Here is a 72,089-nt window from a genome sequence, read left to right on the forward strand (position 1 = left end):
TATAGAAAGGATTACAGTGAGTAATAGGTGATTTAGATTAACTTTTTTTACATTTGACAACCAAAAGGCTTTGGACAATCAGTTCAACTTTGGACAATAGCACCTCCAAAAAGTTTCTCTGTCTCTCTTGCTAGTTATTTCTCTTTACCCCCCAGTCAAGGAGGAATCAAATGCAGAAGCACATTGTACAGTAGGAGATGTAAGGTGCAACACACATTAAAAGCTCTTTTTGTGTGAACATTATAAAACAGATTAATACATATTAAGCAGTTTGAAACTTTACATTCAGACCTACATCAGTCAGAAAAAGCAGGCGATGACCAGCCCAACCAGCAGCTCCATCCCTGATTGTATAGAATCGCTTGTCAGGGTAACTTCTGAAGTCATGACTAAACTAATTTCCCTCTCTGCCTTCAGCTTCACCAGCTAGATTAAACTAATCATTGAGGAGGAAAAAACAGTCAAGCCTCACAGTGAAGCCATAAAACACACTTGGGTTAAATGTATTACACTTTTTTCCAATCATTTTGACTCGTGTCTCAATACCATGTCCACTTTTTCCAAACACTTAACACATGCACCGTAAAATTGGACTATGTGAGCTAAACTATGTATGCTTTTGCATTGCCTTGACAAAATATGCATTCAATCACCACTTCCCCCAAATTTTATGAATACTTCTCTCAGTCAGTGTTTGCCAGCAGCAAAACTTTGTACAACTACAGCCGATTTTTCAGATGTTTAGATAATCTGTTCAAAACAGTTAATTTTCAGTGAATTTAAATAAAATTTTATTGCACTGTAAATTGAAATATGCTCCATTTTGACAGACAAAGGACACTATGCACTTGCACTAACACAAATAATTATGCTTTTAGCAGAAATTTTATAATTTTGCTTTTGTTTGCTGCTTTGTTACCATTTATACAAATGAGGTCATAGAGTGTCTCTTTCCTTTTTGCATCGCAACACAATGTATTCTGTGCATAAATAGTGGCTATGGCAACACATATATTACAGTAAAACATTTACATTTATTCATTTAGCAGGTACTTTTTTCCAAAGCGAATTACAGTGAAGTACTGTATCTACAGGGACAGTCCTTCTGGAGCAAGTTGGGGTCAAGGGCCTTTGCTCAGGGGCACAATGGTGGCATCCCCTGGGAGTGAACTCACAAGCTTCCGGTGTTCCTAATGGGAGCCCGGCCAGATCCCTAACTACTAGACCACCACCATCCCCCTTGATCACCACCAAGCACTTTACAATGCTTGAAGCTGGAAAGCTGAATGAAAGCACATACCTGCCTGTAATTTCAGCTAAGCATCTATCTAGGAATTTGTGTGGTTAGTGCCAATTTACCATATGTACAAATCTTTGGATCCGCATTTTCCATTGCCATTTTTCTTTAGCCAGTTAACAATGGATGCAGCAAGAGGCAGAGAAAGAGCAAGAAGACATCAACGGAGAGGAAGAGGAAGAACCATGGCTACTGATGAAATCAGAGCCACAGTATTTGACCATGTTGGAAATCATGGTCTGTCCCTGAGGAAAGCGGGTCTAAGAGTTCAACCCCACCTGCCTAGATCCACAGAGGCATCAATTGTCAGGATTTTCAGACAAAGCAACAAATACTATACACTATTTAGAGCATTCTGACTGAAGGCATTTGATTGATGTGTATATTACTGTAGCGGTGTGATTTGAGAAAAGTCTCCAGGAAAAAACTGACGCATCGATGCACGTTTGTCTTTACTGTAACCCACTACTGTAGGATTTAGCATTTACCTCCCACAGGAGGGAGAGGAAGAATTTACCAGTATTTGTGATTGTGTGGGACAATGTGGCCTTTCATCACTCCCACCAAGTCACAGAGTGGTTTATAGCCCATCCCTGGATGATGTCATTATTCTTGCCACCATACTCTCCATTTCTCAACCCGACTGAAGGATTTTTTTCTGCATGGGGATGGAAGGTATATGAGCATCGGCCACATGATCAGATGTGGCTTTTAGATGCAATGGCTGCTGGGTGTGTGGACATCCATGTGGAGGACATCCAGAGCTGGATAAGGCACTCAAAGAGATTTTTTCCTTGGTGTATTGCAAGAGAAAATATTCAGTGTGATGTCGATGAAAATTTATGGCCAAATGCAAGTGACCGAATGGATTAGTCCAGGACAACAGTATACGCAACTGTATACAGTGAAACTTTGCTATTTGGCGATTTTTGTTTTGTTTTTTTTTCTTTTGTATTGAATGTAATGTACTTTCAGTAGGTGGTTGTAATGTATTTTTCTTTTCCAGTGTATTGCGCAGCTGAATTTATTTACTGTATTATTTGTTTGTATTATGATGTTTACTGTAAGATAACACTAGACATTTTGCAGCGCTTCAAGTTGTTTGTGTTTTTTCATGCATTGTACTTTGTGTGACAAAGTCGTCTTGTGAGAGAGTGCATGTGCTATAGGTTTGGCAGCATGTGTCACTTTTGGGTGAAGTGTGAAGTGTTCTGGTGGTTTTAGTGCATTTTGCACCGAAAGTTTACAGTGTGAAGTGTTTGGAAAAAGTCATGGTATTGAGACAAGTGTGAAAATGATTGGAAAAAACTGTAATATTGACTTATGTAGCTGAATTTTGTTTATCCACTAGAGGGCAGTCACACACAGGAGCTAAGATAAGATAAGATAAGATAAGATAAGATAAGATAAGATAAGATAAGATAAGATAAGATAAGATAAGATAAGATATCCTTTATTAGTCCCACAAGTGGGAAATTTGCATTGTCACGGGAGAAAGTGGACAGTTCAAGAATAAAGCAGCAAAAATGAAAGACAATAGGATAAAATCTATATATGTACAGAGTGGATATAAAAATATAAACATAAATATATGTACAACACTGTGGAATTGCACTCAAAGAAATATTGCACATAAGAAAACCCCATGGTGTATTGGATGTGTGTGTTTTGTTAGTCTATGTGTGTGTGTGTGTGTGGTCAGCTGCAAGGACTTTGTTATAGAGTTTGACAGCAGTTGGAAGGAAAGACCTTCTGAATCTCTCCTTCCCACATCGTGGATGCAGCAGCCGGCCACTAAAGGAGCTGCTCAGTGCTGTCAGAGTCTCCTGCATGGGGTGATAGATGTTATCCAACAGGGATGGCAGCTTAGCCACCATTCTCCTGTCACTCACACCCTCCACTGGGTCCAGAGGGCATCCTAGAACAGAGCTGGCCCTCCGGATCAGCCTGTTTAGTCTCTTCCTGTCCCCAGCAGAGATGCTGCTGCCCCAGCAGACCACACCGTCTAAACTAAACACATCGTCTAAACCAGGGGTGTCGGACTCCAGTCCTGGAGGTTGTATAGCTTAGTTCTTTTCCTGTTCCACCACAAATGATTCAGCTCAAGAGCTGTGTGGTAATTAGCACATGGAGTTGAATCAGGTGTGTTAAATGACGGGAAACCCAAAAATGTGCAGGGCTCTTGCTCTCCAGGACTGGAGTTTGACACCTGTGCTCTAAACCAACCATCTAAACCAAGGGATCTGATGCCTGATGTCAAGTCATTTATTTATAGAGCACATTTAAAAACAACAGGAGTTTATCCAAAGTGCTTCCCAGTCTAGAGAGAACTGATTAGCAAGTACTATATTGATGGTAAAATGTATAAATAAAATTACATGAAAGCATGCATACTTGCACACTGAAGGAGACTGAGGGGGGACATGATCCAGGTCTATAAGATTCTAACAGGTTTGGATGCTGTTCAACTGAATAGTTACTTCAGCATTAGTTCAAATACAAGAACTCGTGGCCATAGGTGGAAATTAGCGGGAGAACATTTCAAACTGGATTTAAGGAAGCACTTCTTTACACAGCGTGTAGTCAGAGTATGGAATAGTCTTCCTGATAACGTAGTGCAAGCTGAATCCTTGGGTTCCTTTAAATCAGAGCTAGATAAGATTTTAACAACTCTGAGCTATGAGCAGCTATGGTCTGCTAGCGCAGTGCTATGCTAACTGATGCGAACTGTAACAAGTATTATCTTCGGGGAAGCATGGCAAGACAGCATGAGACAAGGGGTTTTCTAGTTGCATTTTACAAATGCAATACTACTTAGATACTGTATATATATTGTATATAGCATATAGTACTGTATATAGTATTGTGCTGTACAATATAGATGTATTGAAATAGATTGACTGTACTCATATTTAAACCCTGCTGATCATACACACATATAATGCACACGATTATATTCCACTATTCAAATTGCTTTCTACTTGACTACTTTTGCAACATTTGCACAATTTCTGGATGTCTAAAATACCTATTGTATGCTTTCTGTGTTTAGAGTTGATATTTGTAATTCATTTCTAAAAATTCTTGTACTCAAACAACTGGAAACATGTGTTCTGTGTGGCTCAGTGGGCTAATCCTGTGTGCCAGTAATCATCAAGATCACCAGTTCAAACCCAGCCTCAGCATGTCTGTGGGTCCTTGAGCAAGGCCCCTAACCCCCAGCTTCCTGGGCACAGCCATGAGTGGCTGCCCTTCATGGGCAACTTACTTACAAAGAGTGAGTTGAGGGAGACATAAAAGGCAATTTCCCCATGGGGACTTGCAGTCAAGTATAAGAACATTGTTTAACAGTTTTAAGTTACATTTTCATGTTGAGTTAACTTAAATATATAAGTACACTTAAAAAAAGTGAACAAGTGAATGTTGGGAGATATTAAAAAAAATAAGTTAATTGATCTCAAAATGTATAAACAGGGTAGCTTGGGTATTTTAAGTAAGAACAAATTATTTTGTATGAGTACAACAAACTCAAAACTAGATTTTTTCTGCTTACTTAAAATTGGAAATTTCATAACTTAAAAAATTTGATGTAACTGATTACCTCAAATTTTTTGAGTTTTGCCAACTTATTCGGGATTACAGTGTATGCTTTTGCATTGCCTTGACACAATATGCATTCAATCACCACTTCCCCCAAATTTCATGAATACTTCTCTCAGTCAGTGTTTGCCACCAGCAAAACTTTGTACAACTACAGCCGATTTTTCAGATGTTTAGATAATCTGTTCAAAACAGTTAATTTTCAGTGAATTTAAATTAAATTTTATTGCACTGTAAATTGAAATATGCTCCATTTTGACAGACAAAGGACACTATGCACTTGCACTAACACAAATAATTATGCTTTTAGCAGAAATTTTATAATTTTGCTTTTGTTTGCTGCTTTGTTACCATTTATACAAATGAGGTCATAGAGTGTCTCTTTCCTTTTTGCATCGCAACACAATGTATTCTGTGCATAAATAGTGGGTATGGCAACACATATATTACAGTAAAACATTTACATTTATTCATTTAGCAGGTACTTTTTTCCAAAGCGACTTACAGTGAAGTACTGTATCTACAGGGACAGTCCTTCTGGAGCAAGTTGGGGTCAAGGGCCTTTGCTCAGGGGCACAATGGTGGCATCCCCTGGGAGTCAACTCACAAGCTTCCGGTGTTCCGAATGGGAGCCCAGCCAGATCCCTAACTACTAGACCACCACCATCCCCCTAGATCACCACCAAGCACTTGAAGCTGGAAAGCTAAATGAAAGCACATACCTGCCTGTAATTTCAGCTAAGCACCTATCTAGGAATTTGTGTGGTTAGTGCCAATTTGCCATATGTACAAATCTTTGGATCCGCATTTTCCATTGCCATTTTTCTTTAGCTAGTTAACAATGGATGCAGCAAGAGGCAGAGGAAGAGCAAGAAGACATCAACGGAGAGGAAGAGGAAGAACCATGGCTACTGATGAAATCAGAGCCATAGTATTTGACCATGTTGGAAATCATGGTCTGTCCCTGAGGAAAGCGGGTCTAAGAGTTCAACCCCACCTGCCTAGAGGCATCAATTGTCAGGATTTTCAGACAAAGCAACAAATACTATACACTATTTAGAGCAGGGGTGTCAAACTCATTTTAGTTCAGGGGCCGCATACAGCCTAATTTGATGCCAAGTGGGCCGGACCATCAAAATCATACCACAGCACATCATAGCTATAAATAACAATAAATTCATGTTTTCCCCTTAGTTTTAGTGGAAAGAAGTATAATTACATTCGGATATTTTTTAATTTAATGAACTATCCTTTTACAAAACATGTTATGAACAACTTCAGATTTCTCAAGAAAAACGTGCTATTTGCTTCAGTTTATCATTTACATGTGTGAATTACAATTGATCACAGTGTTTGTACAAAGGCACAAAACTTTAAGTCACATGTATTTAGAACTGAAAAATATGGTAGCCTAAATCAACTTATCAAGATATAGGAATTATTTTTACTCCAATTTCCACGTGTAATAATTCTCAAAACTTAAATTGAATCCCCACATCTTACAAGCCAAAGTGGTGGCCATTTTAAATGTATAACACAGAAAGTAATCACGTACTGGGCTATAAAATCAAGATTTATACATGAAACATACATAAAAAATGCATACATAAAATTTCTGACCAAACTCTTTTGTAGTGAAGCTGGTGACTAACAAATTGCACAATTTTTAGCTATTATTACAGCAAAGATTTATTTTCACAGAACTATATTTTTTGAGTGCAAAATGTTTCTGATGCAGCATTTTACAACAATTAGTCTAGTTTAGACTTCTTTGTTTTTGCTCCTGAAACTTGGCATCTTTTAGCCTGCACAAGTGCATCAGTGTCAGGCGTCAGGTCCTGAGTAGCAGCCAGTTTCAGAATGTCATTTAAGTGCTGGTGTGTGTTGCATACACACCAAGCATACAGGATTCCCATTCACCTCTGTGAATAAATAGGAAGCTGTCCATTTTTCTTGGAAAACTCTACACTCAGTATCCACTTTTCTCCTTTTTGACAAAGACATTTTGGCTAATGAGGGTGTAAAGGCGAGTACAAAAGTAAGTAGATGTATCGTAGTAATCACTGAACATTAGCTGTGTCTGTCTCAGCATTGTTTTGTCTTTTTCTTCTTCTTTCACCTGATCCATGTCTAAAACAGTGCGCCCCTAGCTGACAATTAAGGAATAGCAGTTTATTAAAAAAATTCTAGTTCAAGTCTCATTGAAATTTTTCACTTTCAGATTGATCCTGCGGGCCGGATTGAATCCCTTGGCGGGCTGGTTTAGGCCCGCGGGCCGTACGTTTGACACCCCTGATTTAGAGCATTCTGACTGAAGGCATTTGATTGATGTGTATATTACTGTAGCGGTGTGATTTGAGAAAAGTCTCCAGGAAAAAACTGACGCATCGATGCACGTTTGTCTTTACTGTAACCCACTACTGTAGGATTTAGCATTTACCTCCCACAGGAGGGAGAGGAAGAATTTACCAGTATTTGTGATTGTGTGGGACAATGTGGCCTTTCATCACTCCCACCAAGTCACAGAGTGGTTTATAGCCCATCCCTGGATGATGTCATTATTCTTGCCACCATACTCTCCATTTCTCAACCCGACTGAAGGATTTTTTTCTGCATGGGGATGGAAGGTATATGACCATCGGCCACATGATCAGATGTGGCTTTTAGATGCAATGGCTGCTGGGTGTGTGGACATCCATGTGGAGGACATCCAGAGCTGGATAAGGCACTGAAAGAGATTTTTTCCTTGGTGTATTGCAAGAGAAAATATTCAGTGTGATGTCGATGAAAATTTATGGCCAAATGCAAGTGACCGAATGGATTAGTCCAGGACAACTGTATACGCAACTGTATACAGTGAGACTTTGCTATTTGGCGATTTTTGTTTTGGTTTTTTTTCTTTTGTATTGAATGTAATGTACTTTCAGTAGGTAGTTGCAATGTATTTTTCTTTTCCAGTGTATTGCGCAGCTGAATTTATTTACTGTATTATTTGTTTGTATTATGATGTTTACTGTAAGAAATGTCACATTTTTCTTTTACTTTGCGATAAACGTGTGAAAATATAGGATACAACAACACATCATATATATGCATTTTGCAGCGCTTCAAGTTGTTTGTGTTTTTTCATGCATTGTACTTTGTGTGACAAAGTCGTCTTGTGAGAGAGTGCGTGTGCTATAGGTTTGGCAGCATGTGTCACTTTTGGGTGAAGTGTGAAGTGTTCTGGTGGTTTTAGTGCATTTTGCACCGAAAGTTAGCTGATATGCTCAGTGCATGTTTGTAAAGTTTACAGTGTGAAGCAGTGGCGGCCGGCCCATAGGGGGCGCTGGGGCACCGCCCTCCCTGATAAGAGGAGCTAAAAATGTAAAATATATTTTTACAAATGAAGGTTTTAAATTGGGTTTACCCACCAGTATGTGCCTACATGCAATATGAATAACATATACAACATTTCCCACCTAGTGACATTCATTCACCAATGAGTTTCTGTCATGGGGCGCTGAGAAAAAGCGCCCCTGAGTGCAGCCAAATAGCCCGTCATGTACTGTTGCTAGGGTAAATTAATAAATATGCGGCCAATCAGTCTCTCAGAATTTTATGGTCTTGGGGCGCTGAAAATTCTGCCCCAAGCAGCAGAAAATACCGCGAGATTTAAGTTTCTTTTTTCTTTTGAGGCGCGGTCAATCAGAGAGGCGCGGTCAATGAGAGTAATGATGGCGAACTTAACGAGCGAAGAGCAGTTTCCACCAAATTCAGTGAGGTCCTTATTAATATACCCGTTTACAAGAAGGCCGATGGAGGAGAAAATCCGGGTTAAGGAGTTGGGACCCGACAAGCCTGACCTTATCATTAACCAGCAGACCAAGGAGAAAAATAAGGTCTACAACCGGAGTTTTTGCAGGAGTTGGTTCGAGTTGGAAAATTGCATCAAGCTAGCTGTGCTAGGAAAAATTAGCATAGCAGCGCAGCTGGATGAAGGACACCGCGTCGCGGTAAGAAGGCACAATGAAGAGGTTGATAAGAATCGTCATATTTTATCTGAACTCATTGACTGTATTAAGTTTTGTGGTGCTTTTGAACTTGCATTGCGGGGACATGATGAAAGTACGGTGGCCGAGAAAGCTCAACACGCTGCAACTTCAAGAAAACATATGCAAACATAAAAAAAACACAACAAATTAAGAAAACGTCTCCATCAGTTTGACAACACAGGCGCTGCAAATACGGAAACGTGCTGCAAACACAAAAAACGCGGTGCAAACACAAAAAACGTGCTGCAAACACAAAAAACGCGGTGCAAACACTAAAAACGCGGTGCAAACACAAAAAACGTGCTGCAAGCACAAAAAAAGCGCTGCAAATAGCAGGCACCACAACGGAAATGTTTCAGGGGGACCTCAAAAAGTGACGAACCCATCTGGGAGCTGATTATTTGTTCATATTACCTCTGGGCACAGCCTGGCATGACACCTGGTCCTCACCTGCAGGTTTAGGGGCATTCTTCACGACAAAACTAACATTTCGCCTACATGAGCCACAAAATTTGTGCAAAGTTGGCCGCTGAAAGCCACAGAACGGACAATACATTTTGATCTGAAAAAACAAAAAATAACAATGTTACCGATTTTAGCATGCTTTATTTGTATTCCGTTGTTCATTATTATTAAGGGGTCTGAATAAATTGTAAAATATATTTTTTTCCATCAATCTATAATGAATTTTGACCTGATTTTAACCATTAATGAAGCACTGCAGAATTTTGTCATTTATTTGCATATATTTATTTAGATATTTATTGGCAATTAAATTAATAACGTTCCACAGTTAAGTGTGTGATTCGTCAGATTAGTCTAATAATATCCAAAAGACCAATGAATCGTATGATCAGGTTGTTAAAAAAAAAAACACCTTTTAGTTCACGCACAACACCTCTGCTCTGACCAAAAGCCACTGAACAAATAATCAGCTCCCAGATGGGTTCGTCACTTTTTGAGGTCCCCCTGAAACATTTCCGTTGTGGTGCCTGCTATTTGCAGCGCTTTTTTTGTGCTTGCAGCACGTTTTTTGTGTTTGCACCGCGTTTTTAGTGTTTGCAGCACGTTTTTTGTGTTTGCAGCACGTTTTTTGTGTTTGCACCGCGTTTTTTGTGCTTGCAGCACGTTTTTTGTGTTTGCACCGCGTTTTTTGTGCTTGCAGCACGTTTTTTGTGTTTGCACCGTGTTTTTAGTGTTTGCACCGCGTTTTTAGTGTTTGCAGCACGTTTTTTGTGTTTGCACCGCGTTTTTTGTGTTTGCAGCACGTTTTTTGTGTTTGCAGCACGTTTCCGTATTTGCAGCGCCTGTGTTGTCAAACTGATGGAGACGTTTTCTTAATTTGTTGTGTTTTTTTATGTTTGCATGTGTTTTCTTGAAGTTGCAGCGTGTTGAGCTCTCTCGGCCACCGTATGAAAGGGACACTTCTGAAAACCCCGGAATTTTCAGAGGTTTAGTCGACTTGATGGCATCCATTGACCGGGACTGGAACAATTACCTTGAAAATGCAACTGTTTTTAGAGGCACCTCAAAGACGGTACAAAATCAGTTACTGGACTGTATGCTGGCAGTTCTGAGAGAAAAAATCTTGGATGAAGTAAAAACAGCTGACTTTTTAGCCATCCAAGCTGATGAAACTACCGACATTTCCACACACTGTCAGTTAGTCCTGGTACTAAGATACATTGACAGCACCCATAATGTCCAGGAGCGTTTTTTTGAGTTTATTAAGCTCTCCGTTGCCAACGCGGATGCAATTGCTGGTGCCTTATTGGAAAGGCTGCGCACCATCCTTCCCGAGGGACAAGAAAAGAAGCTTATCGCTCAGGCCTATGATGGGGCATCAGTGATGAGGGGTGCCACTGGAGGAGTTCAATGTAAGGTCCAGGACACCTATGGAAATGCTTACTATGTTCACTGTTATGCCCACCAGTTAAACCTTGTAATGCAACAAGCAACATCCCACAGATCAGTTACTTTTTTTCTGATATTGGGGGATTTTCTTCGTTTTTTTCCAAGTCAAGCTAGAGAACGGCAGTGCTTGATGAGGTGGTGGCGCATCGACTTCCAAGTGCATCGGCAACGCGCTGGAACTTCAACATCCGCGCTGTTAACACAGTGTATGAACACAAGGTGCATCTGGTGAAGTGTTTTGAGATCATCCGGAACAGAGCTGAATTTGACGGCCCCACGAAGAGAGAGTCTGGCGGTTATGTGAGAATGCTGGAAGATAATGATTTCTGTTTTTTCCTGGCCCTCTTCCACAAAATAATGCCACATGTGGACATGCTGTATAACCAGCTGCAGAAAAGGAACATCGATTCTGTCTACATCTCAGGAATCATCCAGAGATTCATTGACAACATGCAGGCTATCAGGTAAGCTATGCATGTATGCACAGTGTTACCAAATGTTAATTCTCTTTGAATAGACTCGAAATAGAATGTTTAATCTCTCATCTTGTTAAAACAATGAATTTATCTGTAACATTATGATGAATTTGAAATGTGCAAATACAAGGACTTATGATTTAATACAGTCCTGGGATTATATATCTTAGACTTAACTTTATTGATCCCTTTGGGATGACTCCCTCAGGGAAATTAACATTTCCAGCAGCAAAAAAAAAAAATATATATATATATGGAATAAATTAAGGATGGAGTAAGATAAATAAATAAATAAATAAATAAATAGATATATACAGTACGTATCTATCTTATACAGTAACCAATTTTCAGAAATGACTTTTAGAACTTATAAATTGTTTCCGTATCATCAGGGAAGCTGTCCCTTCTCTAGTTGAGGGTCAGGAGTACCGGGGACCTGAACAGGAGCCACCCACAAAGAAACAGAGGACATTGGGAGAAGACAGGCAACACCATTTGGCATTGGAGGTAAATACTTGCACCTGCTGACAAATGGATAGAAGGCACAACAACTTATCACCACATTGGCCAAAATAGTGCTACTGACTGAAATATACATTGTCATGTTATTATATGAATATATAGTGTAAGCCATATTGGCTCATTACACAATTATAGGTATTCAGGAAAGGAAAGGAGAATTATAGCCTTTTGTTATAAATAAAATGTCAAAACCTACTTCTTACCTATTTTTTTATTTATATATCATGTCAGGTATGTGACACCATTATGTGCCATGCCAAGGAGCGGTTTTCCTTCACCAAACACCTGGTCAGTGCCACTCTGCTGCAAGGAGACTTGTTCCCACAACACCACAAGACGTTCCCAGATTCAGCGCTGGATACCACGGTGGAAGCCTATCCCTCACTGGACAAGGCCAGACTTAAAACAGAACTGTCCCTGATTTACAGCAACGAGGAGTTCCAGAGTTGCTGTGGTGCACTGGCTCTATTTCAACACCTCGAACGCACCCCGTGATTAGGTAACGTCGTATGGGTTTCTTTCTATGCCAAGTGATCTGTCTATGCGGCGTGCATCGTTTGCGACTTGTCTGTTTATAAACATAAAATCCATTGTTTGTAAACAGTCCGCATTTTACCCTCATCCATATCCACCCCCGATTTTTGTGCACTTCCGTCTTATTCTTCTTAAAAATGCTTGTAAGAGCACTGTGTGTAAGGAGGGTATTGGGGGCTAGAGGGACCAGTATGAGTATGGATGCCTTTCATTACATTGATTTTGAGAGGCTCTGCGCCGTCGAATAAAAAAAAAAAAATTGAGCATGCAAAACTTTGGAACGTATTTCTTCCGTGATAAAACTCATCATCACTCTCCACTGTAAAAGCAGCAAAGGGATAATATAAGCTCCCACAAAGGTTCCAGCAGTTTATTCTGCTTTCTTCTGTTCGTCGGCTCATAATCATATCTAACGTTTGCTATATTATAGGATTATGCTGTATTATAAGATCCCCTACACCACTGATCATCAACTGGCGGCCTGCGGGCCGAATCCGGCCCACTGAGCCGTTCAATCCGGCCCACGACTGGATTCCAAAATTGAATTGAGGCAAAATATCTATCACTCCTAGTGGTTGACTGTGGTATAGGTATGGGAGCCTGAATCAAATGCCTTCAGTTTTGTAATGAAATGGAAAAAGTATAAACATTAAACATAATGTTAAGCCAAAATTAGATTCTTATTTGATTTTCTTCTTGGGGGTCCGGCCCCCAAGGAGACTGTCTGGTAAAACTCTGGCCCTCTGACAAATATAGTTGATGACCCCTGCCCTACACGAATCACTGAGACAATATTTAAAAGTAAAATCAAGATTTGAGAAAAACTCAAATCAAGTCGCAATATATCAGAAACATCACAATTAAGCATTTTTCCCAAGTCCTTCAACCCTGCTGCCTAGAAATAAACAGACATACATATTTTCAAAAAACTTGGCTCAGTGTCCTATATGCTAATGGTCACAGCAGAGCTAAATTGTGGAAGTTACTCTATCATGAAATCCACCTTACAATAATCCACCCTACTGGTAATGAGAGCATGGATTATTTTAATTAATGCTCCTAATGTTTTGATGTGTTTCTCTAAAACAATTAAGGCTATAAACTGCTGTTTGTGCTCTTTGTGGACCACAAATCCTGTACTTTATTTCGTGTATAAATCACCTTTGTGGCCAGTTATAGAGGTCCACATTTTTCAGGCATGTGTGCAGACTGTCAGAGCCTTCCCAAGTCTATGTGCCTTCAGTACACATGCTGCTTTTCTCAGCTTGGGTAAGTCACCTGTGTATCAGACCTGCAATTTAAATATAATACTTATGTCTGGATTTTCTTTACTTTGGTCTTTAGTCAAATGAAATGTGTATGTGACCTGCAGGTCAGCCATAGGTCTGAAGTGCTTAGTCTCAGCCTCTTCACTGTAAATGCCTTATTGTACTTATTTTTTTTTCTTATGATCTGTATACTGTACAAACTTCTACAGGCCATTTATGTTGGTTTTATGTTTGAAATAGAATTGAAAAAGCATTCAATCAATTAATATGCTGCAAAAATTATTTGCAAGCCTCAATTTCTGTATTCTGTTTTCATAGATACTGAATGAATTTGTTTTAAAAACTGGGAAAAAGGAGTCAGAGAACATTTCTCTGGAAAAATTAATGTTGTACACATGCCTAACAGCTGTATGAAGACATACCTACATTCCTACAGTGATGGTCTTTCTAATCAAATGCAAATTTATCTGAGAGCTCCATCAGAACATGCATAATCACAGTCTGATTCACTGATGTATGAAACACTCTTTGAAATTAAAAGTATATATTTTAGAGTTTAATTTTAGAAAGTGAGATTGAGTTAAAAGGCTGTGTGTGGTTCAGTGGGCTAGGCCTGTATGCCTGTAATCACAAGGTCACAGGTTCAAACCCAGCCTCAGCACATCTGTGGCTCCTTGAGCAAAGCCCTTAACCCCCAGCTCCCTGGGTGCCCCAACAGGAGGCTGCCCTTCACAGACAACTTACTCTCCAAAGATAAATAAGCTATTTAAATTAAACATAAAAATACATTTTGCAGTATCAGGAACATATACTCAGACACTGTTTTAAAATGTAACATAATGAAAGTTAAATGTGAAGTATCACTCACACCCAAACACACACATTTCCCTTTTCTTTCCCGTTCATCTTCTGTTCGCCTTCTTACCCCCCTCTAACAGACCATTGTTCCCCAAAATCAATTCTGTAGCTGACTGGAAACTGACTGACCCTATTTGATGTACAGTCGAGTTGTAGCCCTAACCAGGATATATAAACAAGTGAGTACACACACACACACACACGCACGCGCGCACACACACACACACACATACACACACAAGTTGGTCTTCCTATCTAAATGGGCACTGTCCATTCATTTCTATGGGAAAAACCCTAATCACAATCACAACCCCCTTAACCTCTACCCATCCCTAACCTTAACCATAAGTAACCAACCCAAATACAACACTTTTGGCATTTTTGCTTTTTTGATTGCATTCACAGATTTTTATAAAACTGAGGTTATCCAAATGGGGACCTCAAAAGATGTCCCCAAAAGTAGGGAAACTTCAGGTTTTACTACACTTTGGGGACAGTTTGGTCCTCAAATGTGATCTATGCAAACCCACACATACACACACACACACACACACGCGCGCACACATACACACACACGCGCACACACACACACACGCACATACACACACACACATACACACACACACACACATACACACACACACACACACACGCGCACACACACACACGCACATACACATACACACACACACATACACATACACACACACACACACATACATACACATACAGTACATACACACACACACGCACATACACACACACACACACACACACATACACATACAGTACATACACACACACACACACACACACACATACACACACACGCACATACACACATACACACACACACATACATACACATACAGTACATACACGCACACACACACACACACATACATACACATACAGTACATACACACACACACACACACACACAGAAAGCAAGGGAGGCCAGCACTCCAACTTTTATTGCCCAAAGATTTAGGGACCTACAGACAGCAGAGTGGACCTCACGGACAGGGGTCCCTCGACTTGGCACACAACCCCCTCCCCAAACATCCTGCCTTACATATCACTCACCCAACAGACCAACACCCTAAACAAAGTTTCATATACAGTTTTTTACAGACAGTAGGACACAATTCTCAATACTTAGGTCACCTTTGCAAAACTCTTCACACAGTGAGCACAACAGAAGTCTATGTGGGCTAAACTGAGGATCAATTATCATTGTTTTGGCACAAAATGCATTCAATCACCACTTCCCCCAAATTTCATGAATACTTCTCTCAGTCAGTGTTCGCCACCAGCAAAACTTTGTACAACTACAGCCGATTTTTCAGACGTTTAGATAATCTGTTCAAAACAGTTAACTTTCAGGTCAAAACCTAATGAAATTTAGAGCACTGTCAATTGAAACATGCTGCATTTTGACAGACAAAGGACACTATCTATTTGCACTAACACAAATAATTATGCTTTTAACAGAAATTTCCTAATTTTGTTTTTGTTTGCTGCTTCGTTGCCATCTACACCATCTATACAAATGAGGCCATGGAGTGTCCCTTTCCTTTTTGCATCGCAACACAATGTATTCTGTGCAAAAATAGTGGGTATGGCAACAAATGTATTACAGTACAACATTTACATTTATTCATTTAGCAGGCATTTTTATCCAAAGCGACTTACAGTGAAATACTGTATCTACAGGGACAGTCCTTCTGGAGCAAGTTGGGGTCAAGGGCCTTGCTCAGGGGCACAATGGTGGCATCCCCTGGGAATGAACTCTCAATCTTCCAGTGTTCCTAATGGGAACCCAACCAGATCCCCAACTACTAGACCACCAACATCCCCCTAGATCAGGGGTATTCAACTAAAATTTAAAGAGGTCCAGTTAGAGAAAAAATCTTGAAGCAAAGGTCCAGATGATCATAAAGTCTAACTATTTAATAGTGTGATATATATTTAAGTAGCCTATTAGTTGCATCAACGTTGTATGTAATCAGCAGAGATGGGAAGTAACGAAGTATAAATACTTTGTTACTGTACTTAAGTAGAATTTTCGGGTATCTATACTTTACTTCAGTATTAATTTTTGTGTCAACTTTCGACTTTTACTTCGTACATTTTAGCACGAGTATCTGTACTTTCTACTCCCTAGATTTTTACTCTTGCATTTAAATGGTGTTTGTTCATAATCATAGACAGTAAATGGCATATTTATTATGCCATTTTGCAACGCATTTTACCTATTCCGTATCAATAATACGCGCCACGCAGACAACGTAACTGATTGGTTTATGCTTAGAAACGTATATAAACACATACAGAAAAGACAATCCTATTGGTGCATTTGCGCACAAGACGATGAACGTAAAGCGGGTAAGAGAAAAAAATTAAAACCAGGCGGCAACTCGGTGGGAAATCATATCATTCGCGACAGTGGCACCAAGAAGCGAAGTTCAGCGAAATGACTGATAAAACTGGCATTCAAGAATTCGCCTTCCAATTTGAAAAAACATGTGGAGGTAAGAAATGCTTCTTGTCATGGATAGTTAATTCTTTGTTTTTAGTAATAATGGCTCGGCTACGTTTGCAATGCTGTACTCGGCTAGCAGCGACACGGTGTGTCTTGGTTTACTCATTTAGGTTAGCTAGCTATCAGTTTGAAAATAAGCTCATAATCACTTCACTACCATAACCTAATATTATTTAGCATACTCTGTTGCGTGTATAGCCAGATATTATTCAAAGGAAATTGTTATTTCATGTAGTCCTAATGTGTGTGTGTGTGTGTGTGTGTGTGCCTGCTTTTGGCCTCCAGAGAAAACACAAAAATCAATTGGAGAGGTACACAAACCTCACTTCCAAAAGGCTCACAGCGCCAGATGAAGGCCCAGCCTCCAAACAACCAAAACTAAGTACTATGTATGTACTGTATGTATACAAAGTTATACATGAGGTTTTGGCAGTTGTGTAGTTACTTCTCTGTTTTTTGAAGGGACTCAGTATTTTGAATGATGACATGCACAAATTCAGAGTTAAGGATCACATCATTGGCTGTGTCTTTCTCTTCCCTCTCCCCCCAACACACACACACAGTGATGTGGGTAGTTCTCACATAGATGCACCTAAAGTCCTACACATGATCTCTTGCTGTTAAATAGAAGTTAGTAATAGGGTATGCTTTTAATGTTATTGTCTAGGCTTTGAAGTCTGTTGTGATGGATAATATTTATGTGTAGGCTAATATCTATTTGCATACCAATAAATTTTTTGAACACCGTGCACATTGAGTTTGCAATCCCTCAATCTTTTACAGCAGTTTTATTTTTTGAATGTGTTTAGAAAAGATTGGTCAACGGAGCTTTTTGTATTCATTTCACTTAATTTTTTTCTGCTTGCACTTGGACATGGAGTCCAGGAAGCTTTTCCCTAAAATGGTGGTTTTGTCCTTCGCAAGGTTACTTTATACTTTTATACTTTAAGTATGTTTTTAAATAATAACTAAATGTTTTGGCTGTCGGTCCGGGTCCGTATGGGACAGCTTCTGGGTCCGGACCTGGACCGCGGTCCGCCTGTTAGTGACCGCTGCCCTAGATCACCACCAAGCATTTTACAATGGTTGAAGCTGGAAAGCTGAATGAAAACACACACCAGCCTGAAATTTCAGCTAAGAACCTATCTAGGAATTTGTTTGGTTAGTGCCAATTTGCCATATGTACAAAAGGGCAGGGACGGATTACGGACCGGGCCAGCGGGGCCGCTGCCCAGGGGCCCTTGGGGTGCAGGGGGCCCGTGGGGCCCCTAGCCCAAAACAATTTGCAACGCTTATAAACAATGTATTTTCGTTTGTCTATTTTAGAGGGCCTACATTCTTTAATCCTCTGCCTACAAGGGCCCCTGACCCTATAGGGCCTCTGATGGAAACATGGAGGGAGGGCATTTGGCTGCCAAGGGCCCTTGAATTGTGGTGGTTGTGGTGGTGGTGGTGGTGGTGGTGGTGGGGGGGGGTCGGTGCTTTCAGGGGGCCCCCGGCCCTGCTATAGGAACTTTAAAGGGAAATGGGTGCATGGGAGCCTACTTTTAGAAGGCCCTCTTAGGCCCTCCTATTATGGTCCTGGCTTCTGGCTACCAGGGGGTCCTAGGGAGGATGGGGGCTTTGGGGGCTTTTAGAGGGCCCTCTGATTATGAGGGCCCTACTAGGAGGCCCTAGGGAGGAGGGTGTAGTGTACCTTTAGAGGGCCATCTGATTACAAGGGCCCCTACCATGGGGCCCCTGGCTTCTGGGGGGAAGGGAGGGGGGCGTGTTTACAGCCTTACAGAAGGCCCTCTGACTAGGGAGTGGTAGCATGGTGGGATGGAGGCGGTTAACCTGCCCGCTGAGTGGCCCCCAGACCAGTGTAGCAGTGTAAGAGTTTGACCAGTGATCTGTAGTGGAGGCTAAACGCAAGTAAACACGGTTTACCCACCTCTGAAATTTCAGAATTAGAGTTTACCCACTTCTCAATTGATTTAAATGCACATCATAGTATAGTTTATGCACAAAATGTGATCACAGAATTCGTAGTTCACCCACCTCATATTTTACCACTACACCCTTGATCTCTCCGTTCTGTAAGGGGATATGGTACACAGGTGGATTCTGGCATGGTTCAGCTGGACACGGTACACATGTAGTCATTTACGTAGCAACTAGCCATCCCAGACAATGCTGGCGTTTTTTTTTTTTTTTTTTTTTTGAGGGGGGGGCCCTCGCGAACGTTTTGCCCAGGGGCCCACACAACCCATAATCCATCCCTGCAAAAGGGGCCATCTTTGGATTGGCATTTTCTGCTAGGAATGAAATATTTACATACTGCAAAAAAGAAACAGCAACACTTACATGATTTCTAATGAAATATATTGCAGCATTTCAGAATTGGTTGGTATTACAATTTTCACATGCAAAAGTAGTTCTTGTTTATTTTATTTTTACAATGCAACCCGACAGTAATTTGTGCCAAACTGGAGGATACAGCCACACTTTATATATGTAATTTGCAATGCTGAAAGTTGTTAGTGTTTTTTAGTCCAATGAACATTGAGTGCCCCAGTAGTGTTGTTGGCTGACAGCATTTGTCATGGTTATGGCAGCATGAGTCACTTTTGGGTGAATTGTGAAACGTTTTGGTGGTTGTAGTGCATTTTGCACCAAAGGTTAAGTTATGTGCTCAGGTGTGTATTGGTACAGCCCACTGTGTGAAGAGTTTTGCAAAAGTGACCTAAGTATTGAGAAATGTGTCCTAGCGTCTTTAAAAAACTGTAAAACAGCACATCTTATCCTTAGATAGGCGTGGCCGTTAGTTTGTGGTACTGTAATACCAATTTAAGTTGCACACCTGGAAACAACATATTTTGGTTGGTGTAGCTTATCCCGATTGATCTTCTCCAGAATGGATAAGGTACACCTTAATTCAGTTCTTTTACAGTTTTTCTTAGTTGCTTTGATGCATTTCTCACAACAGAATTGAAGTTCTCAAAACTGCTCGTTCAATTCCCACAACCTCTAGTCAGTTGTGCAGATCATAACAGCAATTTCTGGTTGTTTTCGTCATTTTGCAATTGGTTTAGTACACTCAGGCAGATGCTTATGTGCAATTCTCAGCTATATCATACATCAGTAGTTGCTTATGTCATTATGATCAAAATGCATTGTGCTAGCCCTCTTTTGCATAGTCATACACTCCAGACAAACTTGTCATTTTGTCATTGTGTTAGTCATTGCAGTCAAAAGTGTTCATCAAGATATAAGAACATAAGAACATAAGAACTATACAAACGAGAGGAGGCCATTCGGCCCATCGAGCTCGCTTGGGGAGAACTTAACTAATAGCTCAGAGTTGTTAAAATCTTATCTAGCTCTGATTTAAAGGAACCCAAGGATTCAGCTTGCACTACGTTATCAGGAAGACTATTCCATACTCTGACTACACGCTGTGTAAAGAAGTGCTTCCTTAAATCCAGTTTGAAATGTTCTCCCGCTAATTTCCACCTATGGCCACGAGTTCTTGTATTTGAACTAATGCTGAAGTAACTATTCGGTTGAACAGCATCCAAACCTGTTAGAATCTTATAGACCTGGATCATGTCCCCCCTCAGTCTCCTTTGCTTGAGGCTGAACAGATTTAGCTCAAATAACCTTTCCTCGTATGACATTCCTCTAAGACCAGGAATCATTCTTGTGGCCCTACGCTGCACCTTTTCTAAGGCCGCTATGTCCTTTTTAAGATATGGTGACCAAACCTGTACTCAATATTCTAGGTGAGGTCTCACCAAGGAATTGTATAATCTTAGCATTACCTCCCTTGACTTAAACTCCACACACCTGGAGATATACCCCAACATCCTATTGGCCTTTTTTATTGCTTCCCCGCACTGGCGAGAATGAGACATGGAAGCATCAACATACACACCAAGGTCTTTCTCATAATCAGCTACCTTTATTTCAGTAGGTCCCATAAAATACCTGTACTTTATATTTCTGCTCCCTACATGGAGTACCTTACATTTGTCTATGTTAAATTTCATCTGCCAGGTGTCAGCCCAGTCACTAATTAAATTAAGATCCCGCTGTAGCTGCTGAGCCGCTAGTTCAGTATCTGCTACACCACCCACCTTGGTGTCATCTGCAAATTTCACCAGTTTACTGTATATATTGGTGTCTATATCATTTATGTAAATTAGGAACAAAAGTGGTCCTAAAATTGAACCCTGCGTTACCCCACTATGAACGCAGGCCCACTGTGACATCGAGCCTCTTATAACTACTCGCTGCTTCCTATCCGTTAACCAGTTATCAATCCAAGTCGCTACAGTTCCTAAAATACCTGTCGCTTTGAGTTTAAGTGAGAGCCTCTTGTGGGGAACAACATCAAAAGCCTTTTGGAAATCTAAATAGATGACATCATAGGCCTTCTTATCATCAACTTCCTGAGTAGCTTCCTCAAAGAACTCCAACAGATTTGTTAAACAGGATCTACCTCTCCTAAATCCATGCTGGCTATCCCTCAAAATGTTATTTGAGTCCAGGTAATCTACCATTTTCTCTTTGATTATAGCCTCCATAACTTTACCAGTTATACAAGTTAGACTGATTGGCCTATAGTTTGACAAATTACTTCTATCCCCTTTTTTGAAAATGGGCGTTATGTTGGCATGCTTCCAATCAGAAGGTACCACACCTTCAGATAAGGATTTTTGAAACAGTAATGTTAAGGGTCGGCAAATAATATCCCTCATCTCTTTTAACACTATAGGTAAGATGCCATCAGGGCCCTGTGATTTATTTATTTTGAGCTTAGCTAGGCTTTGCAAAACATCAGCTTCAGTTATATATATATATTAGTTATAGACGATGTTGGATTAGTAATAAGAACTGGTAAGTTACTAGTGTCCTCGACAGTGAATACCCGTGCAAAACTATCATTGAACTCATTTACTATGTCAATGTCGTTTTCAATTATAAGACCCTTACTATCCTGCAGATTAGTAATTTCAGCTTTTAGAGCTCTTTTAGAGTTAAAATACTGGAGAAACTTTTAACGTCATCCTTAGCCTCCAATGCGATCTTCCTTTCGACATTCCTTTTAGCTCGTCTAATGTCATTTTTTAATTCAGCCTGTAGATTTAGATACTCTTGCTTTATTATGTCATTATCAGTTATTTTCCATCTCTGGAACAAAGCCCTTTTCCTCCTTACTTTATACTTTATGTCCCTATTAAACCACCTAGGTTGCAATTTCCTAGATTTATTCTTGCTAGAAACAGGTATGAAGTCCTCTTGTACTTGCAATAATGTGCTTTTAAAAAATTCCCATGCCTCTTCAACAGTTTTGTTAATTAACTCCATCCAGTTCACAGTTTCTAGTTTTAATCTCATACAATTGAAGTTAGCCTTCCTAACATTATATATTTTTGATTTGGACTTTGCTCTTCGGGCATTAAACTTAACCTCAAATTTAACCATGTTATGATCGCTACTGTCAAGTGGTTCTAAAACGTCTAATTTACCAATCCTGTCCTGGTTATTAGACAAAACAAGATCAAGAATGGCATCTCCCCTGGTAGGGGTGTTAACAAACAGAGTAAAAAAACAATCCTGTACTAATTCCACCATCTCAAGTTCATTTTCAGAAGAGCCAGCAACAATGTCCCACTGCATCCCCGGTAGATTAAAATCACCCATAACTACCACATCATTTTTATTGCTCATAATCCTAATATCACTGTATAACAATCTGCTTTCCTCAGCAGCTACATTGGGTGCTCTGTAACAAACACCGACAATTAGGCTATTTGAGTTTGTAGCATCTAATTTTACCCATATAGCTTCCGTACTTTTACTTATATCAGTAAGCTCCCTTGCCTGCAAGTTTTCCTTTACATATACTGCAACACCACCTCCCTTCTTACCTATACGGTCTTTACGGAACAATGCGTAACCATCCATATTATATTCTTGTCCATCCTTATCACTCAACCACGTTTCAGTTATTGCTATAATATCATAAGAGTCCGATGAGATAAGAGCCTCTAAATCATGAATTTTATTCCTAATACTCCTGGCTGTCATTAGCTGTCAAGTGTATTTTAAAGGTTTCTACAAAACTTTTTTGGTATGTATTCACAATACTAATGATTCCTGCACCATTTTCATATACATGGATGAGACTGGCTTCAACTTGGCCAAAGGAAGGAGACATGGGTGCAATCTGATTGGACAGAGAGCTACTGTTGATATGCCAGGTTTTGGGGTGGGAACATCACCATGTGTGCGGCTATTTCGGACAATGGGGTCCACACTCGCATCACTCTTGTGGCGCCATACAACACCAAACATCTGCTGACCTTTTTGAACACCCTCTATAGGGATCTCATTCCTAAAAAGGAGATTGGTCAGGAAAATGTACCAAAGTATGTGATCATTTGTGGTAATGTGAGTTTCCATCACTCCAACCCAATCAGCGAATGGGTTGCCAACCGCCCCAGGATGCTGATGGAACTCCTACCACCATATTCTCCATTCCTCAACCCAACTGAAGAGTTCTTCTCAGCTTGGAGGTGGAAGGTATATGACCGTAACCCACATACACAAATGACACTGCTTGCTGCCATGGAAGCTGTGTGTGGGGATATAGCAGCAGGCACCCGCAGAGGCTGGATAAGACATTCTAGGAGGTTCTTTCCACGCTGCATTGCACAGGAAGATATCCGTTGTGATGTGGATGAGAACATGTGGCCCAATATACAGGATCTCCTGCAACTGTAGAAAGCATTTAGAGTTTCAGTCTGTATATATTGTTCCCCTTTTTGATTTTGTAATTGTTTTTGGTTTCATTTCATATGTTATGCATAAAGCATTGAAATGCATTTTTTTGCTAGACTGCAATCGCAGTGCATGGTATGTCACCATATACCAGTGCAATCAATAAAATATTCTTCTTGAATCAATCTCCCGCAATCAGTGTTTTTTATTTTTATGTTTCCTGCCCTTGTCATTCAGAGGTTTTGTGTCAGAAAATGTTTACATTGTGCCAATTTTATATTGATAACATGACTTTATATTTTGGCTCACATGTCCATGGACGATGATTCATGGACTTGGGATTTTGATGGCACTGACATATTCAATGATATAAATACTTGCTTTTGAGGCATGGACTAAGTATTTTGAAGAGGATACCAGCTTTTGCTGGTCATCCATGATATTTTGCCATTTGCACTAAGTGTTTTGAGAAATGCATTCGCTGTTATGCAAATGTTATGTCTGTTGTGAGAAATACACCAAAGCAACTGAGAAAAACTGTAAGCTGGTATAACTTTTGATACATCCACTTTCATGGTAACCACTAGATTTGGAATCGGGAGTGATTGTCCATCAGTTTGACACCAAACATGCCATACCAGCTTCACAGGTTCACACCTCATACCATCTGTGTTAATTGATTAACAATTATTTATATTGTGTATGTGACTGACTCACATCAGTATATGACACAGGTGTTCTGGGTTGTACCTCAACAGATGTTACACTTTGTGTAGACATTACATCACATATTCACATTACAGTTTTTCTCAGTTGCTTTGGTGCATTTCTCACAACAGAATTAAACTTTGCACAACAGTTAGTTCAACCTCCACAACATGTAGTCGTTTTGGCACAACCTAGTGGCGGTTTCATGTTCATTTCGTCCAAAGGCAAATGCCATGAAGCAGTTGAGTAAGTACAAATATCTAAAGAATGGTCACTTTTGACTTGCTATTCATCACTAACTCCTTGCTTTTATCATGAATGTCACAATTATTTATACTTGTACCGGCTGAATAGTCATTGTCCTTACAACTAATAGTTTTCATTTCATTGCTTGTGTCATTGCACTCAAAATTGTTGAACATCTTGTCAAACAATTTGTACACCCATTTTGAAAACCCTATTTTTAAGGAGTTTCCATGAAAATCTCCATAAATTACTTTTCTCAGGTGAACCTTATCTCACACTAATGAAAATTGGTGTGTGTTACTCTTACTTGCAACCAATGAAAAGCCTCTTCTACCCAGTCACAGGTGAATCGCGTTACAGTATCCCCTACTCTACAAGTATATATATAATGTAAACCAACAGACAGGATTGGCATGAGGTGCATACTGAATCTACAAAACTGCAGAACATGGAACGTCAGCCTTGTGGAAGAGGGGTGAGGATCGGTGGAGGACGAGGACAAAACCGGGGAAGAAGAGGCCAACCACATAGACACGTTCCTGACGAAATCAGGGCAACACTTGTGGATCATGTGATAAACCATGACCGAGGCTGGTCGAAGGGTGCAGCCAAATGTTGGGAGAACTACTGTAAGTTCTATTATTCAGACATTTCGTCGGGAAAACAGGTGAGCATACTGTAATGTAGTTATTCAGCACAAACTAATTTGCTCTGCACTTTCATAGTCATACAGGAGACTTGCATTAGGACATGACCTTATAGATCTTTACATATAGACGTACTGTAACTGAAGCGCAGACTTGGCCCAGGTGTGGCATAGTGTGCTGTGGTACAATACAGTAATGCTGTAAAGAAAGGAGTTTTGAATGATAGTCCTGTAACAATTACTGTAAGCATGTTTGCGCTTATTCATGTTTGTGTTTTTTCATCTGCATCTCAAAAAGGACTGCCAGACAACCTAGAAGAGGTGGAAGAGGTCCACTTTTGACTCCGCAGCAAGAGGAAAGAATTTGTGCAATGGTGGCTGCAAACAACGCTTTGAGACTGAGAGAAATACAAAGAACTGTCGTAGAAGATGACACCATCTTCGGAAATATTCAGTCAATATCAATTTCCACCATAGACAGAGTCCTCAGACGGAATGAAATGTCCATGAAGCAATTGTACAAAGTACCATTTGAACGGAACAGTGATCGAGTGAAGGAGCTCCGTCACCAGTATGTACAGGTAAAACATGTTTGCATATGTACCTCTGTTTACTGTAAAAGTTTAGCCCATGTACTGCACTTACATTTATGCATGTTACTGTAATCCTATTTACAATTCAAACTGTACAATCTGTTGTGCCAAATGCACCATTACATCCTTTGTATAGCGTATCCTGGAATTGGAGGCCAGGGAACCCCTGCACACGTTTGTATATCTTGACGAAGCGGGATTCAATCTCGCAAAAGGCAGACGGCGTGGACGAAATCACATTGGAGAAAGAGCCACCATTGATGTCCCAGGCCAACGAGGAGGAAATATTACAATGTGTGCAGCAATCTCAGAAAATGGCGTTCACACCCATATTCCTCGTATTGGTGCATACAATACACAACACCTGTTGGCTTTTCTGGACGCTCTTTATAGGGACCTAATCTCACAAAATGAAAGGGATGATCCTGGTGACAATCGGACAATGTATGTAGTGATTTGGGATAATGTTAGCTTCCATCACTCTGCTGTAGTCAGGCAGTGGTTTGCAGCACACGGCAGGATGCTTATGGAGTTTCTTCCTCCTTACACTCCATTCCTAAATCCAATTGAGGAGTTTTTCTCTTCCTGGAGGTGGAAGGTATATGACAGGCATCCACATACCCAAATGACCCTGCTAGCAGCTATGGATGCAGCTTGTGATGACATCACAGCAGAGTCCTGCAGAGGGTGGATTCGACACTCCAGAAGATACTTTCCCCGATGCATCGATAGAGCTGACATTCGCTGTGATGTTGATGCAAATATGTGGGCAGACAGACGGGAGCGTCTAGATATCAATGATTGATATGCAGCAGTGTCTGTTTTTCAGTTTTTTTTTTGTTTCATAACTACTGCAGTAAGGTTTATGTTTATGAGTTTATGTTTGCTGTAAAATGTTTGTTTTACTGTATTTCCCCAGTTGCACAATGCTGTGAACAGTTTCAATTAAATATTATCAAGAGTGCATATGAAGTGTCTTGATTTTCCTTTACAATTTATGGTTTTCAACATGCCATGCATGCTGTCCAGACTTGACATGTCATTGGGAAGCACCTACAAAGAAATCTGTCACAATGAGAACATGGTCAAACCATTTGATTTTGTGACCAAAGGTGCTGGGGTAATGACTTGTAATTGTGACAGCCCTGACACTTTGATTGATATAAGTACTTGCTTTTGATGAATATATCATCTGTTTTGATTAAGGGACTTGCTTTTGAAGCATTGACTACTTATTTTGAGCAACTGACTTGCTTTTGAACAACTGACTTTTCTTTTTGATGAAGTGACTCACTTTTGCAAGTTATCCACCATGTTTTGCAGTTTGCACTAATTGTTTTGAGAAGAGCCTTAGTAGTGGTGCAGAGATCAATTCTGTTGTGAGAAATGCACCAAAGCAACTGAGAAAAACTGTAACGATAGATAAGATAAGATAGGTTAAGATAACATAAAATAACGTAGGATAAGATTAAGATAAAATTAAGATAAGGTTGTGTAACATAAAATTACTTAGGATAAGATAAAGTTAAGATAAGGTTGTGTAACATATGATAAGATGAGATTAAGATAGGATAGTTTAAAATAACATAGGATAACATTAAGATAAAGTTAAGGTTGTATAACATGAAATTACATAGGATAAGATAAAGTTAAGATAAGGTTGTATAACAGGATAAGATGAGATAAGATCAATATAAGATTATATAACATAATATGTATATAATATTTCTGTTAAATAAATTAATTATTTTGCCTTCATTTTTTTGTCTGTGTTTATTTAAAACATTTGAACAAACTGACACAAAATACAATGGGTTAAAACAATAAGACAATGACTTAAACTCATGTACATGTAGAGATTTGCAGTGGACACTTGCTATTGAATTACAGGCATATTCAATTACAGGCTTCTGAAGTGTAATGCAAAGAAACAGAGAGGGGCAATTCATTAAATGCTGCAAGCACAGTGCAGGGAACATTTTTATGTTTTAAACCCAAATTGCATGACCATTTGGCTGCTAATAGAGGCCTTTAAGCTTAAAGGTGCCATAGAACACATTTGTTTTCTTCAAATTGTTCTCTGGTGAATATATTAAATATTTAGATTTGGAATAGACTGACACTTATGAAACATAGATTGTGCACAAATACATGCGTAGGACAACAAACGTGTTAAACAGATAAACGACACTGAAAACCGAAAAGGTGAAACTATGAACTGGCGTTAAGTGTCACGTTAGATGTGTGAGCTGGCAGCCCTGTTACTTTGAAGATAGATCTAAGTCTGGTGATGAAGGTTCTTAAAATGACAGAAAATAAATAAATAAAAATACATATTTTGTGTTAATTTAAAAAAATATTTTAAATAGATAAAACACCATCTCTCACAATTTTCTCACAATTTTTTCCATCCGGCAAAATGCAAATCACAAAATACTGAAAAGCAATTAAATATATATTTTGAATACATATGATTGATTGATTGATTGATTCCCTTTATTGCTGTTGCAATTCACCATGTCACTAGTCACAAGTACCAGCGAAAAGCAGGCCATCAACCCGACCATACATACACAAACATTACAGGGGGGCAGACAGGTCAGGAAGACAGGGGACTGTAGGAAAACTCAGAGAAACAGATTACGTTAGGAGAGTGGAGGTGAATAAAAAAAAACTGTACTGTCCAGTAGGAAGTACAATATGGGAACAGAAAAAAACACCTCAGCAATAAGCACATAGTCACCACAGCTCACAACACTAAGTCGTGACTTGCAACAGGGGAGGGGAATGGGGAGGTGGAGGTAGTCCAGCATAGACAAACAGCCGTCCGTTCCTGCAGCAAATCCGCGCTGTACAAGGACCCGCTCGTTCACACTGGGGGTATGAAGCGGCGAAGGCGTGGGATGGGGGTAGGGTGTCCTTGTGGTTGGGGGAGAGGAATGCAAGAGAGTCTCACTGCCTTGTTCTTCAGGGGGAGTTGTTGAGCTCAGCAGAGGCCTTGGCCAAGGCCCGTGCTGATTAGGGGGGAGCCAAAAGCAGATAGAATGGGGTTGTTTGGGTTTTCAGGCGAGAAACTGTAATTTCGCAGCTCCTCTAATGTCCATGCTGGTCTCCGCCATCCAAAATCCTCTGCAGAGCTGTGAGCCTCTCCATGATGTTATCAAATCTGTGGTCCATAATCACGGTGATGTTATTAAACATGTTATTAATATTTCATTAAATGTGTTTTTGCCAAACATCTGCTATTGTGTATAAATAAAACAGTGGGCTAGCGGCTGTTTTGTCCTGCAATACAGTATGAATGGTACAAAATGACCCACAATCCCATCGATCAGGCTCCAAAGTCCTGCTTTGCTCTGTGGTTTCACAGCAGATTTTTTCTTTGGGATGGTTTTTCTAAAACTTCCATATTTTCTGCGTGGTCCTGTGTTGCGTTCTGCCCTGTGTACATACTCTGTACATTTCCTGGGCTCCCATATTAATCATGAACTTCAGATTAAATTATTATTTTTTTTGTGGTGGACCCCATTTAGACCCCATTTGGTACCTGTTGACAGGATTGTGCAATTCGCTAACCCGAAACAGTATCGGATTCCATACATATAAATACATATAAATAAAGTACAATTGCATCCAAGTAACTGATGTGTAGCCCTGTGGTGCTGAAGAGGGATGTCTGATCAACTCCGTTTTTGTTCATCACGTTGTGTGGGGAATGGTTACCTAACATAAATTCATCTTTATTTTACTAAAATAACCACAGCACACTTGTTTTAGTGGGAAATTCCTAATATTTTACCTGAATGCCATGGGTAATGGGAAAATGTTATTAAACCACTGTAGCTTGCTAATGCTACATGCTAACTACCCTATCTAGTGTGAAGGTAGTGTGGGTCTCTGCTGCTCTCTGCTGGTGCAATGAGGAACTGTAGTGAAATTCATTTCATATAGTGTAGCTAAAGAAATGTTTAAATTTACAATAATTTACTTAGCAAACACTTTTGACCAAATTCCATACTGTGGTGGGTAGCATCAGGGAAAATAACCAGCTGGAGACTCATGTGCGTTTCACTTCTCTCCCTTTACTTCTTCTCATTATCCCGCACACGTACATCTCTATACATAGTCCCGCAGCGCCCTCTATCGATCTTCTTCATGTAGCACAACACAACACATACAAATAAGGATCAGAGAACAAGGTTAGAGAGTGTCCCCCGAGCAGTCAGAGACTTGATAGCCATGGGACTTGAACCAACACCCTTTTGACCGCTAGCAGAGTGAAACTGACCCACAATGTCGCCACGAAATATTAATTTACTCAGTCCAGCATTTGGAACTGGAAGTTAAAGATGCATTCCTGCAAGTTAAAGTCAAGGGCCGTATAATTTTCAAATTAATCAGAATAGTTTTTCATAGATCAAACTACTGGGTATCAGTTCAGTACAGCATACGTTATGTATTTGTCACTTTTATTATCTGAGTTAGTGTCGGGCTCTGGTGCGGCACGGTGGTGCACTGGTTAGCACTATCACCATCACCACTGTGACCAGGGTTTGAGTCTCTGCCAGGGTTCCATGTGTGGAGTTTGCAGGGTCTCTCTGTGTCATTGTGGGGTTTCCTCTGGGGGCTTTGGTTTCCCCCCGATCCAAACACATGGTTAGGTTAGAGGTACCAAGGTGTGTGTATGTGCGAGCGGGTTTACCTATCCTTATGGGGACATAATGTCCCCATAACGTGATAAATATCTGTTTTTTTTCTCTTATGGGGACCGGTTTCCTCTCTTTTATAAAAATCGGTGACTGCTATGAAAAAACTAAAAATGCAAAAACTCTTGTATTTTTTTAGGTTACTTATGGTTATGGTTAGGGCTGGGTAGGGGTCAAGGTGTCATAGTTAGTTTTAGCTTTTTTCCCATTGAAATGAATGAGCGGTCCCCATAAGGATATCTTTACTCTACATGCGCGTGCGTGCGCGCGTGCCCTGTGATGGGTTGGCACCCCCTCCTGGGTTGTTCCCTGCCTGGCACCCATAGGCTCCAGACCCCCCTCCCCCTCCCCCTCCCCCTCCCCACAACCCTGGATAAGTGGTTACAGAGTATAGATGGATGAATATTGAGCTGTGGGTGAGATAGAGAGTTTACAGTATTGATCCCAAAATACAATATGTTGTAATTTACAGTAGGAGCAGAAGGAGTAGACAATTAATGTAAAATAAACATCACAATAAGCTATACAATAAGGATATATTAAAATGTTTAACATGTCTAGGCAAAAATGTTACTTCAAAACTTCAAAAATGTCCTCTTCAAAAACACTGCAGTAAAAAGCCTTGACTGTTTCGGTTGGCTACTCACTATTTAGCTACTGAAGTAATTATATTCTATAGCCTGCAACCGAGTGATAAGCTGCAGAGTTAATTGGGACATGAGCTTCAGAGCTAATTAGGGTGGGGATACATGCTTGTATGATCACATCGTGCAGCAGTGACTGGTCTGCATTCTCTTTCTCTCTCTCAAAGGTACATTCTCTATATTGTCTTCTGCAGGTTACATCTTTTTAGTGTTATTCTGAAGATTATATCCAGGATTTGACATAACTGGTACGCAAGTACTCATTCACCTTTAAAAGCAATACGTGCGGCAATCGATTGTTGTAACAGCGTGAATTGGCCTGGACAGGAGGCTTATAAAAGCAACACAGGGGATATTATAAGACCGTGTGGTTTATCCCGAGGTGTTTTGCCGTTCTCTATGGCCATCACCATCTTGGACAGGTATCCGCTACCCAAATGCCACAGGTGCACCACGCATATGCCCAGTCCAATCTGCTGGGTCTGTCCCTCACTATCATCGTCCTGCACTTTATACTGTATACCAGTGTTTCCAACTCCAGTCCTCGGGGACCCACAGACAATCCATGTTTCAGTCACTCAGCCTTTCGGAGTGACGACGTACAGGCCACTGTGCCCTACAGGTACATAAAGAGACAGCTGCCCGAACAGGGACTTGAACCCTGGACCCTCAGATTAAAAGTCTGATGCTCTACCGACTGAGCTATCCGGGCTCTTGGTTGTAAATGAAAACACCATAATCAGGTCCTTGTGTTCACCTAATATGGGCACGTTGCGTAACTTGGTGCAGGTTCCTATGAATGACTTAAAAACAAATACAGTGATATAAAAATAAGGGAGAACAGAAAGCTTCATTTTACTTGTATTCCCATCCTTACATTTCCAAAGGATGATAAGGTGGGGTCTGTATTACAATTCTTTTTTGTTTTGATGCAGTAAAGTTCTGAGGATGGACGAAGAGACAGTCACACCACGCCAATAGGACACGGCTGTCAGACTTAAGGGATTAAATGTTTTTGACGGCTTAGTCTGCAGCTGGAATATAAATGATCTTAGAGCCCCGAAGACCAAATACAGACGTTTCCTACTTATTCCACAACGCCCTGCTGTCATGGTGCTTTAGATACGTAGATAAGTAAGATATTTTAACTTGGAACAGTCATTCTAGAAAATCAATGAATCTTTGGCTTGAAAGATAAAGCTAATGTGTAATGGTTACTCGATCTCTGGAGAAAATTTAAGGAAAGGGTACAGCAGTCATTTTTATGAAATGACTAGGAATTTAGTGCCCATTTAGGTTGGACATAGTGGTAATGATTTGTAGAATAATCTGATGCATGTGAAGATCTTACTGAGGTTCCTGGGCTGAATGCATATTCACATGCTTCAGTGTCTGGCTGCCACTGCTGTGAGTGACTTACTGCCCTGGCTGGCTCCCTATAACACGTCATGTAAGAGCACTGGCAGAGCCAGCGGAACACAAGACCTACCCTCATGCTGAGCGTCCATAGTACAAGATATCATTCCAAGGTCACCTCCCCCCCCACACACACAGACTTTCCCCCCCTGGGAAACCTATATTAAAACTGGGATCTGGGAGATTTTCAGCGGCGTGAACCTCACCGCCACGTTAAAGTCACGATTCTCCCCATCCACCTCCAGTCACTGGTGCCCGGAGAAGACGCCGATCACCCTGCGCTCCCACCTTTCCAGGGCGGAGTCCCAGACGTGGCTGCACACCCCTGAGCCGCTGGCCCCAGGCTGGGCGTCGCAGTGTTGGTAGTTCAAGTCACTAGACTCAGCCTCCACCGGGCAGAAGCGATACACCAGCTCCCCAGGTCGGTCACTGTCAAAGCCAGAGAAGTGGATCCGTCTCCCAGCCAAGTCCTCCAGCGAGGGGGCTGCTGAGAGACGCATGAAAGGGCGCTGATGAGACCATCGCAGCCCAAGCAGGCCGTAGTCAAAATCCATGCTTATTTCCCGGAGACCCTGGATCCAGCCTTTGGGGACACGTGTGCATCGCACACGCACCCAATGAACAACGGGTGTTGTAGGGGTAAACTGACCAGGATTGGTGCCATTCATAGTGGGCGGGGTGTCCATAGTGGGCGGGCTTATAAAGCCCACCTTAGCTTTTTAGCACCTTTGACGTAGTCCTTCCCGTCGTGAACACAGTGGGCGGCTGTAAGGACATGATGTGCCGACACCAGGACCCCCGTGCAGCCTGTGGATATACGGACTGTGGTGGAGAAAGGGTAGTCAAGCAGGAAATGGTCACCGCGGATGCTGAAGCGCCCATCCTCTCCGTAGATCTGGCGTTTTTGTCTGTTGTGTCTCTCTGAGCGTTCTGTCCCAGGTGAAGGCCAGACTAAAGGATTATGCTTGCTGTCCTTCTCACCCTCATCCTCGAAATCCACAGTGGTCAGGGTGCGGGAGCCATCTGAGTACAGTGTCTCGAAAGCTAACCACTCGCTCAGGACCGGGACATTTACGCTCTGCCCCCTTGTGGTAGCAACTGGCAATGCAATGCGTGGTCAAATCCAGCTGAGGCTCAGCGGTGAATAGAGGGCGGGAGAGGGGCTGGGGGGAGTGCAACACCAGGGCGGGGATGTGGGGGGGCAGTTGGTAGGGGGATGCTGGGGGCAGAGGGAGGGGGAAAAGAAGCAGGAGGGGGAGGAGAGAAGACCAAGGGCAGGCTGGGGCAGATCTCAGGTGCAGTGGCATAGCAGGAAGAAGAGCGACCTGAAGATGAGAAAGAACATCATTCATAAGCATAACAAAATGCGGGGAACATAATGCAGGTGACTGCAAGCTCGGGAACAGACAGAACTATGCAGCTCAAACAGGCAAACACACACATTCAAGGGCCAGAACATCCCACAACAAAGAAGCTCTGTTCACTGTGATTAATAAGGACCCTTACAAACAAATCCGAACCACATCTAACCCAACGGCAAACAAACACTTTCAAACCGGGGTCCTGTTATAAATACATACAGAATTTGATTCCATATCGTTCTTTGATGGATCTGAGAATCCTCTCCTTTTACTTTTCTTTACTAGTTGAATATGAGCTTATTTAAACAGCTTATTATTATTATTATTATTATTATTATGATCATTATTTTATATTTTAACAATCCTTAATGTTAAGTTTGACAGACACAATAATTCCTGGGGAAAGATGGAAATTTGTGTAAGTAAAATAAAGCTTACAATGGCAGTACAGTCGGGCAAACGAGGAAATGGGGACAGCAAAGATCAGGCACCCAGGACACCATGGAGATGAACAGCTGCAGGTTCTGAAGTGTGGAAGATTATAAGCACAAATATTCAAATGGCAATTCATTTTGCAATTGGCAATTCAAATGTGCAAAGTGCTTATGCAATCCTTAATTCATTTAAAAATATTTTGAATAACAAATAGAATAACAAGGCACTGAATTGCATTTCGTATTGCCATGGGCTTTTTGCCTCTTTATTCAAATGCAATGGCATCCCAGGCAAATGGGGCGAAAACTCAATGGGTCGTATCAAGCTGACGTCATTGTCCAAGATACGCATACATGAAAACAAGGCAGCGGCCATTTTACCGGGGTGTGAGTGACAACAGCAGCAAGAAAACCTCGAATCTAAATTTCTTCCGTATTTCATTTCATTTCATTTCATTTCAAACACTTTATTTGTCCCCGAGGGGCAATTCAAGGGCACATAGAGCAGTGTTAAGATCTACCTGACTATACATACAAACAAGGGGAAGACAGGTCAGGAGACAGCAGCTCTACAAGCCAGCCGGTCGACCGCACGAGCAGCGACCCGGGCATAGGAAGAACAGAGAAAACGATTACATGAGGTGAGAGAGGCGAGTAAAAAAAAATACAGGCCCTAGACTGTACTCCATTAGGGAGTATAATGTAGGAACAGAAAAAAAAACACCTCAGCAACATAAGCACATAGCCACTACACAATATAAAAAATCGAGACAAGCCACAGGGAAGGGAATGGGGAAGTGGAGGTAGTCCAGCATGAACAAACAACCATCCGGCCCTGCAGCCAGATGCCCTGGTCATCGACCCGCCTGTTCACGTTGGGGGTGTCAAGCGGCGAAGGCGTTGGATAGGGGGAGGGAGTCCTTGGGGTCGGGGGAGAGGGATGCAAGAGAGTCTCGCTGCCTTGTCCTTCTGGGGGAGTTGTTGAATTCAGCAACGGCCTTGGCCAAGGCCCGTGCTGATTAAGGGGGAGCCAGAAGCAGATAATTAGGTTGTTTGGGTTTTCGGGCGAAAAGCTGAAATTTTGTAGCTTCTCTAATGTCCACACTGGTCTCCGCAATCCCTCCTATGCAGAGCCGAAAGCTTCTCCGTGATGTTATCAAGTTTGCGGTCCATAGTCACAATGATGGTATCCAATTTGCGATCTAGAGCCAAAGTCTGAGTGCCGACAGCTCTGCCAACTCCGTCAATCATCCCGGCTAGCCTAGTGGGGCTTTGAGCGGCTGTCACCGTTTTCTTCAATTTCCGATAAACCAGGGCGATGCCTAATCCAATCAGCATAAGACCCGTTATCAAGGTTCCGAATAGGTAGATATCTTCGACGTCCTCCACAGAAAGAGCTGCCAGACACACGACCCTCCACTTCTCCCATCCGTCCATCGTGTAGCCAGCTGCGTACGTTCCTGCAGGACAGTCAGGTTCCCCCGAACCTGCGCTCCTCTGCGAGAAGATGGTGTCAATTGCATTGAGAGACCAGTTGATCAACTCCATAATTTCCTTAGTTTTGAAGAGCAGGGCTGAGAGGGTCTCTCGAGTATGACAGTAAGACAGTAGACTAGACGAGACGAGAGAAGCAAAGCAGGGAAGATAAGGGGAGGGAGAGGGAGAGAAGTGCGTCCGCCTCCGCTGAGAGCCATGTATACCTTCGGATCGTACAAATCAAGGCAAAGACAACAGAAAACTTGGCTAAGATTCATCGATCGAAAGAACTTAAATGACGATACTGTCAAGAAGTGGCACGTTCTGTGTTCTGAGAATGGACAGTATTTCAGTCAAATGCATTAAAATTGCGTATTCATTTCATTTTGAGCATTTTGTAATTTGTATTTTGTTGCACGGAAAAAAATCAGATGTAGGCTAATTTGAAACAAAATAGACTGAGAGATTGTATTCTATGTATTTAAAATACTTAATTAAATGCCATTTTAAGAACGTTCATCACTAGGCTTACAGACTTTTAAATACAGTCATCACCATCCTTCGCATTATTCCAAGGATAGAAGCTGCTTTGGTGATCGGCGCAAATTGCCTATTAGTATATGTAGTAAAATAGGCATATATTGCTGACTGAATGTCAGTATAGGACGATTAGCAAACAGCAGTACTGTCCCACACGGAAATAACCTATATAAGCATATATGTTTTAATATAGGTTTTTAATATATGTGACATATATAAAATTGGCCGTTTTCCTATATTATATAGGTACATACTTGCATGTACATATGTGCACATATATACGTGCATACATGTACCTATATAGGTACATATTTGCATGTATACATGTGTGCATACTGTATATGCACCTATATGTTCACCTATATGTTCACCTATATATAACTAAAATGATTCAAATCCATAGCTGCTAGACAACATAAATAAAAGCCCAAAATGTAGAAATTTAAATTTTTTATTTTCTTAAGAACAATCAAATAGTAAAAGAACAAAAATATAGTACAAGAACAAAAATAAGACAAAAAACTGAACAGGAAGAAAAAAAAAATATTTTGAGGATCTTCTCAGCTCCGTGAGCTTTGAATTGATAGATGTTCCTATCTGCCCTCGGGTGGCTGCCGGCCACTTCTTCAATGTAGCATCTAGAGAAGACAAAAAGAATAAGACAGTATAATAATAATATTAATATTAATATAGTGCTTCAATTGGAAGATTCTGATTGGATTCTGCTAAATCTGAAAGAAATTCTGATTGGAAACATCACCCCCCCCCCCCCTTTTTTATTAGCGGCATCATTCTTTCATATGCACGTTCGTCATGGGGACTGCATTGTTAACAGTCACACAGTCAATAATGTGCATCCAAAGCAGAGAAAATTCATGGATAAGAACAATTTAGCCACTCACGTGTTTTTTGGTTAGCTTAAAACACAGGTGAAGTACAACTTTTGCAGTTGTTTTTAGGGAAATTAATACCGCTCTGCGGTTTTATAGCATTTTTCTGTACCCAACAGTACCCAAAATACTTTACAATGGCCTCCCATTGACCCATTCACACACACATTCCACCAGCGAGCTGCCATGCTAGGTTTATTCGAAGAGCAATAAGATATGCATTAAAATCAAGCAAATCAATTACCTGTATAGACAAAATAAGGCACAAACACAGGACAGAGGGGATTAGGGGTGATTATTTATTAAAACTTCAGACGACAACAATTACTGTAGTGCCATGAGGTTATATCTGCAACACTATATGTTCTACAAAATAGAGGACTACACACCTTACAGCGCAATACCCCAGAAATGTGGCTTTAGAAGAGAAAAGGTAGGATTAAGAAGTGAGCAAGCGATGAATTAGTATTATAGGTCCCAAGCAGATACAGTAACAATAATGGGTGCCCTACCTTATGCAGTCTCCACTGACGCCTAATAAACATTGATACAAGTAGGCTGGTTAAAGTGGTGAACTTAAGTCTTAAATGTTTTGTTTTCCCTTCTCAACGCATCACGCATTTACTCACCAATAATGGCTACCTTTTTAATTTGGTCAAGGGCGACCAGCTGCTCCCCATCCCCTCTGGTTGGCTTCCCACCTTAAAGTAATATTTCAAAATTATTATGAAAGGGGGGTAAAATGAAGGTGGAGAAAGCAAGAGCTTTTTTATATACACATCACATTTTCTTGAGGTGCAAGGAAATACAAAAATGCCAAGTAAAAAAGCGATGGTATGCCCGCACACAAATAGGGCTGGGCGATATGACTGAAAACTGTATCACGATATGAGTGTTTCATATCGGTCGATATCGATAATTATTGACATTTTTTATGACCCATTTAAAATAAAGACCAGGAGAAAAATATATTACATTTAAACATTTTTATTTTAAACATGTCAACAACCATGGAAAATAAAGTGTTTTTAAAATATGTGCAGTGTTTTGTAAACATAAATAAAACTGACGTAGACTGAGATACAGTACATCTGTAATATAAAAAAACAAACCTGATACAGTACAGTAATATTGTTTGAAATATAAAACCTGCAGAAATATGAAAAAGTAACTCTTCAAGTTATTCTTACTCTAATCATACTTGAAGTTGAACTATTCAAGTATATTTTCAGTCCAGGTTTTGTGCTAGGAAAAGACACACATGCAAACACTAACGAGGAAGACGCGATACGTAGGGAGCCGGAACCCGGAAGTGCGCCGTAAACACAGAGAGGAAAGAGAGAAGGGGAAACAAAAGACACGGCAGACTCGAAACGAAACACGGGATACGCGAAAAACCGGACAACATGACACATACAAACCGAAAGGATACAGACCTATAACTTAATATTCAGGAGACGGGGGGCGAGCGGCGTTAGGGAAGGGCGAGGCGACCGTCACAGTGATTCACAAAAAACCGGCAGAACTTCCATAAAGCAGTTGTTTTGCTGTGCTACGACCATTTATGACAGCTGCGTTTCCGGTGTTCCGGGCAATTCAGTTTCCCTATGTTTCCCCTGTCGCGCGCTGATTTGTACACGGTTTCGCTGTTTTCATGTCTTTTTACGAAGCTCTTGAGGTAAACAAGCCACATATTTTAAAACATCACATGTTTTTTGTTTTTACTGATAATAAATGAAAGTATTTAATTCGCTGGATAGAGATATTTCTTGATGAAAACGGTATAGTATTTCTTATAAGACTATATTATGCGTGACGAACTACTGTATTCGCATGTAATACTGTACCTGAGTGATTTTCAGACATCCCACATACATATTTGCCTAAATATTAGGAGAAACATTATTTCCTGACATCCAGGATATTTGGTTCCCCCCTGTTAAAACAGGTATACAGCAACTCTGGGCCTCGGTACTAATAACAATACAGTATTCACATGTAATAATGTACTTGAGTGATTTTCAGACATTTCACATACCTCTTTGATTTAATATTAGGGGAAACATTATTTCCCGATAGACAGGGGAAACATAGGGAAACCGAATTGCCCGGAACACCTGTTCGGATCCAAACTAGCTTCGCAACCTCTGTTTTCTTCCGACGAAGAATAAAAAATATCGAACGTTTTATCGAACACATTTTTTATTGATATCGATCACGTGTCTATCGCGATACATATCGTAATCGTTTTATCGCCCAGCCCTACACACAAACATAATTTATTCCACAGAATATGACTGACTTGTTTTTTTTTCAAGGACAGAAGAGATTAGGAACATGTTGTTTTGTAGCATTCAGGTTGCTTTTCAGCAAAGTCTCCAAGTCGAAGGTGCCCAGCAGCAGATTCCGCACCATGGCAGTAGCAGAGGTGGCAAGGCGGGCTGCTCTCCACGCTTCTGCCTGGCAAAACACCCCAGAGCCCTTTATAACTTCAATCTGAAAAATAATTTCACATCACAATATTAATTTATTGGCAACTTTTAGAAACTTTTTCATGTTTCATACTGATTCTTATGCTTAGCTGCCCAATAGTTAATAGGATTTTATGTATAAATGCAGATTAATGATAAAGATATGAAACAAATTAATCATTGCCCTAAACGTTATTAAAGGAGAGAAGGAGGAGGACAGGGTGGGGGGAAAGTAGGGAAGGAGAAAAGACAGTGGGTGGAGAGGAGCGAAGGGGGGCAGGAGGAAAGGATGATTGTCATTTATAACACTAATTGGCTCCTACAAAGCACACAGTTTAACCCTCAATGGTTCCTTGGGGTGCGTTCTGCACCCCCTGCCCATTTCTATGGCTACTACCATGTTGTTATTAAAATTACAGAAGTTATCCTCTAGGACATTGTAAGTGCACCAGTTTTACATACGGTCATGCAGAAAATGATAGAAAAAGTGTTGACGTCAATTATCGCTGGCATACTTTCTTCGGGGGTGCAAAATGCACCCCAAAAAAAACTTAATTTATGACAGATGTCTGTGGAGATTCTCAGTTATCCAGGTCATGGTTATCCTAAAAAAGGGTTATGCAATAGCAACTGGACTTTGTTTTTCATAGAAGAAGTGTTGCACTCCATCCAGAGTGCTTTCTCAATTCTGACTGACTGGTTGGCATAGCAGGTTGATGAACCCTGTAGAATCCTCAAGTCGTTAGCACTAGATGGTCACCTATGGGTTGTTGTTGTTCCCCCTGACTTTCATGTGTTTCACTGATACCACCCGAGGCTGAGCGTGAACAACTGTGGAAGCGTCTGGGCAAAGTTGAAAGAACTGCATTGTAGGTAGGTGATAGACGTCTTAGGCCACCTCCTCTGTTCAACGACGGTCGTTCATTTGAAGCAGTTGTCCTCCCGGTCCACCTACAATGCAGTTCTTTCAACTTTGCCCAGACGCTTCCACAGTCGTTCACGCTCGGCCTCAGGTGGTATCAGTGAAACACATGAAAGCCAGGAGGAACAACAAAAACCCACAGGTGACCATCTAGTGCTAACAACTTGAGGATTCCACAGGGTTCATCAACCTGCTATGCCAGTCAGTCAGAATTGAGAAAGCACTCTGGATGGAGTGCAAAACGTCTTCTATGAAAAACAAAGTCCAGTTGCTATTACATAACCCTTTTTAGGGTTAATTTATGACATTGATATGATCGACAAATTCAATTAATTAGTGATAATTGCTACTATAATTTTTTATGTAATTATATTCTAGAACATTTTCGGATATTAAAAAAAGTCAGCCATTTTGTTTTGTTTACATTTCAACTGTTAGAAAAGATATAACACCATGGCTAGGTATTCCACAGCTGAAGCTCTTCGACACATTCTGCAAGAGGATACAGTCGGAATGTGCATTATATGACCAGTCCCCTCTGCTGCCCCCCCCACTGCCGCAACCCCTTTAACTGCACTATCTCACTGCGTAAGCTGTGCAAGCATCATGCAGTTAACTAATAAATGTATCTTAACTTTAGTTAATTGAATTTGAGCTTGGTACCATTGAATTATATATGCCAATGGATAGGGGTGCAACTTGAACCCCAAGGACCTGGAACGTAACTTTCTGACAAGGACCCATTGAGGGTTAAGCACACCTGTGTTTTCGCTGAGGTCTCAGCTGTTGCTGCAGTCTTGTTAGAGAAAAAAACATTGTTAAACTCTTCAACAATTTTATGCATATGGGGCAAGTAAATTACATATTACCACTAACTATCCCAACATATAAATCCCTATAGCTCAGTTGGAGCCTTAAGTAAAATAAGTACAAAAAAATCAGAGGTATAAAAGGGTTACACACACCTGTGATGTCTCTCGAAAGCGCTCAGTCACCATGGGACTCTCATTAAAGGGCTCGGTCTCCTCGGGGCTCGGTCTCCTCTCTGGAGTCTTAGAGAAGAAAGAAACATAGTAAAACTCTTCATCAATTTTTATTCATCCAAGCAAGCCACTATAGATTCTTATTTACAGGGGGGCTTGGAAAACATTAAACATGTCAATAAATTAAAGTTACATGCAAAAGTAATCAGCCAAACACCATACAAATCCATATAGCTCTGTTTGAGTAACAAGTAAACTAAATAAATAAATAAAAATGCAAGGGAGAAAAATACTCACCAGATGCATTTCTCCAAAAGTCGAGGAGAAATCTAGATCCTCCACAGGAGTCCTTCCAGTCTTGTTCATAGAAGAAAAATATAGTTATTCTCTTCAATAAATTAAATTGCAAATACATCAAATAATTAACACTATCAATCAGCCCAACATCACAAGTCTCTACAGCTCTGCTTGAGAAACAATTTAAAAAGCAATGAAAATCAGAGGAAGTTACCTTTTGAGCAATAATGGCGAGGTCACTTTTCATTGGACGGATTTCTAGAAAGAGGTTATATAAAGAAAACAATAATTACAATCACTAGATCAAAATAGCACCCAGCAACTCAGTGCCCTTACTCTTCGAAAAACATTTCCTGCAGCTGTGAACGCAAGCTACAACCCCCCTCAAAAGCCCATTGATAAGGCTCTGCAGAGGAAACCTGGTTGTGAACGCAATTTTCTTTCTCCAATTTCTCTCAAATTCAAATTCCCCAGGGTTTTTTTCTGGAGCCGATTGCCTTCTTGAGCCGTTGAAGGCAGAGAAGCATCATTTATTCTCATGAACTGTATGTTCTCTAGGCCATGACTTTTGTTAACCCTCTATGAATTCCTCCAGAAAGAGACAAATAAATATAATTCTAATTTGAATCTTATCAACGGCTATATGAGCACCCAGACTACCTCACCAGCTAACAGCATAGCATTTATTTTGTCAAACACGTATTTCAGCCCATAAAATTTCTAAGTTTATACTTCTCTGCCACTGCAATATCCATCTCCAGAAAAAAAACCCTGCTAGTAAATATTAAAGTTAGAAATACTTACGATTGATGATAATGTCTTTCAGACGTGTATGTTCATTTTTAAGAGAAAGGACTTCATTTCTCAACTCCTGCAAATTTCTTTGCATTTGGTCGAGTTTCCTTCTCTCCCACATCTGTTCGTCCAGGTGTTTTCTAAATTCAGCAGCTGTCTATGAGAAAGAGACAGAGAGAGACAGAGAGAAGAACAACAGCTAATTGTTATATAACTTTTGTAAATGGTTGATTCTGATTGGCTGAGAGGATGTCACGAGAGGTGTAAGAGGAAGGTGGCAAGAAGTCTAGGGCAGAAATCCCTCCACTTGGCTATATGTAACTGGTTGTCCGGCCTCCTGGTGGTTATTCCTTACTTAAAACATGAAACTTCCACATCTTGTATTTCATGTAATGTATGTATGTAATACACCACACACTGGATGTCATCATTTAGGCTACCTTTTTCTTAGAGGGTGGTACTATGTCCTCTTCATCCCCAATACGCTCCTCCTCTTCTCTGGCCCGCTGGGACAGAGAGAGAAAGAGAGAGAGAGGACAAATTTGCCTACTGTGCTGGTGTTGTACCTTGTAACAGCTACTGATAATGCACTTTATTATAAAAGTCTTACTTATCTTTACTGTATTGCAATGTAATAACACATACTGGGTGCAGACTGGTAGTGTACCTTGTTCGTTGCCTCATCCTCCTCCTCCTCCTCCTCCACCTCCTCCTCCTCATGGTTGTATTTAGAAGAACATTTCTTTTTCACGCCAACCTTCGGAGGGAGAGGGAGAAACAGAGGAAAAAGAAAAAGCAATTTAGCGGTGACAGTGGCACAAATGGGAGAGCGGGTCGTCCCATGATCGGAAGGTCGGGGGTTTGAATCCCGGCAGGTGCAGACTGTCGTTGTGTGACAAGACACTTGGGCAAGACACTTCACCCAATCCCTATGTGTGAATGTTTGTTGGTGGTCAGAGGGACCGTTGGTGCCGATGTGAGCAGCCTCGCTTCTGTCAGTCTAACCCATGGGAAACTGTGGCTACAAGTGTAGCTTACCACCATCAGCATGGACTGAATGAACCCCCCTCCCTTTGGGTGTGAGTTGTGTGTCTTATGAAAAGCGCTATACAAATTCCCTTATCCCCCAAAACAATTGTACTCATCATGAATGTATTGTAATGTAACAACACACACAGGATGCAGACTGGTAGTGTACCTTGATCTTTGAAAGTCTGTCATGACCCTCCTCCTGCTTCTCACCCTCCTGGTGCTTATATTTGGAAGCCCCTCCCTTTTTATTGTCAACCTTGAGAGAGAGAGAGAGACAGACTGACTTTTAGCCCAACTCTTATTGACTTAAGTTACACCACCTTGCACATACATCTTGTCAACAAAGCACATGAAATCATCATAGATGACACAATTACAAACCTACACACATGCCTACACATTAAGAAACAAGAGAGAGAGGGGGAGATAACTTTAAGTAAAGCACCAATTGGTGCAGTCAGTTACCTTTTTCTTTGAAGCCTTCCCAGTCTGCCCCTGCTGCTCACTGTACTTTGAGTTTGGGATGTGAGGACGTTTTGTTTGCCCTTGTGTGTCCTCTTTCTCCATCTCAATCGCACGCAGTTTAATTTGGAGAGTTTTTTCAAATTCTGGTGCAATAAAATTTAAATGTTATCATGAACTACAAACGTCTGTCTAATCATGTTTAACGTTACCAAATCTAACATTAGTCCCAATTGAACTTCGCTAACATTAGCAAATTAGGTAGCTAACCTGAGCCAGAAAGCTAAGCTATTGCTAGCCAGGTACCTAGCAAAATCCATTTACACTTCTTTAAGTGCGAGAAAAACCATTTAATGTGGTATATAACTACATCCCACATAGCAAAATTGGTATGGCCCGGATCTGGCCCACACTATGCGCTTACACCCGGCCCAGATACCGCAATGAATGACGGCCCCTTGATGGCCCAGATCTGGTTTGCCAGAGGTGGCCCACACATGGACCAGCACAAAGCCAGATGCAGACATGTTGGTGGCCCTGTTCTGGCCCAGAACAGTTTCAGCTCGGGCACCAAATGTCAGCCTATGTGTACCTTAATCAAGTCATGTAATACCTGCTTAATATTAATTTAATATTCATTGAAATATTAAGTTACCTCATCATTCAAGTAAAGTTGCTCTACCTTATTTTTTTTGTTTTCTACTCCGAAATGTCCATGCAAATAGTTAAAACACTTTCTTTAGTATTAGTACAGTACCTTGTTTTACTTATGTCAGGGGAAATAAAAAGCAACCGCATTTCACAATTCAACATTTTAATAAATGTTAAATAATAGTAATCATCATCACTTTATTAATCCCCATGGGGAAATTGCCTTTTACATCTCCCTCAACTTGCTCTTTGTAAGTAAGTTGTCGATGAAGGACAGCCACTCATGGCTGCACCCAGGGAGCTAGGAGTTAAGGGCCTTGCTCAAGAACCCACAGACATGTAGAGGCTGGGTTTGAACTGATGACCTTGTAATTACAGGCGCACAGGATTAGCCCACTGAGCCACACAGAACACATGACCCCAGTTGGTTGACTACAAGAATTTTTATAAATAAATTACAAATATCAACTAGAACACAGAACACAGAAACACAGAAAGCATACAATAGGTATTTTAGACATCCAGAAATTGTGCAAATGTTGCAAAAGCAGTCAAGTAGAAAACAATTTGAATAGTGGAATGTAATCATGTGCATTATATGTGTGTATGATCAGCAGGGTTTAAATATGAGTACAGTCAATCTATTTCAATACATCTATATTGTACAGCACAATTCTATATACAGTACTATACACTATATACAATATCTATACAGTATCTAAGTAGTTTTGCATTTGTAAAATGCAACTAGAAAACCCCTTGTCTCATGCTGTCTTGCCATGCTTCCCCGAAGATAATACTTGTCAAATTGGAACGTGTGTCATCTGTTCATGTAATTTAGCTGTGAAGCTTAATGAAAAACAATTAGCATCAGTTAGCATAGCACCGCACTAGCAGACCACAGCTGCTCTGGGTAAAATTGTTCTAAAACATGTTACACAGCAAATGTGCCAGTGTTAAATTAACACTGCATGGTGTTTATATGGACCCACACCATTCAGTGTTACCTATAATACTTTACAGTGTGCAGTGAGTGTTGTTTTTACAGTGTTAATATTTATTAACTCATATAGTGTTCAATTGACAACCTAGACTGTTAAGTCACCAGCTCCACATATCAGCCCCATTTTAATATGTACACAAGAAGTCATAAGGATCAGAAGAGCCACCCCAGATTCACCCACCATCATGAGAAAGACTCTGACCAAAAAGGACCTTACAGCTTTTTCTTGTCTTATGTTGAAGTGTTGTTGGCTCAGTTCTGACTGATCTTGAAGATTAAAGCACTGCGGTCCTGGTGGTTTTATAGTATGTTGGTGTCAGGTCAAAGGAATACAATATAGATGTATTGAAATAGATTGACTGTACTCATATTTAAACCCTGCTGATCATACACACATATAATGCACACGATTACATTCCACTGTTCAAATTGTTTTCTACTTGACTGGTTTTGCAACATTTGCACAATTTTTGGATGTCTAAAATACCTATTGTATGCTTTCTGTGTTTAGAGTTGATATTTGTAATTTATTTATAAAAATTCTTGTAGTCAAGCAACTGGGGTCATGTGTTCTGTGTGGCTCAGTGGGCTAATCCTGTGCGCCTGTAATCACAAGGTCACCAGTTCAAACCCAGCCTCTACATGTCTGTGGGTCCTTGAGCAAGGCCCTTAACTCCTAGCTCCCTGGGTGCAGCCATGAGTGGCTGTCCTTCATGGGCAACTTACTTACAAAGAGCAAGTTGAGGGAGATGTAAAAGGCAATTTCTCCATGGGGATTAATGAAGTGATGACGATTACTATTACAGTATTTAACATTTATTAAAATGTTGAATTGTGAAATGCGGTTGTTTTTTATTTCCCCTGACTTAAATAAAACAAGATACTAATACTAAAGAAAGTGTTTTAACTATTTGCATGGACAATTCTGAGTAGAAAACAAAAAAATTAAGGTAGAGCAACTTGAAGTACAGTAACTTAATGTTTCAATGAATATTGAATTAATATTAAGTAGGTATTACATGACTTGATTAAGGTACACATAGGCTGACATTTGGTGCCCGAGCTGAAACTGTTCTGGGCCAGAACAGGGCCACCAACATGTCTACATCTGGCTTTGTGCTGGTCCATGTGTGGGCCACCTCTGGCAAACCAGATCTGGGCCAGCAAGGGGCCGTCATTCATTGCGGTATCTGGGCCGGGTGTAAGCGCATAGTGTGGGCTCAAAATGCAAAACCCAATGTACCTATCTCTTTTAGTTTATATACTATTACATTGGAAGCTAGATTAAACATTTTATAAATTTGCAATCCTACAGGGTGAAGACTTTCCGATAAGTTTGGGTGCTTTGTTTCAATATGCCGCTTTAGTTTTGATGGTTTTAGAGCCCCGTTTGAAGTGTTAATCCACACTGTGCCTTGGGCTTACAGCGCTGGCTTAAAGCAATGCATTCTGCTCCTGATGCAATGCATCATGGTTAGATTTAACCCCCTGGGCCCTGAGGCCTTTTTTCCACTTTCGAGGTAGTCTGACATGCCTTGACATTTTAAAATATTTCACCTATCTAAAAAACATTTATCCCAAAGTGATACATTTGCTTTTATTCAGCACAAACTCAGCACCAATAATCTGAGACCTCTTAGAATGTTATTATTCTATTTTTTGTTAAAATCAACTTTAAACATATACTTTTCAAAAACCTATTTTCAGACATGCTGAGAAATTGTAAAAAATCACATTATAGACATTTCTAGGTAAGACTTTTGAGCTCTGGAGCTTATAGACACAGGGGTTGGCTACACATAGGTGAAAGTGACATTCAGAAATTTTATATGGTTTGATTACTAAAGTGTTAGAACTTTGGAGTGACACTCTTTTTCTCAAAGTCAGTGGTCTTCACAATGAATATTGATGAGATAGGTGTCCTCACACCTGTAGTAGTTTGCATACTGTCAATGGCCCATCTGTCTGGAATGTCACTGCACCCCACACCCATCACTTTGGAAAGGCAGTTTGAAACGCAAGAAAAGTAGCAACAATAAAATCCCTTTCACAGTTTATTGATAGATGGAATGAAAAATGAAAAACTGTGACTATATAAATATAGAAAGCGATAAATATGATGCAGTGACTATTATTGACGCTCTGGGGACGAGGGCATCATCGACCGCGTATCTTTCTCGTGTATTTCAGTTTATATCTCGCTGAAATCATTATGTAGAATCATGAAAAAAACACTGACTAAATCCGTTATCTGTCTTCTTTTCAAAACTTCCATTGTCAGAAGTATTAAAGTTTTTAAAATTAGGTTAAATAGGCAAAAAAGCAAATCGTGTCACCTTTCTTGGTTTTACTTGCGTCGGGAGCGTTTGGGACCGCTCTCAGCGGAAGATCGCTATTCACGTTCTAAATACGCTGCGTTTGAATCGGCGACCACGTGATTGCAGGCACACAGGCTTAGCCCACTGAGCTATGAACACAGGTATGAGCTTCGCTGCTGAAAGTGGCAACACAGGCGCAAAGCTTCAGCGGCAGAGACGTATCCGTGTGCTATATTGTAGCCGATCAGTGAAAACACTACCCAGACATGTGCTCTTGTTTATTTCGGTCACAATGGGCGTATTCACATATTTCTTTACCCAATACTAACTGTCGGATTATCATGTTATTATCATGCGAATAGCGCGATTTGCAAGTGGGTGGGCGATCAGAGCCGCTTCGAGACGCAGACGCTTAAGTCAGTCACTCTTGTTCTTTCAATTCGTATCACGAAGCTGTAAAAATATATTTAGTTTCTACCTATATATATTTGAAAAGTAGACCGTCCAAGGTTTCTGAGAGTATTTTTAAAATGTGTATATGACAAAAACTCGCGGAGTTATTTAAACGGTTTTGCGAAATTTCTGACAGATCCCGCCGACGGGATGGCCGGTCCCAAGGGGTTAAACGTGGTGCTGGCGGCCCTATACGGATCAGTGGCCAGTCTCGATTTTCAAACTGCGAACTTCAAACTGCGAAATATTGCGCTGATGAAAAGAAGCCTTACCAAGCATTTCTCTGTCCTCCGTCTCCCTGCTCTCCTGTGCCTTGCCAGTTTACCTTGTATAAGATCCTTACCTTTTGTGCCTTCCCTCAGTCCAGCTCCCGATCCTGACCTACCGGTCCTGCTGAGCCCGGTTCCTCCTGTCCTCCTCCCCGCTTGTTCTCCTGTCCTGTGTTCACTCGTCGGACGGATCTCTTGGCTGTCGACCCTCGCTTACGGACCACGACCACGATTATCGCCTGCTGTTCCTTGATCTGTCTGCCTGATCGCCACCCTGGGAGAAGCTCCCTTACCTCGCACAGCCGCTCCGATTTACTTTTGCTTGAGCGTCGACTTAGACGAGTTACAAGCCGGCGACTTAGACCAGTTTTACTGTAGAATAAATGCCCAGATAGTAAAATCTTTCTGGCCCAGATGTTAACCTGATGCGGCAACCGAGAGCGGTCCGCTCAGTCGCCATCATTCCATGCGGTATGTGGGCCAGATGATCATGCGTGCTGTGGGCCACATCCGGGCCAGAAAGATTTTGCTATCTGGGTGGTGTCTAGTCCAAATGAGGCTGAAGCTGAAACAACCATCAGAGTGGCTCGTCACAGGCTGACAAGGCCTGTTCGATAGTACTTTTCTTTCAGTATTTTAATTTTTCTGTATTTTTTTTATTTAACGTGTGCATTTTATATTTTGTTTGTTTTTTTAAATAAAAACTCTTAACGAACACCTTTGTATTTTTTATATATTATAAATAAAATATATTAGTATTAATACGTGTTCAACACTAAAGCAAACGTAGAAATAATTATTGGCAATCGTAGGATAATAAGAGGGTCGGGGAATCATTGCGTAGGATAATAAGAGGGTCGGGGAATCATCGCGTAGGATAATAAGAGGGTCGGGGAATCATCGCGTAGGATAGTAAGAGGGTCGGGATATTTTCGCGTAGGATAATAAGAGGGTCGGGGAATCATCGCGTAGGATAATAAGACGGTCGGGGAATCATCGCGTAGGATAGTAAGAGGGTCGGGATATTTTCGCGTAGGATAATAAGAGGGTCGGGGAATCATCGCGTAGGATAATAAGAGGGTCGGGGAATCATCGCGTAGGATAATAAGAGGGTCGGGGAATCATCGCGTAGGATAATAAGACGGTCGGGGAATCATCGCGTAGGATAATAAGACGGTCGGGGAATCATCGCGTAGGATAGTAAGAGGGTCGGGATATTTTCGCGTAGGATAATAAGAGGGTCGGGGAATCATCGCGTAGGATAGTAAGAGGGTCGGGATATTTTCGCGTAGGATAATAAGAGGGTCGGGGAATCATCGCGGAGTTTCACTTAGATGTAGCGTTTTCATCGCTGTTGAGACGGAAAATGTCGTGATCGCATCGCCTGGACGGAGCTGTGTCAACGCCGCTAAGCAGTGCCAATGTGCAAAAGCCGGAAATGCTACTATAGATATCGACCTTTTAAGAATTAACGTATCAGCGACGTAGCACGCACCGACATACTTGTGCTGACTAGGTCACTTAATTGTCACACTGACTATCTCTAACGATTATAAAGCAGCATTTTGAAAACCGCTTTAAAAAAATAACTGGTAAAACAATTACGTTGGCTTCTGGCCAAACGAAATTTGTATTTCCCCCTACCTTGTTGGCCCTTCAGTTCTACTGAAGACCCATATCAGGTCCTTTTTATCCTTTGGATGATGTTTTTTTTTCCTAATGGGATAATCTCTAATCCCAGCAAGCATTATGTGTATTCTACCTCTACATGGGATAATCTCTAATCACAGGATCTGTGATGTGTATTCTGACTGTTCCTGAGGTAATCCCACAACCAGCAGTGAATATTCCATCTGTTCATAGGATAATCAGAATCAGAACTTACTTTACTGCCATTATGTACCAACATACCAGAATTGTTTGTGGTCCAATGCCAAACATGAAGTACATAATATTAAAGGAGAAACACTTCACAGAATACTATGTATAAAAATAGGAATTCAACAAAGCACACAAACATGTACGGAAGACCAGTACGATCATACAAATGATAGAATGAAAGAGATCTTATGACAACAATGAACATAGAAGAGGAGAATTATCCCTGGCTGAATGGATTGCATGTGACTGACGGGATTACTGAAGTACTAGGTGAGTTTATTTATCCCTTCTGTTCCTCTTCTGATCAACATTCTTCATTTATTAAATCAGCATTCACATAGTGCTATATTTACATCAAAGTGAAGTGCTGCTTTCTAAATTCCATTTTTAAAATGAATCCTGGGTCCAGATTATGGAGAAGTGCCTACTGGGAATTGCATTACAGAAATTGCATTACAGAAATTGCATTACTGGCTCCATCCTACCTAAAAGACCTCATCACACCCCGCACTGCACCACGATCTCTCCGATCCTCCAGCACTGCTCGACTGGTCCCACCACCCCTCAAGGCACAAGGAAGACACACCTCCCGGCTCTTCTCTGTTCTGGCACCAAGTTGGTGGAATGAACTCCCCCTAGATGTCCGAACAGCTGAGTCACTGCATGTCTTCAAAAGACGACTTAAAACACACCTTTTCCAGAAATACCTGAATTAGCACTTCTGGCATTATACTTTCATTACTTAAAAAAATAATAATAATAATAAAAAAAAAGCACTTTTCCAACAGAGTATTAGATCGATGGTACTCATAGCCTTGGTTTTTATTGAGCTAGTATCGGGAAAAATTCATTGTGGAGTCTTAAAGCACTTATGTAAGTCGCTCTGGCTAAGGGCGTCTGCCAAATGATGTAAATGTAAATGTAAATGATGGCAAAATCATAATTTTATTACTTCTACTAATAGTGAATGGCTCGCAGTGTTAATCACTAGCAAATGCACTACACAACCATTCTATGTTCTTTTAGCTGCCCCTTGTGGTGAAAACTCCCGCTGATTAAAAGATGATAACATTAGCTTTGGCTTGGTTCAGCAAGCAGTTAGGAGAAGCGGTGTCTGTACATAGCCTACAGTGTGTGAGATGGGCTTCCATTCTGTCTCCAGTGTCCCCATGCTTCTTGGAGTTCAGACAGAGTAGGACACCTGAGTGAGGTGTCGTGGTTGTGTTGGGCTCTGCTCTGGCAGGAGGTCATCTGAGCATGGGAAGGAAGAGCACAAAAGGACAGGGCTCTACAGCAGGCAGGTGGCCCAGTGCATACTTGGTGTATATAGCTGGGTCACCTTCCTTCAGTGTGGCCGGTGAATAAAATCCCTGAAAACTGAGCTTTACCTTCATTCAATGAGAATCACCTTTTAAAATATATTTGTCTATAGTCCAAATGAAATGTTGAGAGGGGGGCTCCTTTAATGTAATGTAATGTAAAGTGCAAGAACTGGTGTTGCGCTAGCTGTCCGAATTGTAGAGCATAAGCAGAAAGGGAGACAGGATTCCTGAAGAAGTTCCATCCATCCCAAAATCTACAACTACCTTCAGCAAATAGCTTGAACACAGTCATAATGTCTAAAAGCCTTAATTACACTCATTATAATCAACCCCAGGTTCTCAGGGAATAGAATTGTTTATGACAAACAAAACATGAAGATCAACCAGTGAAATTTGAAATAATAATAAAAAAAAACACACACACATTTGAATTCATATCTTTGTGGGGACTTTCATGTCATTTCTACAGGAAGTTTTTTGATTGCAGTCATGGATTTTTATAAAACTTAGTTTCCCCTTGTGGGGACTGAAAAAGTGGTCTGCACAATGTCAAAATAACAGGTTTTACATTGCTATACAAAAACACACCGATGAATGCTTTAAAGTATCACACAGAATCAAGGAGTCAATTTGAAGACACAGATGCAGCAGCCACAGATTTCCACATGTGCTCCATCAACAACTTGAGATACTGCTGTTCCTACGGTAAGATGATGTTCAACATCAAAAAAATGTGGACTGTCTGCGAGGGAGCTCAGAGCAACAAAAACATGGACCGGCTGCGGCATCATTACCGCGAAGATCATTACCGGGCGCACACACGCCCACACACACACAAGTCAATTTAGAGACACAAATATACCTAAGTACACCTCTTTCAATCTTTGGAGTAAAACAGAGGATCCAGAGAAAATTCATATAACACTAGGAGAACATGCAAACCTCACACACAGAGCAAAAGTGATCTTTGACTCCCAGCCCCCAAGGGTGTGATGTAACTTATGTGTCCTGAGCCTCTGCGCCGTCCAAACCCGAAAAATCACCCAACCATCAGTCTGTTTGTCCTGGGCAGAGTCACCTGGGGCCTGTGCCAAGCAGCACAGGGCACAAGGCTGGGGTACATCCTGGGCAGGATGCTAGTCCATCACAGGTCATATACACACACATTCATACACTATGGGAAATTGTAGAAGCACCAATTAGCCTAAACAATGTCTGCAGGAAAACATTCATGCATACACCGAGCAGCAGGGGCATTGCTAGAGATTGTGGGCCCCATGAAGGCATATCATATTGGGCCCTCCAGTCCAGACTAATCCAGCTATTCTCCCAATTTTTTAGGCCGCCTGTCATTCAGGGGCCCTTGGAATCATCGTAACTTTCCCCCGCCATTACGGCACCCCTGCCAAGCAGTGATGAGATTCAAAGCCCCAAACCCATCGGTGACAGACAACAGGGCCACCAGCTAAGCCTCCATGACACCCTACTTTCAAGTCAATACATATTTAAAAGTGTTGAAATTTAAATGACCGTGTGATAATTTCAATTATATTATATTGGGGTCAAAATGTCCCCATATTACTTTCATCATATTAACACAATTCATGTATAATTGAAGTTACTGAAAACTATCAGCATTAAAGGATGTCAAACAAGCTTTTAAGTAATAATGTGGATTGTATTGGTAGGATAAGGGATAACACACACACGCACACACACAGGCATTTTTTTTCTAAACACACAGGTATTTTTTTTTAAATAATGATTTAATATTATTTTTTAAACCAATCAGCATACCCTGTACTGGTATAAACAATAAAATGCACCTTGTACGTATGTCTGCTAGGTGGAGTTGCTCCTAACTGTGCGCAGTGGAGTTGAACAATCACAACTTCCCAGAATATTACAGTAACAGGAGGACAGTGAACAAGTCTTATTAATTCTATGCTGTGGGGACGATGTAATCGTCCACGTGTTCACCTTAATACACAGGACATTTAAGCCATTGCAGAATCCAAACCCAGAAATGCAGCTCCCTACACCAGCAACACCAATATAGAAACTGCCACAAAATCCATGCCCCCTGATAACCAGCCCCTTTTATTTCCACCACCGTCGTGGGGACCGTACTACAAAGAGTCAACGCAAGGTAAGCTACAAAGTGCAAACAAATTTACAACCTACCCTACATAGTGCCCTATGTTTACTTTGTCTGTACTATGAGTACAGTCTTTGCACCTTATCTGTTTGGCACTATATGTCGGTCATTCCTGTTATTCAGTGACTTTTCTGTCCTCATGGTTTACTTATATTTTCTCTAACATGAGTCACATATTTAAAGCAAATATATATTTAGGTCTTCGTTATCACGTAAACAGAGACAATACGTATTAAAAATTTAAAAACTTTTATTGATATACGCATTAAGGCTGCCATGATTAGTGGGCATAGTCGATGACATGTTCTTCTTCAATATCACTACGCAATTATTGAAGTAGCTATTCTCTAAAGCCCTGCAGTGACATGTAGTTTGTTATACTGTGTTTGTATGAAATGCCTTTTTATATATCATTATTGTTTCAGTTTATGCTGTAGCCATTTGTGCATGAATCTCCTTGCGTCAGAGGAAGTTGGGAGTGGGGTGTGACCTTTATGAAGCAGAATGAGACGAGATGAGTTGTAAAATAAATGGTTACGCTAACTGCAGAGAGACCTTTCTCATGCGGCCCTGCTCAATCTGTGTAGTCATACCATGGCAGTCAGTTAAACAGGGAGGTTTATCTGCAGTGTTGGATTGTCTCCTGGGAACCTGTACAGCCAGTGCTTGGAGTGTGATGTAGGACACAAAATCAGGACCGCCCACTTTTTACTCATTTTAATCTTAAAATATGGACAGTGTGAACTGGAACTTTGCCATTTTGCTCATATCACTTCCTCTGCCAGCACTTGCAGGATGGGCTTCCCCTTTCATTCTGGTTCCTCCCAAGGTTTCTTCCTTCTAGGGAGTTTTTCCTTGCCACTGGCTTGCTCTCTGTGGGCTTTGGGCAGGGATAAGGTAAAGTGCTTTGAGACAATGTAATGTTGTGAAAATGCGCGACACAAGTAATATTGAATTGAAATGAATCACACCAGCTTGTCTCAGCTGACAGCAGCTCTTACTTATCTGATAAGGGGGGGGGGGTATCACATACCTTCTGGTCAACGTCAAAAGAAATTTATATATAAAATAATATATTGCATATTGCTATAACACTCAGTAAATGGGACCTATTATGCTTTTCCCTTTCTATTAGTGTGTTACATGGCTTCAACTGCATGTAAACGGTCTGCAAAGTCTTTAGATGCAAAGTACATAGCAAAGGGAGTAACTCTCAGCACAGAAACCACTCATCTCTCATCTGCCTAAAACACCTCATTGGAATTCCAGCCCTTACTTCCATGACATGATGAGGTCACCTCATAACACAATCCTTATTGTCTGCCTACCTGCAAGGATCTGTCTGCAGACTGAAAGACAGGGGAATGAAGGGTAAACCGACCAATCAAACCACACTGGACTCATTGGGGGTGGGATTAGACAGAGGGCGAATAGACATGTGCATTATGAGAAAACAATATGTGCTTTTCGAACACTGAAGCATGCATACTCTATTCTAGTTGATCATAGATATAAAATTATAAACTGAAAGTGAGCATAATAATGCCCTTCAAGCAACAGTAGGCTGCTGTCCATGGTGCTGAAAACCTGGATTGGCAAATTTTACATGAAATTTTTTCACCTACGTGAACTGTAACCCTCTTATTTTGTTGGCAGTGATGCTCTGTGAAGTCATACTGTACAGAGGTGGGTATAGAAAGGATTACAGTGAGTAATAGGTGATTTAGATGAACTTTTTTTACATTTGACAACCAAAAGGCTTTGGACAATCAGTTCAACTTTGGACAATAGCACCTCCAAAAAGTTTCTCTGTCTCTCTTGCTAGTTATTTCTCTTTACCCCCCAGTCAAGGAGGAATCAAATGCAGAAGCACATTGTACAGTAGGAGATGTAAGGTGCAACACACATTAAAAGCTCTTTTTGTGTGAACATTATAAAACAGATTACAGTTTTTTTCAGTCGCTAACAAGCGTTTGTCCAAACAGTTGTCACATTTTCAAAACTCTAAACACAATTAGCACAGCATCGGTCTTTTGTGGCCATACCATTCACACATTTCATGTCGTTTTCACCCAATATGCAGTCAGTGAACACATTTCCACAATGCTTACATTTTCTTAACAGACAAGCTATACCTCCCAACAAAATTATGGACTGTTTTTGTAGTATTTACGAATGTTAACACACAACATCCCACAATAGCAAAAACAATATTCCAAACCTTAGATACAGTATAAAAACCTCTGCTTCTGCAATGATATCAGTTCAAAAACAATATCAATATCAAAAATATATCTCAGCTGATAATAAACAAACAATTGAATAATTGACACACAGCTGATTTATGTTGGGTAAATTGGGCCAACCACAGCTTATTCCATTCTGGCTTAGACTCAGTGGGGTTTATAAGGCAAGACTTTGAGGAGTGATGTTGATGAAAACATGTGGCCTAACCCTGAAGATCGCAGAGATTAGATGCAAATTTTTTGCCTTTTTTTAGCCCCCCTCCCCCTCCCCCCCTTTTTATCTTGGCTTTTTGCTGTTGTTTTTTTTGTTCAGAATGCTCTTGTGTGTTTCATGGATATTTTGTTCACTATAAGCAATACTGTAAAACTTTTTCTGTTCTATCATACCGTGTTTCTACTGTACCTCCTGTAGTAAACAGTAAAGAAAAAAAAACTTGTTTGCTTTTTACTGGAATGCTTTTGAATGTGAACATTACTGTACATGTGGACATACAGTTACCAACCAAGACATTTCTGGTGTCAAAATGGTGGATTGCATGTTTTGCATGCAAATACCTGTAAAACTGAAACATAAAAGTCTATGCAGTTTTTGTAATGTCAATAATAGCCAGTATTTTGAAACCTGGTGTACTTTGATTGACTGCATGTGCCTTGTGAAGTGAAAACAAGTGTTATTCTTTGACAGAATAATTTCATTTTGAGTCAGATTTATAGTGCTTTTGTAAAGTTAGTGTGTGCAGAGAAAGATGTGTTCTATTTTGAAATGAAGAGTTAGTATATATTTAACAAAATGTATTTTTGAGAAGAAAATTATCCATTTGGCCAATTGTGTTTTGTAGGTGTGAGTCTGTGTTAAGAGTTTAGAAAAAGTATCTGAAGTATGGGTAAGCGCTTGTTAGCGATTGAAAAAAACTGTACTGCATTTTGCACCGAAAGTTTACAGTGTGAAGTGTTTGGAAAAAGTCATGGTATTGAGACAAGTGTAAAAATGATTGGAAAAAACTGTAATATTGACTTATGTAGCTGAATTTTGTTTATCCACTAGAGGGCAGTCACACACAGGAGCTAAGATAAGATAAGATAAGATAAGATAAGATAAGATAAGATAAGATAAGATAAGATAAGATAAGATAAGATAAGATATCCTTTATTAGTCCCACAAGTGGGAAATTTGCATTGTCACGGGAGAAAGTGGACAGTACAAGAATAAAGCAGCAAAAATGAAAAACAATAGGATAAAATCTATATATGTACAGAGTGGATATAAAAATATAAACATAAATATATGTACAACACTGTGGAATTGCACTCAAAGAAATATTGCACATAAGAAAACCCCATGGTGTATTGGATGTGTGTGTTTTGTTAGTCTCTGTGTGTGTGTGTGTTCAGCTGCAAGGACTTTGTTATAGAGTTTGACAGCAGTTGGAAGGAAAGACCTTCTGAATCTCTCCTTCCCACATCGTGGATGCAGCAGCCGGCCACTAAAGGAGCTGCTCAGTGCTGTCAGAGTCTCCTGCATGGGGTGATAGATGTTATCCAACAGGGATGGCAGCTTAGCCACCATTCTCCTGTCACTCACACCCTCCACTGGGTCCAGAGGGCATCCTAGAACAGAGCTGGCCCTCCGGATCAGCCTGTTTAGTCTCTTCCTGTCCCCAGCAGAGATGCTGCTGCCCCAGCAGACCACACCGTCTAAACTAAACACACCGTCTAAACCAGGGGTGTCGGACTCCAGTCCTGGAGGTTGTATAGCTTAGTTCTTTCCCTGTTCCACTACAAATGATTCAGCAAAATGTACAGAGCACCCAATGTAGCTGCTGAGGAAAGCAGATTGTTATACAGTGATATTAGGATTATGAGCAATAAAAATGATGTGGTAGTTATGGGTGATTTTAATCTACCGGGGATGCAGTGGGACATTGTTGCTGGCTCTTCTGAAAATGAACTTGACATGGTGGAATTAGTACAGGATTGTTTTTTTACTCAGTTTGTTAACACCCCTACCAGGGGAGATGCCATTCTTGATCTTGTTTTGTCTAATAACCAGGACAGGATTGGTAAATTAGACGTTTTAGAACCACTTGACAGTAGCGATCATAACATGGTTAAATTTGAGTTTAATGCCCGAAGAGCAAAGTCCAAATCAAAAATATATAATGTTAGGAAGGCTAACTTCAATTGTATGAGATTAAAACTAGAAACTGTGAACTGGATGGAGTTAATTAACAAAACTGTTGAAGAGGCATGGGAATTTTTTAAAAGCACATTATTGCAAGTACAAGAGGACTTCATACCTGTTTCTAGCAAGAATAAATCTAGGAAATTGCAACCTAGGTGGTTTAATAGGGACATAAAGTATAAAGTAAGGAGGAAAAGGGCTTTGTTCCAGAGATGGAAAATAACTGATGATGACATAATAAAGCAAGAGTATCTAAATCTACAGGCTGAATTAAAAAATGACATTAGACGAGCTAAAAGGAATGTTGAAAGGAAGATCGCATTGGAGGCTAAGGATGACGTTAAAAGTTTCTTCCAGTATTTTAACTCTAAAAGAGCTCTAAAAGCTGAAATCACTAATCTGCAGGATAGTAAGGGTCTTATAATTGAAAACGACATTGACATAGTAAATGAGTTCAATGATAGTTTTGCACGGGTATTCACTGTTGAGGACACTAGTAACTTACCAGTTCTTATTACTAATCCAACATCGTCTATAACTAATATATATATAACTGAAGCTGATGTTTTGCAAAGCCTAGCTAAGCTCAAAATAAATAAATCACATGGCCCTGATGGCATCTTACCTATAGTGTTAAAAGAGATGAGGGATATTATTTGCCGACCCTTAACATTACTGTTTCAAAAATCCTTATCTGAAGGTGTGGTACCTTCTGATTGGAAGCATGCCAACATAACGCCCATTTTCAAAAAAGGGGATAGAAGTAATTTGTCAAACTATAGGCCAATCAGTCTAACTTGTATAACTGGTAAAGTTATGGAGGCTATAATCAAAGAGAAAATGGTAGATTACCTGGACTCAAATAACATTTTGAGGGATAGCCAGCATGGATTTAGGAGAGGTAGATCCTGTTTAACAAATCTGTTGGAGTTTTTTGAGGAAGCTACTCAGGAAGTTGATGATAAGAAGGCCTATGATGTCATCTATTTAGATTTCCAAAAGGCTTTTGATGTTGTTCCCCACAAGAGGCTCTCACTTAAACTCAAAGCGACAGGTATTTTAGGAACTGTAGCGACTTGGATTGATAACTGGTTAACGGATAGGAAGCAGCGAGTAGTTATAAGAGGCTCGATGTCACAGTGGGCCTGCGTTCATAGTGGGGTACCGCAGGGTTCAATTTTAGGACCACTTTTGTTCCTTATTTACATAAATGATATAGACACCAATATATACAGTAAACTGGTGAAATTTGCAGATGACACCAAGGTGGGTGGTGTAGCAGATACTGGACTAGCGGCTCAGCAGCTACAGCGGGATCTTAATTTAATTAGTGACTGGGCTGACACCTGGCAGATGAAATTTAACATAGACAAATGTAAGGTACTCCATGTAGGGAGCAGAAATATAAAGTACAGGTATTTTATGGGACCAACTGAAATAAAGGTAGCTGATTATGAGAAAGACCTTGGTGTGTATGTTGATGCTTCCATGTCTCATTCTCGCCAGTGCGGGGAAGCAATAAAAAAGGCCAATAGGATGTTGGGGTATATCTCCAGGTGTGTGGAGTTTAAGTCAAGGGAGGTAATGCTAAGATTATACAATTCCTTGGTGAGACCTCACCTAGAATATTGTGTACAGGTTTGGTCACCATATCTTAAAAAGGACATAGCGGCCTTAGAAAAGGTGCAGCGTAGGGCCACAAGAATGATTCCTGGTCTTAGAGGAATGTCATATGAGGAAAGGTTATTTGAGCTAAATCTGTTCAGCCTCAAGCAAAGGAGACTGAGGGGAGACATGATCCAGGTCTATAAGATTCTAACAGGTTTGGATGCTGTTCAACCGAATAGTTACTTCAGCATTAGTTCAAATACAAGAACTCGTGGCCATAGGTGGAAATTAGCGGGAGAACAATTCAAACTGGATTTAAGGAAGCACTTCTTTACACAGCGTGTAGTCAGAGTATGGAATAGTCTTCCTGATAACGTAGTGCAAGCTGAATCCTTGGGTTCCTTTAAATCAGAGCTAGATAAGATTTTAACAACTCTGAGCTATTAGTTAAGTTCTCCCCAAGCGAGCTCGATGGGCCGAATGGCCTCCTCTCGTTTGTATATTTCTTATGTTCTTATGTTCTTCAAGAACTGTGTGGTAATTAGCACATGGAGTTGAATCAGGTGTGTTAAATGAGGGGAAACCCAAAAATGTGCAGGGCTCTTGCTCTCCAGGACTGGAGTTTGACACCTGTGCTCTAAACCAACCATCTAAACCAAGGGATCTGATGCCTGATGTCAAGTCATTTATTTATAGAGCACATTTAAAAACAACAGGAGTTTATCCAAAGTGCTTCCCAGTCTAGAGAGAACTGATTAGCAAGTACTATATTGATGGTAAAATGTATAAATAAAATTACATGAAAGCATGCATATAAGAAATAAGAAAATAAAAATTTATGGAAATGTAGTACAATAAGTAACAGATGTAAAGAGTAAGAGGTTAATTAAAATTAAATGAAATGTGTCATTAAAAACTTCATGACAAAAACCATAGGAGAACCTGGAAAGCAAGAGAGAAGGTGGATCTTTAACTTAAGATTTATACTCTTCAATAGTAGTGCAGGGCTTAATGTGGAGACTATTCCAAAGTCAGGGGGCAGCTACAGAGAAAGACCGGGGGGGTTGAATATGGAAATAGCAGATCTGAAATGTATTGTGGGGCTAATCCACTGAGTGCTTTAAAAGCAAACAGCAAAGTTGTAAGGAATGCACTGCAGAGAGAGACCCTGGTATTCCAGTGAGGAATGAATACAGATAAAATAAAACCAAAATATGACACAGAAGGTGAGACTGAACTCAGACCTCAAGCTGATGAAGGAGGGATGTCTGCCTCTGAGCTGCACACTCAGCCCACTGAGCTACGCGGCGGCCTGACTAAGGCAACATCAGACAGGGAAAAGGCACAGAGTACAGGGCCAGACGGGCACCGACCCTGACAAGTAATATTACAGTGTCAAACTCATGATGATGAACCATGAAAACCTGGATATAACTGAGGAGGACCAGGGACCCCATTGTGTACGAAACATCATTGTTGTTGCATCACTTCCTGTGTGATGTGTAAAGTGACCCTTCCCTCTTTACTGTGACTGCTGTATGTGAGCATAGAGAAGACAGAGAAACAGTGAAGTTACGGAAAATTGGGACGTGAGTGTCAGTCTCCACAGATCTGAGGTCAGTGAGACACATAAAAAGGCTCCTCTGATGCTCCTCTTCATCCTCTGATGGGCCACCAGGTGAGAATCACTTACTATAGGTTGGTCGTTATTTCACTTCCTGTTTATAATGACTAACAGCAGACATCCTAGGAAAATGTACAAATTCACTATAATTTGACAGCATGTAGTTCCGCCCTTAACTGTGTATGAGCCCTCTGATGGACGGGCATCTCCTATGGATTAATGTCAGGTACAGTAAGAGGTTATACTCAGAGTAAAGACGTCTGGGCTGACTGACTGATTTTAGAATTGACTGCAGTCTTTTCTGTGTCCACCATGTGGCAGTAATGCACAGAAATGTTCTAATTCTATCCTGTCTGAGTTGGGTGAAGTAAGATCTGTTTCGCTTCTGCTTATGCCCTCACCCCCCACAAAGCTCATTCTTCCTGGACCTCTCTAGCCATATCCTTAAACTCCATGATTATGAGTTCATTACAGGAACAGATGCTAATGTTGTCCATGACCCAGTCCTGGATAAATCCGATTCTCTCTTAGGTAGTCAGGTATCCCCTCTAGTCACCAGTATTGATCAGTGAAGTATCTATTGTTAGAAGCTCCTTTTCTATTTGAGCATATCCTTGCTAAGTTTGCATGAGTGCTCTGCTCCCAAAAGCCACTGGTTTTCTGCATTGTATCACAGCTGCACCCAAACTGGTGTCTGAAGCATCACACTGGAGAATCAAGTCTTCCTTGGGATCATAATATTTCAGTACCGGTGCATTCACAATGGACTCTCTAATTTTGGAGAATGCAGCATCCTGAATGTCTGTCCACTCCCACAAACTGCCTTTATGGGTCGGCTGTCGCAGAGGCTCACACTGGTCTGAACGGTGGCTGCAAAACTTGGCTAAGAAATTTACCATTTTTAGGAGTCTTTGCCCCCCTTAACATGTGTTGGGCATCTGCTGGATTGCTTTGCCTTTTTCTGGATCAAATTGAAGTCCATCCACTGTCAGTAAATATCCTATGAATGGAACAGCGTCTGTCTCACTCTTACTTTGCATTTAGCCTGATGTTTTACTCAGTACATCTGTCCATAAATTACGTCAGTCTTCTGTCAAGATCTTTCTCTGCCAGTTCCATTGTGTCTCCCTCACCTGTGATCGAAATGCCGTCTGTAATCACATGACCTCCCTCCAAGCCGTTCCAGGGCTCAGTCATCTTTGGAAAATCTCTGGAGCAGTGCTGATGCCCATAGGTATGCACAGCCGCCTGTACCTGCCACAAGGGGGCGAGAAAGTGGTCGGGTAGCTGAAGTTTTCCTCCAGCTTGACAGGCCAACAGGCATTTCTGATGTCACACACTGAAAAGCTTCTTTAGATCTAGCAAGATGTCATCAATGGTAGGGAGAGGAAAATGGTTCCTCTTCAGTGCTTTATTCAGTGGTTTAGGGTCTGTACACACGCTGAGCTCACCGTTTGGCTTCTTTGTGAGGACTAGGCTGCTGATCCACTCCATGCTTTTGTCCACAGGTGTTACTATTCCCCTCCTCTTTAGGTGAAGCAGCTCTTCCTTTAAAGCAGACATGATGGAAAGCAGAACCTGTCTCTCTGATAGCTTGACTGGTGTTGCCCTCCTGTCTACTTCTATCTCATATTCTCCATCCAAGCAGCCATCGCCTTTGAAAACATCAGGATATGTAGCTTTAATGTGCTCCACTGTCCATGGCCCTTCTGTGGAATCTTCTGTCACAGCAATGTCTAGTGCCAGTATATTCTCTTACTGCACCTTCAACAGATTCATAGTCCATGAAGACTACATGATACCTTTTCATATTTCTAGGTTCTTCAGTACTTGTTTACATCAGACGAAGGGCTACAGTGTACTTTTGTTATACATTGCTAGTAACTGATTTGTCTTTTCAGTCAGAATGTCAGGAATTACTATGTGTACAGAAACAATACTGCAACTGGCCCCACAGTCTACACTAGTGGCCAAAACTGTGGAAACACGTAACATTTTTGGAATTCCGCTCTAAAATAGCTGTTAATTACTACAGGAATTTTGGTGGTAATGTCTATTAAAGAATGTTTACAAATATCATACATTGGATTAAATTAGTAACTGGAGCAGTTGAATAGTTCTGCAATCTAAGCAGGATGATCCCCAGACTCTGTGACACCCCTTGTGCTGGGATTCGTGTCCTTTGCTCCTGCAGGTGATCCAGTGGTGATGGGGTCAGAGCCCCAGTCCTTGGTATCTGTTTTGGCCCCAACACCCAGCCTCCTGCCTTGGCCCAAGCCACTGGCCTGCACACTTCAGTGGATCGTCAACAGTCCACTAATTGATCCATGGAGCGATAGCGACTGGAGGAGCCCAAGGAAGAGGAAGACCTTTCTGGGCTTCTAGTAGTGACGCAGACAACCTGCCCTTACTGCTCCCTCTTGTTGCCGAGAAGGTTCGGCTCCCTGGAACTCAGCCAAGGCCACTCAACACATCACTTCTCTGCGACATGGTGCCTCGAAACTCTCCACAAATTCTTCCATTGACTCTCCAAAGCACACAGCTGCTTTGCTCCCTTTCACTGGACATTGAAAGAGGAGATGGCGGAAGGCAGCTGACCTGATATCACTGAACCCAGTTCAGGTAGTGCCCAGTCCCAGTGAAATTGCTGCAGCTTCGCCCTGTGGTTGAATGATTAGTTAAAATTTGTCTATTACTATTACTAATAAACTGGTGTTTGTTCATTACTGAACAGGTAATCAAAGTTCCCTTCAAATGACTCAATTTTTCTTGTACGTGATTGTGTAATCACCTGGGTTACCCCCTTAGATACTCCATACCATAATTATCGTCATCCTGACCTTCTGTAGGCATTAATCCCATGTCCATGGGCGTAAATTTCATTTAACAGTAGGGGGGGACAATAAATATAAAATTTCTCATGAGCAATTTTTGAAGGGGACACAAATAATACAGTCAAATTGTACTTATAAAGATATGTCCCCACAATGAAAAACTTTGCTTCTATCATTATCATTGTAGCATGGAGACTGCCTCATTATGGTTATTTTCAAAGGTTTTCTCAGGTTCAATGACAAAGCAGACTTTTCTTCAAAACTATTTATTGCATTGTTTATGTTGTTTACAGTCAAGCCATCAACATACAATAAAATTTAAACATGACTTTAAATGCATAATAGAAATTGATTATACAAAAAAATACAGTGGGGTCAGTTCAGACGTAGCACAGTGCTCATTTAGTAAATGCACAGCTAAACAATATGCTAATTGTGGCCGTTAATGTTAAGTTAACATTATGCCGAGTCGTCACAAATAAAACAATGCATGGGAAACGGCTTTGGCGTGTTAGTTGCAATGCACTATGCAACAAGCTATTGTAAACAAGCTAACGTTAACTAGATAAGTAATATTTTAATCGCTAATATAGCAGATTCATGGAAAATTACATCGGTAATCAGCATTTTTGCCGCAACTAATTTATGAATGAGTCTGCATCAACTACATTAAAGAGAATCGCTTTATTTAAAGTGAATAAAATACCCTACTTACTGGAGTTCAACATTAATTGAGCCACACACCTGACTCGTGCGTGTAGCTGAGGTGAACTGGGAAAGCAGGCAGTTGGCCAAACCACTGTGAGGAAGGGGAGGGGGAACTTAACTGTTTCTAAATGCATTTTTTGCATTTGTTTTTTTTTCTACTTACAGAATTATTTTAGATATACATACATATATTTTTCACAATAGATAGTGCGATTTTTTTTATATATATATTTTTTTTGGGGGGGACAACCCTCGGATAGGGGGGGACATGTCCCCTCCGTCCCCCCCGGGATTTACCCGTCCCCCCATGCCCATGTCAGATGTCTGCACAGCTATTCCCTTCCATTCTCTCACACAAAGTGCATCACAGAGCCTCTTTTATTCAAACCATGGCTCCCTTGTTTAATACTACAAATTCTATTGTCATCATAAGCAAATATATATGCCTTGTGCATAGTAAATCTTTTAGTGTCCTAGCAGCATAAAGAAAAATTATGATGCATTTTATTATAAGTTTTACGCTGTATATAGTAATAATAATAGAATGACTTGCTGAAGTATTTGGTGCTAAATATTCAGCCTTGTGGTTTTCTCACTTCCTGTTTAAAGTGTCCACTCCCCTTTCACTCTGCCTGCTGTGTGTGAGAATAGAAACGACAGAGACAGTGAAGGTCCAGAGGATAAGGAAGTGAGGGTCAGTTTTCCTCAGATCTGGGCTCAGTGACACACACACGTATGGATCCTCTGATGCTCCTGTTTCTTCTCATTGCTGGGCTCACAGGTGAGTGTTTCTCATTACAGTGGTACTGAGTAGAGATCTCTCTCCTGCTCCTCACACACTGTCAGCTGCAGTTTGGAGATCATGATGGAGATCTGCTGCTACTGTACATCAGAAGAAATTACCCCGGCTAGATTCTGGAAACATTTGCAGAGGCTGCATTGAGTATCATACTCTATGAAGTTGTAGATAGTATTTGGATTCTCACAGGTTTTTATATCACTTATATTATTATGTAATATTTAAAAAGCTTTAACAAAAATATTTTACCAATAAACTGGCAATTACTTCATACATGTACAGTATTTTGTGTTTTGTGTCAAGACCAGCACATAAGTCTCCAAAGCTTGCGTTTCCTGTATCCAATAAGATGGCAGAATTTTTCTCAATGTGCAATACTGACTGCCAAGTGTGATATCTGTGATGTATGTGATGTAGTTTTGTTGTAGAGTGACATAAGGATTCACTTTAATTAAATGTGCTGTCCCCTGTCTTTTTAACCCCAAAGGACGAACCAGCACCAGTGGTGGAGGCCATCGGAGGAAATGCCGCACTGGGCCACCGGCACCCAGCTCCATCACCGTGTCTGCCGCCACTTCGTCTACTCCCTCCCCGGTGGCAACCAGCAGGGGTCAGCAGGGCTCAGGACGCCGTAGAAATACGGCGGGAGGCCGGTCAGGACGTAGAAATTGGTGTAAAAAACAAAAGGGGCCATTTACAAAAAATTTACGGAATCTAGTATGCTTCAGTAACTGCAAACTTGGAAACCCGTTTGACTCAACCCAAGTAGGTGAGAAGATCCCGTGTGAGGATCTCACCCAGAGTGACGACGAGGTTGCAACCATCCTGTGTCGCACTCCATCTATGTCAGAGCCTGAGCCTGAGCCCTGCTCACCGGCCTTCTCCTCCACTTCATTCTTAGTTCCGTCACCCATCCCATCCTCTTTTGTCTCCTCTCCATCTCCATCTTTTTTTACAGACTCTCCTCCTCCGTCACCACACGTAGTCTCACATGTAAGCCCAGCCCCACATCCATCTTCAGCTCTGGCCATGGTTCATCCCAGCCCTCCGTATCAGGTTCCAGCGCAGGCTGCAGCCCCCTCATCTCAGCTGGTTACGGGTCCGACACCCCCATTTATGTCCCCTTCTGTTGTTTTTGAAAAAATGGAAAGATTCAATAAGTTGCATAACTATTATCTTAGCAACTACTCTAAAATGACCTATGAGGCCAAGTGCTTAACTTACCATTGGTGTATTCAGTTTTGGAGTGAGTTTTTAAATGCAATTTCCATCTGCAAGCAGGGGAGGGACCAAAACCTAGAGGCTCACTACACGTATGTCGACAATTGGGTTGATGAAGCTGAGGTGATATTTCCTAATGATGCGCTGGACCAGCTGAGTGCCATCCCCGGGGTCCTGGAGTTGGCTGTGGAGATGGGCTATCTGTGTGATGTAAATAGTTTTTCATAGAACCTGTAAATAATTAGGTGAGAGATCTCACAAGTACTTAGGATAAGATAAGATTAAGATAGTTTAACCTTAACTTATCCTAAGTTTGTATGACATAAGATTAGAATAAGATAAGACTAATATAGGTTAAGATAAGATTTTGTATAACATAAGGTAACATAGAATAAGATAAGACTAATATAGTGTAAGTTAAGATAAGGTTAAGATAAGATTGTATAACGTAAGGTAACATAGAATAAGATAAGACTAATATAGAGTAAGTTAAGATAAGGTTAAGATAAGATTTTGTATAACATATGGTAACATAGAATAAGATAAGACTAATATAGTGTAAGTTAAGATAAGGTTAAGATAAGATTTTGTATAACATATGGTAACATAGAATAAGATAAGACTAAGATATAAATAAATGTGGATTATTTTGCATTTGGTTTGTGTCTGTGTGGTTATTTAAAACATTGTGAAGTTTGAAACAAAATTTGATTAGCTTAAATAATGATTGGTTAAACTCATGTACATGTAGAGAATTGTAGTGGACTTGCCATTGAATTAAAGGTTTCTTCAGTTCTCAAGTGCAATGAAAAAAACATAGAGGGGCAATTCATTAAATGATGCAAGCACAGGGACATGATTTTGGTGTTAAACCCAAATTGCATGACCATTCTGCCGCAAATACAGGCCTTTAAGGTTAAAGGTGCCATCCAACTCTACTTTGAAAACTTGTGAAACTGATAAAGTACATATTTCTTTGTTTTCTGCACATGCGTCCACCAAACGGAAGGGGCCTGAGAGTGGCATTAAGAGTCTGCAGCTGTATATTATTATTATTATATATATAAAATTATAGTTGTATTATAATATTATATTATATAAGCTAATTTCCTAGATCCTTAAATTTGCAAGCATAGTGGTGACATAGTTTCATGGACAAAGAGCAAGTCCTAAATGACCAACAGCAAGCAGTTATGAAACAGGAAAAAGAGAGAAAGAGTCCGACGGAGTCACCACTAGATCCAGTACCAGGGGGGTCAGCCACGTTTCCGTGAAACGTGATATATTGCAGTTTCTTGCATCGCGCTGGAACCCCAACCTCGCTCTTAGGTCACCTAGTTTAGACTGGACGTTTGCGAGCGGGACTCTGGGCAGGGGCGGGCGATGTGCTCGTTTCCTCAGTCTGTTTCGGACGCCGGCGTGTGTCCCACAGTGCTTCTTTGTTCGGCGCCGCGGGGTCATGCGGCCGTGTCCTTTGTTTGGTTTGTTTTACACAAACGTAAAAGCATGGACTATACCCCTAAAGGGAGGCCTTATTGAAATAATATGGATCATTTAAGGCCTGCATTCAAATATTACATTAAAATGACTAAATTAAAATTATTAAGTTTACCCATCTTTATCACTCTGCCTTAAACAAAGGAGACGCCCGAATCTCCTCGGTATACAGAGTACACTTTAGATGGGCAGTAAGTGCATTTCCCTGCCACTCCAGGGAAGCCGGTGTGGATGTGCAGGCTAGCTGTTTGGTCCCTGTTTCAGGTTCATGCGGCAGCATCTGCAAAGGCGGCCTGCTTGTCGTGAGTCTGGCCTTTTCCTCTTTTTCTCCATCTTCTTCTCCACCCGTTTCTTGGCAGCCACCAGCTCCTTCTGGAAGAATTCTGTCTCTGCAAATTCATCTAAGGCCATTTTGGGGTTAGAGAGCCCCTCAGCAAAAAATGTTACGTTTGTAAACAAAAATCAGGTAACACTACTTAAGGCCATTGCTTTAGCAATTTATAAACACATTCATAACTAATAATAATGAATCCGTAAAGTATTAGAAACATGGCTATAATTATTTATCAAAAGGCATAACACATTATACCCATGTGTATTATGCATTATGAATGATTTATGAAGCTCTCATCTGGAATGCACTATAGATACCCTCATAATGCATTATGATGGTCGGAATAATACAGCTTTCTACTGCATTACAAAGGTATCTATAGTGCATTATAGATGAGAGCTTCATAAGGCAGTCATAGTGCATAATAAACATGGCAATGTGTTATGCCCTTTTAGAAATATAGCCGTGTTTATAATGCTTCATGAATGCATTATAATGCATGGTCAATGTGTTTAAAAATGACTAAAACAAAAAAAGATGTTACCAAAAATCATTTATGGTTCTGCCTGTGATGCTATCAACACTCAAGCTTTTCTGGTCAGTGCAATTTATAATTGTTCAGACAGATAATAGTCTACCATGTGAGCGATGCTCAGGTCACTGATCAACACAAGTTTGTCAGAAACGGACTGACAAGATTTTTTAACGTTATGACAAAAAACTATACACACAAATATGTAAAACGATCATGTCCATTCATTATCCCATGTGCCATTTTACTACAAGCCATGGCCACATAGGCTATGCGGCAAACCTAGCTTCAGCCTCTTACCAAGTGAGCGATGCTAGCTAATTGGTGACACAAAATTACTGTCAGTACCGTGGCAACAAGATTTTATCATACGACAACATAAAAACCACACACATTATCAAATAACGGTCATGACAATTCATTATTTAGTGCATAATTACAGGGAACGTATGAGAGACAAAAGTCTGTCAGTTCGCTCTCGTCAAACAAGTGAAATGGATGCTAGTGATAATGTTACTATAAGCGAGCTGTTATGAAAACACCTGGCGGTATAACTGTAAATTTATCCTGTAGTTCTACATTTATCTCAAACATGTCATTCTGACACTGATATGTCTTCAAGCCATCATTAGTGGCTCCCTCATCTGGCCTCAGTAATGGTTGCATCCCAGAGCCACCAGCAGCCTGCTGGTCTTGGTGGCACCCCAGTGTTTGCTTGTAGAGGAGATGCTCAGTGGCAGTGATGGTGGGAGTCCCACATAAGACAAGATGAGCACAGAGCTGTCCAGCCCATTGTTACCAATGGTCACATTCTACTAGAATGCCCTGACACTAACATCCAAACATCCCACGGACCCCAGCTATCCACTGTAGGGAAACTGAATAAGAAGCCTTTACCTTGGGCAGAAAATGCTTTGTTTGTGTAGTACGTCTTAGTGACAGAGTACCAATTAAGTTGGAAAATATGCAGTGAAATATCTAATGATATCTGAACATTCAAACACAGCATACAATTCAGTTTGCAAATTTAAACAATTCTATTTAAAAGAACAGTTTAATTTCAGAGCCGATGGCCGTGTGACCATGAAATGAAATGCCGACAACATTCCTGGAGCCTTCAATTTAGCATACACAGTGCCCTCTACAGGATTCTGTCGAAACCGCATCCCCTTCAGCCTCGTTCACAAAACGTGCGAGTTGTTTTCAGCATACGTTTTTCTTTATAAATCCCAAAATCCTCTTAGATACGTACCTATGAATGTTTGGCATCTTTTTCGGTCACATGAAGCCTTTATAAATGAATTCCCGATTAATGCCTCTACATGGCTAGTGTTGTAATTGTATCATTAGAAACACATGAAAACATCTTAATTGCGTTAAGGTATGTAACGGTATAATCACATGACAAAAGATAACTTCGTGACTTAGCAAACTGCATGGTAGTTATATTACTTTAGTGTTGCTGCTGTGACAGTGCCAGAAAATACAACTGTCTAATTGTACCTATCAGCGTACCTATAATATCACCCATTCATTGCGCCACGGTAAGGTCGGATGGCGTTACATCATAAACAGGAAATTAGGGGAACATGCTGCCTTTATCCATTAATATTTTCACGCAAGACAAAGGTAACGAGTCCGTTGAAATTTCAGTACCTTGCGTTTTTTAATTTGAAATGGTAATTAGTTACATTACTCCTTACAGACAAAAGTAGTGGAATTACAGTAACGCGTTACTACCAACATTGCTAGGTTTGCTAATGCTAAGGTTAGCAGTGCAGCCTTATTCTACTTCCTCTTGCAAGATAAGACAGCGTTACTGTCACTGTGCAAATACAATAAGATGTCTTTGGAGCAAGCCTGTTAAGGATAAAACCACAAGTAAAATACAATATGAAATAAAAGAAATATTCACCAACATTAAAGAAGAACAAAGATGAATAAAATACTGGTACTGGAAGCAAAGAAACCAGTAAAACATAGTCAGAGAAACATTGGAAAGCTCGGAACA

General features: G+C 40.7%; 1 protein-coding gene, 2 long non-coding RNA genes, 1 other non-coding gene and 1 pseudogene across 4 annotated transcripts in view; 1 reads left to right on the forward strand and 4 right to left on the reverse strand.

Moving 5' to 3' along the window:
* Window positions 1-31,998: 31,998 nt before the first annotated feature.
* trnak-uuu (transfer RNA lysine (anticodon UUU)) lies at window positions 31,999-32,071 on the reverse strand. Its single transcript has one exon. It is a non-coding gene; the product is annotated as a tRNA-Lys (tRNA).
* A 48-nt stretch (window positions 32,072-32,119) lies between these two features.
* On the reverse strand, window positions 32,120-34,082 carry LOC140582235 (serine protease 23-like; annotated as a pseudogene).
* A 2,939-nt stretch (window positions 34,083-37,021) lies between these two features.
* LOC140582176 (uncharacterized) lies at window positions 37,022-40,246 on the reverse strand. Its single transcript, XR_011985098.1, has 4 exons — window positions 39,779-40,246; window positions 38,106-38,177; window positions 37,989-38,010; window positions 37,022-37,224 (listed from the first exon to the last, which is right to left on the reverse strand). It is a non-coding gene; the product is annotated as an uncharacterized lncRNA (long non-coding RNA).
* Window positions 40,247-40,255: 9 nt separating this feature from the next.
* LOC140582236 (uncharacterized) lies at window positions 40,256-45,019 on the reverse strand. Its single transcript, XM_072706461.1, has 10 exons — window positions 44,442-45,019; window positions 44,143-44,232; window positions 43,612-43,701; window positions 43,385-43,450; window positions 42,954-43,101; window positions 42,364-42,407; window positions 42,150-42,209; window positions 41,835-41,921; window positions 41,584-41,665; window positions 40,256-40,266 (listed from the first exon to the last, which is right to left on the reverse strand). Exons 1-10 carry the CDS (start codon window positions 44,541-44,543, stop codon window positions 40,256-40,258), a joined length of 780 nt encoding a protein of 259 aa, XP_072562562.1. The 5' UTR covers window positions 44,544-45,019.
* A 22,898-nt stretch (window positions 45,020-67,917) lies between these two features.
* LOC140582171 (uncharacterized) overlaps window positions 67,918-72,089 on the forward strand; it is a 15,236-nt gene continuing 11,064 nt past the window's right edge. The window contains exon 1 of the long non-coding RNA XR_011985091.1: window positions 67,918-68,214. This is a non-coding gene — a long non-coding RNA (uncharacterized lncRNA). The remainder of the gene's footprint in view (window positions 68,215-72,089) is intronic.

This window comes from Paramormyrops kingsleyae, chromosome 24 (genome assembly GCF_048594095.1).
Source record: "Paramormyrops kingsleyae isolate MSU_618 chromosome 24, PKINGS_0.4, whole genome shotgun sequence".
Lineage (NCBI taxonomy): Eukaryota > Metazoa > Chordata > Actinopteri > Osteoglossiformes > Mormyridae > Paramormyrops > Paramormyrops kingsleyae.

Coding starts and splice junctions, on each gene's coding strand:
- LOC140582236 (XM_072706461.1), bottom strand. CDS start 44,543: ATGGAGAAAGAGGACACACAAGGGCAAACAAAACGTCCTCACATCCCA. Junction 43,102..43,384: donor TACCACCCTCTAAGAAAAAG/GTAGCCTAAATG, acceptor TCTTTCTCATAG/ACAGCTGCTGAATTTAGAAA. Junction 42,210..42,363: donor TCGCCATTATTGCTCAAAAG/GTAACTTCCTCT, acceptor TCTATGAACAAG/ACTGGAAGGACTCCTGTGGA.